Genomic DNA, 72,089 nt, shown 5'->3' with positions numbered 1-72,089 from the left:
ATAATAATGGACAGCTGTCTGAACAAGCAGCTTAGAAGATGAGATTATCACCTTAAAAGACAGTATCAGAGAAAAGTAGAAATAGAGAGTTTGTTGTTTTGTTTTCTTTTCATATTTAAAGAATGTGAAAACCTTTTAACTTGGTTAAAGGGCATACAAACACTAAAGAAGACAAAAAGCAGGGAAAAATAAAGCACTAAGAACCAGTTATGTTTCAATGGAAGGGACTGAAGTGAGCCATATGATGAAAAATTATATGACCAGCTTTTTCAGAGTAGGTTTCCATTTCCAGAACAGAAATTTATGAAGATTAATAGTTCCTTCCAAGACATTCTTCAATGAAGTGCTCAGCAAGTCATTAGTGACCAGAGATATTCTTAGCTTGCAGCTTGGGTATCTGTGGCTGTGGGGCAGTGCACAAAGATCTCCCTCCAGCTGTAGTGGTGGGCACCACTGTCCCCACAGGCACACGGGGGCAGTTTGGAGAGATCCTTAGAGAGGTGTCCCATCTGAGTGACAGCTGACACAGCCCCAGTCAGCATTACTGCTGCCTGTTTTAAGGGCCTATCCAGCCTCTTTGGGAAACTACAGGAAGGAGTAGTCTCATGCTTCTAAATGAGATGCCAGCAAAACTTTGTGCCATCTGCTAAGGCTTCCCTGTGTTTGTTTCTTACCTGTAAAGTGTTAGTATCTTCAAAAGTGTTATATCTTCAAACTCCTGAAATGGAACAACCTGAGGTCAAAATAGTCTCCTTAATTGTACATAGCCATTTATAGTTATATCTAGTTTGTTTTGTGCTTGCATATATGGTGCTGGTCATTTAGAATGTGGCATCCTTCCCACACAGTGGTGTTAGAAGTAACAAATCTCTGCACTACACACAGGAGGTTGTTGTAGTCAGTACCCAAATGTTACTTTTTAAAATGGTACCTATAGTATGACACATATGCATGTGTGTGTCCACATGCAACCATAGCAATGTTCATGTGCTTCCCCTGTAGGAATCAAACAGGAAAAATGCAGGTGCAGGAGGCTCCTGCTTCTACTCTGCATTCCAGGTCCAGTGAACAGTGATGACTATGTTTATGGTGCACAAATTTCCCCTCCGAAAGAAAGAGGAAAATGGAAATTAGCAAAACTCCCAAGAGAAATTTTTGAAAGTTTCCAAATATATGTCAGACTTTTACTGTCTGAAAGTGTCATTTGCTCACTGTTTACAAAAGGAGATCACAAGCAACAATTGTTGAGTATCTTCCTAGGTACTAATTGCAGTTATAGTATTAGAAACAATTTGCATGGCTGCAGGGAGGGAACACCTTTCAATTCAAAATGCATAATTTGTTTAGAGACAGCCATGGGTGAAAGGAGCCTTAAGCAAAGTCTTAACTAACTTGGAAGGTTTCTAGCAGGTTATGGCAGTGAAAATGTAACAAATGACAAATGCTTAGGGCCAGTCACTGGGAGAAATCTCTAGTGAGTTCATTCAACGACCTACTTAAAAATTTATGACACAATTAATATACCTACACATATACACACACACACACACACACACACACACACACACATACATATCCCTACAAAAGCACAGAATCCCAGCCCTCAAAATAGCTCTGGGAAAGTTCAGAATATGAGAAGCAAGTAAAAAATCTTTGAACAAAGATTTTCCTGTGGAACATCTGTGCTGTACCTTTTTGAGTGACTTTTTGTGAGACTTGTTGGAAAAAGGCAGTTTGAGATAAATGAGTAATATTTGTTCAGGGGAAATGAAGAGAGGAAAAGCAAATGCTGATGGATTTTTCTCTGCAAAAGGGAAGATTTCAAGGTGACTTAGAGAAGCTCAAAATGATAAAGGACTTTGTAAAAGTTGAAAAAGATAAACAACATTCACCAATGAGGAGATGAAAACATGGCTTTATAATAGCCTCTATCTGGATTTGGTGTTATTTGGGCTTCAGCTGGGGAAACGTAGGGTAACTTGACAGCAGGAGTGACCACCTGTAATTAATTTCTAGGTTTAAAGGTGTAGGCTACCAAGAAAAACCTTTGCTCTTTTTAATGAAACAGTTGTTTCTTGGAACATAGATGAGGGAAGAAAGGGGTTTTTTTATGTATTTAAATTATGACTTGTACATAAAAATTAAACACAGTGGGTAGAAAAATCCTGCACAGATGTGAATTGATCTTGTGTGTGCCTGACAGAGAAATGGGCAAGCTGGCTGGATTAAATGGAAAAAAGGTAGCTCTCCATAATGTTCATGGGAAAATCAAAAAGTTATTTTATTAGTGCCAGAAATATTTTTTGCTTTGGCACAATATTTTGCTTTTTTCTTTCAGCAAGGGCAAAAGTTTCAGTACTGAAAATATGGATTTATCATTACCAAGTCACTTTCTTGAAACAATTTTTGGACAGAACTAGAAAGATGCAAAATCTGTTAACTTTTTCATGGGGTAACTTAAAGTCTTTGGGATACTGTTCTGCTTTAATATTGCTATGGTAGTTTTTAGTTGCTTTACAGAGATTTGCCTTTATTTTAAAGAGCTAATAAAAGGATGCATAGAATTTGTGTGACTTACCCAAACCACTGAAAACTATGAGCATAAAGTCCATTTTCTCAAACATTCCTTTTAAAACACAAAACTCTGACTTGGACCAACTCTTGCAGTAAGGAAGTGACACTAAAGCATCAAAGGATTTATCTCTGTGTTAGTCTAAGGAAGGCTGGAAAAAATGTGGAGCAGGCCCAAGGAACAAATTGTGGATATAACGGCTCTTGGCATGTTTATACCGCAAACTAAGGCATGCTTGTGGTCTTTAACAGCATCTTTGATAAGAACTTTTTAGGAAACTTCCCTGTCTGACCATTTAGGAGGCACTCTGGCAGTCACACTCTCATCACCAGTAGCTTTAGCTGCTGGGATTGAAGCCACTTCTCAGGCAGTGGCTCCAGTAAGCCAATGGATGTCCCACTTGATTCCCTACACACTTCACTCTCTCACAGTCAGGCCACGTTTCCCTAATGGCGTGATCCCAGATTTCCCATAGCAGTCTCATACCCTCAGTTCTGTTAATTTTATCATGGAGAAGCAACAGAATTGAGAGCTCAAACTGGTGCCTCTGGGGGGGGACCCCTCAAAAAAGGGAGAAACTGGGCTTTTTGTCCTCACAGTCTATGCACATGGGGGTCTTCCAGTGGTTGATTTAATTTCCTCTGCAGGGGATTCAGAGCCAGAACAGCTCTGCCATGTGAAATGAAACATATTAATTTTTGCTTAACAAATGACACATCAGAAATCACTCAGGACTTCTGATGCATCTTTAGTGTGTGCCCTTCCTGAATACTTTTTCTTAGACACTGCAAGTCATTAGTCAGGAGATATTGTTTTTTTTATACAGTGGGAAATAATTTGTCCATAATGACTGCAAATCTCTGAAAATAGGATCTTCAGTTCTGGTGAGGCCACACCTCAAATACTGTGTCCAGTTTTGGGCACCTCACTACCTGAAGGATATTTTGCTTTTCTCATGTGTCCAGAGAAGGAAAATCTTTTGAGGCAAGTAGCAAGGCAGAATATCTAATCTGTGTCCAATCTTTGTTTTTCTCATACCACCTGCACACTAATAATTGATGACTTTCCAGAGTTTTCTGAAATATTTTGCCACATAGGAAGTACACAAATGCTGTGCAATCCTGTTGGATTTGATCCCACTAAACCCTCCTTTTATCTCTTTGCTCCTTACTGCATATCCTGTGGAGTCAGATGAAACCCCTGATGGTTGACTGCAGGAGTTTTCCATTGTTTTTTTTATTATCTCATTATCAGTTTTGCTGGGATTATGAATAAAGGGATTATTTTTCTGAATAAAAATTCATATAGCCTGGGAACCCAATAGCCTGGATGCTGCAGGTCAAGCTGTGTTCCCTTCTGCTTCTCACATTATCACCACCAATAAAGAATCTGCAGCTGGGGACTCAGCTGAAAACTCTGTCAGTGATGCATGGAGAAAGAGAGACTATAGTTGCTCTTCCATAGCTGCAGTAGAGCTATGGTAGGAACTGAAGCAGGAGCTTTTTTTTGTCTTGTAAATAAAACAAGCAGGTAACAGGTGTCTAGATAGAAGCCAAAAATATTGGAACTATTTAAAGTACTTGTATACTCAGTTTGATTCCTAAATGGTCACAAAACTTCATCTTGACCATTCTCTTGCTCTACATATGATGTGCTCCAAGAGGTACTTCCTGCAACAACTTTTCACTCTATTCTATCTTTATTCCCACTTTGTAGTTGCAATTAATATGATTTTTGGCTTCTGCACTGTGGCCAGCAGGTGTAGGGCAATGATTGCCCCTCTGTAATTGGTGCTGGTGAGGCCAACCCTTGAGCCTGGTCTTCAGTTCTGGGCCCCTCAAAACAAGAAAGACATTGAGGTGCTGGAGCATGTCCAGAGAATGGCAACTGTGCAGGGTCTGGAACACAGCTCTGATAAGGAGCAGCTGAGGAAGCTGGGATTGTTTAGCCTGGAGAAAAGGAGACTTGGGAGAACCTAGCACTCTCTAGAACTCTCTGAAAGGCTGTAGCCAAGTAGGAGTAAGTCTCTTCTCCCAAGTACCAAGTGACAAGATGAGAGGAAATGGCCTCAAGCTGCACATGGGGAGGTTTAAATTGGGTATTAGAAAAAACTTCTGCACCAAAAGTGTTGTTAGGCATTAAAAAGCTTGAAGTGAGGAAAGTGGTTGTGTCACCATCCCTGAAGGTATTTAAAAGATGTGTAGATGTGGCATTTAGGGACCTAGTTTAGTGGTGGACTTGTCAGTGTTGGGTTTATGGTTGGATTTGATGATCCTGAAGGTCTTTTCCAACCTAAATGATTATATGATTCTATGATTCTCATTCCTCTGTTTGCACACTAATTACTGCTCGTCTCTCAAGTTTTCCAGAACTTCAGCAAAGCTGCATTCTTCAGTTTGAAAATATGAACATTTCCACTGGTCCCTGATGACTAATTTTGAGAGAGATATTCCAGATTTACCAAAGAAAAAAAAAATGGTGGGGTATTATCCAATTACTCAATTTATAATTTAAATTTGAAGATTTTTTTACCTAGGTAAACTGGAAGAGGAACATTTTCTTTTATGAAAAAGGTCAAAACCTTTGTTGTCAGAGATGATCAGTTATGCAGTTGCCGTGACTAAGACCAGTTTTAAAACAGTGCGCATATATCTAGGGGACACAGAAGTTCATATGAATGGACATAAGATTTTTAGGTTTGGCTTCTAAATGGTGAATCAGGTGGGGAAAAACTGGGAAGCTATCTTATGATTTGTGTGAAGTTGTTTCTTGGCTTTTATCTTAATCTTGATTAAGAAATACATCACCAAAGAAAAATCTCTAAATTAACAAACCCTGCATCACAATCAGTAGCAACTGTCCCAGAAGGAGATGGCATATTGAAGACAAAAAAGAACAAGTTAGAAAATAAGCTACCTTCTTTTTTGTTGAGGTAAGAATTGAAGGGTTTGGGTTTGGTTTTTTTTTTTTTTGGTCAGACAGAATTCAACTTACCCTGTACTTAAGATCTTAGAATCCATGCAGTTTTTGTAAAAAAAAATTACGAAAAAAATATTCAGAAAGAAGAATTGTTATGAAGGAAACATCTAGAATTTCTGTGGATTGGAAAACATAGGAAAAGGCAATCCTAACCCTGGGACATACTTGTCCCTCTGACTGCCCTTTACACTTAAAAAATTCAAGCAAGTTTTTACTTCAGCACTCAGCAGTGAGGGCACAACGTAAAGGTAGCACCACCCCTGGTACCATGGATTCAGCACTTTTTGGTAAGGAGCATGTCAGAGTAAAGAGTGGCTCTTTTCCAACCCAGTCTTATCCAGAGCAACAGGCTATTCTCTTGACATTTCTAAGGGAAATCATCTTTGTTCTCCCGTTTCTTTGCATCTTTGAAGGGCTCTCCCACTTTTATTTTCTTTATAGAGTTTCAGATCTTTAACTCCACATACCCAGAGAAAATCAAAGCTGCTATTCTCTGTTTTAGAACTTAACAGCCCTCTGATGAAAGTGTACTAAAGAAGTTGCTTGGCTTTTCTTGGTTTCATAGAGCCACCCGATGGGTGCGTGCTCTGCAAGCTGCACACCCCTAGGGTCATTTACTGACAGGATGTCATGCAGAGGAAGAAAAGGGGAGCCAGCTTTGATCACTGGCATCAAGCAGATTCAAAGGAAAATAATAAGAACTAAAGAAAAATGTGAGATAAATTGAGGAACAGCAAAGGTAGCGCTGAGTGAGGCTCTGTTCCCACTGTCAGAGGGATGGATGTGAGCTATTCTGGAAGTGCAGTGTGGGGGCAAACACTGGAGTGACATGGGAAATGGCACAATGTGCCTCACTTCTGGCTACCTTCAAGTGAAAGAACCATCTCTGTACTGTAGCTTTACTGAAAAAGTATGCATGTGCTGTTAATGTGCAAAAAGACAAGTGAGATGATTCCTTTCCTTTAACCACAGAATATTCTAGAGGGATTTGGAAAATGTTGTCATCCACTGGGATCAGTAGGACAGAAAGAAAAATCACCATGTTTATTTCTGGGCCCTCCCTCCAAGGCTTTGCGGGTGACAGACCCAGTGAAAGCATCCATCTCCGCTCTGTGCTCAGTAAGCAGAAAATGAAACAGAAGAGTCAGTGTGACAGTGAGTGATTTCAAGCCACTTGTAAAGGCATGCATTCAACCCAAGGCCATCAGCTCAGGAGCCCTCACAGCAATAGGGTAAGTTTTAATAAAACCACAGTCATCAGAATCCAAAGAGATCTTGAACAAGACAAACAACAAGCACAAAACCTTCTAAAATTCATGCTGCTCATCAAGGTACAAAAGTTCCCCAAGGCACTTTGTCAGGATTTGAAGTTACTATGGGTATTTTTTCCTGTCCTTGTCTGTCTTCAGCCCAACTCAGCTCAAGAAATTCCTCCAAAACAAACTGCACCAGCAGGTGATAATTGCTGCTCTTCTCTTTTTGTCTTGGGAGATCTGGATAATATGCTTTGCTCCTTTCACAGTGCCTTGGCTCCCTCAAACCATTTCTTAAAGGCTGGATGCAGAAGAGTGACCTATATGTAAATCTTGGTACTGATGGAATTTTTGCCATTTGCTAATAAACTCACAATGTATTGCTCTATGCAACATATATAAATACTATTTGCCAGAAGAGGCTACTCAAAACTACGCTAAGGTAGCTTACAAAATTTTAAGATCACGTTCCCTTCAACTTTGAACAAGCATTGAAAACACAACAGGATCTTTTTCAGTGGGGTCATGGATGCTTAGATAGAGATATGAACTCGCTCCAACATTATCAGGACTCCAGTGTTTGGGTTCTGAAACATAATAAAATGGCATTAATGGAATTAAAATACTAAAATACTTAAACAAAAGACACTTTTTGCCTGGATCTTCCTGAGACTAAATAGTGTCTTTATCCATCAATCTGTATTCAGCCTTTCTCTTAATTTGTTCTGGAGTTTGCACTAAACACAGGCAGGTGATTTGGGAGATGAAAGACCAAATCTTGTGATTTGGGAGATGAAAGACCAAATCCAAGTGCCGTGTCTGGGCCAAGAAGTAGTTCATTTTTCTCTGTGAAGTGGAAAAGTTGTAATGGGAGGCATTGAGAGCATTGGAATCCATAACAGATTCAATGGGAGTCGGAGATGTGCAAGCAAAACGATGCAATAGTCAGGTTCAGAAAGCTGCTGTGGGCAGGCCAGCTGGAGTCTTCAGGCTGGCTTTTGTGCATCTTAGTTGCAGGTTTTAAACATTGACTGGTGGGATTTCTCCTCTCTTTCTTTTACTTGATAAAGACCAAGTTTGAAATGCAAAATCCCAGCCTGATTTTCAAGAGGAGATTCCTGTTTACCACCCTGCTCTAATTTTCAGCTTTTTTGAGCACGTGTGCTAAGATATGCTTTCTGCTGCAGCAGAGATCAATAGCAAATGATACCTTTGAAGAGGGAGATTTGAGAGATTCTGCAGGAAATCAAAGGAAACAGCATTACACAAGCCATTTCTGCCTTGTTGAACTCATATACTATTTGTTCTTTCCAAGCAGTGGCTAGGTGTATATATCCCAAACCAGTAAGTTACAAAGTAATTTGAATAATAAAAAAAAATTACTTCATTGGAGTTTCACAGTCAATGTATTCTGAAGGCTTCCTCTCTTGTTCCCCTCAAAAAAGTGTTGAAAGGGAACCAAGAGTGCAATTTTGACTTTTGATAGCTCAGTCTATCAATTATGTATGCAAGGCCTTCCTACAAGTCTTATTTTAAGGTACAAACATGTATTGAGGAGAGAATTGTTGCTTTCTGCATCCTTTCTTCATGAAACAATGCAAACAGTCTCTTTTTAACATTCTGATCATCTGAAGGACCCAGCCTCAGGGCCAAGATACTGAAATGCTAATCTCTACCAAGAAATCTTACTGGGCTTCCCTTCTCAAGCAGAAGCACAAAGGGATAAAGCAGAACTGAGAGGTGGTGCTCACTGTGTGCAGTTGCATGTAATATATCTATCCACCACCTTTTTGAAGAAACTTACGTTTGTCTAAATAGTGATTTTTAGAAATTCTTTTAGGGGTGGTTCTTCCCTCAGAAACTTGGTAAAAGTTGACTCTCATCAAAGCAAATTATCTCATCTCCCTCAGTGACCAGTAGAGAGAGCCAAGCACCTTTAAAAATCAATCAATCCTTTTCCCTGGCACAAATTCCTTAAGTAGATGAAGCAGGGTTTTTTTCTGCTTGTTGCCTCTTGATCCCCATTGACAGTAGGGACAATATAGAGGAGCACTAGGAAAGGCAGGATATTAGGGAAACGCACCAGAAAATAGCAGAGAATCTTCTCTTAATGTGTAGGCTTCATTGCATTTCATTCTGAAATGGAGGGGATTTGTTTGTTGCTCTCAGATCTCTCCTACCTCAGTTCCAATCAACTGTTTATAAAAAAATTGGTTTTTGTTTACTTTTGTTTTGTATGTTTGGGGGTTTGTCTTTTGTGGGTTTTGGGGTTCATTTTTGGTGGTGGGTTTTTTTTGTTGTTTGAGGTTTCGTAGTATAGAAATGTACTAAGAAATACAAATTTTGGAAGAAATTTACCTTTGAAAGAGCTGAGTTAAGCAGGGAGAGAATATAATCAGAAAAGACAGGCCTTGCATGCCATACAATGTTCTGCAGTGCAAAAAGATAAACTCTGTAGATCTGGGCCTCAGTGTGCTGACAAGAGCTTACAAGTGTGTGTGTGTGTGTGCAGAGATACAGTGGTTGAGGAAAGGTTTAGTCTGGATTGTGGGATAGTGATTTGCTTGAAGTAAAGCCTCCTGTATACCATTTCATTATGCTCTAATATAGAACACACCTGCACGGTGACTGGCACCTTTAGTATCCCCTTGGGTCATGCAGAAAGTGTTCCTTGCCCTGCAGAGTTGCAGGGTCTTGTGTAAGCTTGCTTCAAAATTGATCCATATTTCAGGGAGTTCATATGCTAGTGAGCTCTGAAGATGACAGCTCAAATATACATGATATATATAATTTTTGTTTGAAAAAGCTTTCTCTATCAAGTTTCTACTGCAGCTGTGATTTATAGTGTGAATAGCAACCAAACCCCAAACACTGGGATTGCAATCAGGTTCTTAATGATTACTTTTCCAAAAACACATCTTCTTTGTAGTGAGTTTCAGCAAGAGTAACTATGAAAGCATGGTTTGGGGAATACTTTTTTTTCATTTGTTTGGTCTTATTGCTATTAAATTACACCAATTTAGTAATTTATATATCTAAATCCAGTGAGCCAAATTTTCAGCCTGAAGTTATGAGTGTAGGTACCTACAGCAGCACTGTCATTTTACAGTAAGGAGGACCTCAGCAGCTATGATGTAAGAGCAAGATCTCAAAGTATTTGATAATGCTTATCAACAGCATGTAAGCTGAAGTGAAGAAAGCAGCATGTCATATCAAAACACAGGTGGAGTGTTGTTCACCTGAACTGGGATTTGGGACAGGACTACAGCAATAATGTAGTGTTTGCCATCTAGCTGTCTTCCCTTGGCATGATTGTTAAAAGTTATTAAGTGACCAATGTGCAAGTAAAGATGATGGGTGTAATTTGTGGGTTTAAATTTCAAATATTGGTGTATATTAAATCAGAGTCTGTGCACTATCTGCTCCTTTCAGCACAGCTCCAATTTAAAGTTCCAAGTATAAGAGAATGCAATATAATTGTGGTCATTTTATTTTCTTCAATAAAAGCAATCATTGCCTGTAGCTGGTTTCAGAGTGTTGTGAGCAACTTGAAACTGTTACTGACTGTCTGTTAAAAGAAGTCTCAAGCCTGGCAAATGCCTTTGGAGAGTTTTTGTAATTGACATTATATTTAGCTTTTAGATGGAGAAGCACACACTGTTCAGAACAGCTGGAAGTCACTGAAGTAAAATGAAAGGCATTGTTTTGCAAAAAACCTCAGGTGAGTACAAAGTAAACAATATCCTAATTATTTTACCTTAGTCAATTAAAAGTTAGTATGTGTATTAAGATCTTGATCTTTATCATACTGAAATTAATGGTAAAACTCCCACTGACTTCAATACCAATACCAAAATGCAAGAAAAAAACACTCTTCAGAATGAGCTAAAAGAACTACTGCCTTCAAGTTTCTGACATTATATTTAATTACAAGAATAATGTTTTGAGCAAATGACTAGAAATCAGGAGCCCTGTATCGTTTTCCTGGAACAGAAAAGCAAATGCAGATTTAAGGACATGTCCTGACTGAAGCTACTTTCTGGAATTAACAGTTTTATTCTGATCACTGATCACTGTTCTCTGTGTCTTTGGCATTTTCAGTCAGGGCACCATCTTGCCAAAGTGGCACACACTCTTGCCATTGGTGTCAGGGTAATGTCATCTGGGTTAACTCCTTACAGGTCTAGGATCTTAGTAAGTATCTTCATCTTTACAACAGATGAGCTAATGCAGATACTATGAAGTTAAATAATATTATATGTTCTGCACTGCTTAGAGGTGAGGTGATATGTAAATGCAAGGGTTTGCTGTGATATTAGCATATAATTTCAGATGTGAAAGACATCTGGCTTCCCAGGATATTGGTTCTCTGCTTTAGATGTTTTTATTGACTTCTAAATGAACTATTTGATTAAGAGCTGAGCACTTTCTATGTAAGTCCTAACTCTCTTTGCAAGGTGGAGGACATCTGGGGAACATTCCAGTGTAATGTTTTGCCATCAGCAATCTCTCAAAGTGCTTAGAAGTCTCTGTCTAAAGCTGAGCAGTAGTGAAACAAGGAAAGGATGGTGATTAATAGAGGATTACTTATTCACCTTAAGATAAGATGAAAAGCTGGAGTGATTAGTGAAGTTCTTAAATATGCTTAAGTGCCTTGTTCATATTGCTTTTGCATCCCTGGAGTCTGAAACCTGATTTCAGTGTACTCTTTTCTTCCAGAGTTGGAAGCTCCTGCTCTGAAGAAGTTGTGTTATTCTAGTCTATTAACTGCAGAAGAGCAAAAGTCCTGTCTTATTCCACCTTCAGTCTGATCATAGCCCTTTTGGAAGTTTGTGGTCATGTCCATATCCGAAGGTATGCTGAGCTCTTGCCCCTTTTTGTTTTAGCTTGGTTTTCTTGCATAAACTGCTAGACTATTCTGAAAGTGCTCTGTGCTTTCCTTCCACATAAATGTAGAGCTCTGCTTGTGTTTCTGGTTATTTGTCCATCCTGGTTCTCACATGTTCCTCAAACAAGGACCAAGGGGGAGCCCTGGATCATGGTTGTACTAACTTCCCACAAAAATGCCCAGGCAATTTCCCTGGCAGCAATGCTGACCAAAACATATTATAACAGTGACATAGAGAACCAAGTCATAGGTAGAAAAGTTACAGCACAGGTTTACTTGGAGGGCCCGAGGTAACTAATCTGTGTTTAGTGATTGCTTATCACTCCAAGAGTTTAATAAGGGACAAAAAAAATTGAATATATTTAAATGAATTCTGCACAAGTTACAAAAAAATGAGTCTAGAATTTGGAATGGTATACCTTGGTTTTAGCTTCAGCAATGGGCTGGGGGGCAGCCACAGTTCTGGAAAAGCCCTGATTTGGAAGACAAGCAGATTCAGATCTAGATTTAAATTCCAGGGCCTGTATCCATTGCAATATGGCATGTGCTTGATGGAGCACTGAAATAGGAACTGAGAAAGTTAATAAACCCTTTTTTTCCACTGTTATATCCGTGTTTAATTTCTCTTGACTGTTTGCATTTACAACAGATTTGAAAGTCTGGCATTTTACGGGAATATAATAAGACTAGTAATTAGAGCAAGCTGAAAGAATCCAAGCCAAAGTCAACAGTTACCTATTTTCTTTTTCTTTTGTAAGCAGAAGCATGTCAAGTTCAACAGAAAAAATGTCTTCATTATAATTTATTACAAAAGTTATAAAAACAAGATATCTTGAAAGATATCTGCATCTTTCTCTCCAAAGCTGTTTTAGCAGGTTGAGGGAGATTAAACTGAAAGGGAATATATTTTTAACTTAAGCTTTCCCTGCCAAAAAAAACCCCACTCCACAAACAAAAACACTAAATGACACAATTGCAAAATTGGGCTCTATTCACAGAAGAGGAAATGTCTGGCTGGGTTTCATATGGTCCTCTATGGCTCCTCTATGAGAAACTGGGTCTTGGACAGGGACAGCTGTGCTGCTTGGGTGCCCACATCTACAGGGTGCTGGGACACAGTCAGCTGCAGGAAAGGAGAGGGGCTGTTACACCTGACAAAGGTACTAGTCTGAGAGATGGAGAATTTCATAGGCTGTTTAAGCCTCTTGCAAAGCGTTAACATCTAATAAGAGAGCTTACAGCCCAAACGCTGCACTTCTGCAAACATTAATACAGGCTGTTGTTAGCCAGGGGAAATACTTTGTGAGGCTCATTAGTTTAATTGGTCCCTGTCATCTAGTTAAAAAGGAGGAAAGAAATGCTCCTGACAAAGGCACAGGCTCTGTGCAAGTGTTGTTTTGCTGCTGTAGCTCTGCTGTATGCTGGCTGGCTAGCGTGGGGCGCCTGCCTCCATCACAGCCTTGTCCTCCATTAGCACAGGGCAGGAGCAGGCAGCAACTCCCTGGCACAGTTACATGCCTGAACCACCACCACTATAACCAGCTTGGGTGTGTGCATGCCTCTTCCACTATGGCACAGGTCTGGCATGCCACCTGCCTGAATGCTCTGGGTCTTTTTGCTGTGGGCAGCCATGGGTGCTTCTCCTCCTTCGTCACTTCTGAGGGTGAGTGGCTCACAAAGATGCTCTTCTCTAAAATCATTGTAAGCACAGCTGTGTGGGAAGCAAGATTCAGTAGGGACTGGTTTTGGAGACTAGTTGTATGAATGTCCTGTTGTATATGCAGGGATCAGCCATGGACCTCTATGTCCTAATCTGTGGTAGGGAGCTAATATTTACTTAATGCGCAGCCTGTTTGGATGTGGATGTGTACATCAGGAGACCCTTCCAGGGAGGGAAGGCACTGCATGCAGGTGATTACAGCTGTATCTGGCTCTCCACATTTTAGTGGTGACAGGGGTGCCAATGGCAGTGTATCGCTGGCCCGCGCTGCTCTAGGCTGGGCCCTGCTGAACCCAGTAACAGAAATTCAGTGGTGGTGTTAAGATCCATGCAAATCTATTCCTGCAGGTGTTTCTCAATTGCAGCCCTGGATGCTGTGAGGTTTAACTGAAATTTTCTTCTGTTGCAGTACCTAAGTTAAATCTACTAAGGTGAAGTGTGTTGTCTGCTTTCTAGATCATTTAAGACCTGTGGCAAAATTAACTATATTGGTTTGGTTAATTGTCCATATCCAAGAAACATTGGTAGCTCCCCTGGGTCACTACAGCAATTTCTTTCATGCTGTAAAATGTTTACTTCTGTAGAGTGAAAATGTCTAGGCTGTCATTATGTGACTCTACAGTTCCACACCGATAAAGGCTACCTGTGCCTTGATTTTTTAAGCTAGTAAGAAACTGCCAAACTCACTGGAATAGTCCCAGAGTCTTATTTCTCTTCTTTCTTTCCATTGTTTTTGGTTTGATGTTACATGATTGATAACAACATTTTGTGTTTTGGGAATCTTGCTCTCTTTGACTGTGCTGGTTAGCCTCTGCTTTTTCACAGAAGAAGCCAGCCAAGGTAAGTCTTTCCTTTCGATTCATGCAGGTTGTAAGGTCAGTTCTGGTAGGTATGATTTGTTAATGAATTCGTGCTCCATTTCTCAGCTGGCTGGTTCTGCAAGTAGGCCTGGACAAATACATTGACATTTGAATTTAAGGTGACATTGAGACTTAGGTAAAAAACATTTGAGAATAGATTCAGAAACCTGTACAAAACAAAAGAAATTATTATATTATAATAATATAATAAGTAGAACAAATAAAAATGCTTTGATAATAAGAACATACATATATATATATATGTGTATGTATATCTATCTCTATGTTACAGATTAAAAAGTTCATACAATTTCATATATGTCAACATCAATCTGAGGGATTCTTCTGTGTTCCAAAGAGAAGGGGAAAGTGAAGCACAAGCAAAGGAAGGGAAAAGGTGTCATGTGGCAAGCAGCATTTCCAGTGCATTCATTCCTAATGTGGTAAGAGCCAGCACAGAGCTGACTTAGAGGGTCACTATTGGGTGTCATTTCTGAGGAGCACACAGGGGGTGGGACAGAGCATAAGCAGAACTGAGTACATCACTCCCCATCACAGCACCAGCCACTCCAGCTGGGTCATCTTAGCCAGGTGAAGTCTAGTCTGAACTAACTTTGCTACTCCTAAAAAAGGGAGAGGCTAGAATTTGAATTCCAGGCTGCAGCTGATCTTTCAGCACCCATCACAACTATGCCTAAAACTGGGAATGGATTCTAGAGGCAGGATCTCTCTGTACCTAGGCTGTTTTTTACAATCTTTGACTCAGCATTGGAAAATTTTTCTTTGGTTCAGAAGAGGTCAGTCCAACAGATGATACAAGGGTAAGGAGCCAAGGCACTGCCAGGGACTTCAACTTTGGCTGAATTTTCCAGTTTTGACTTGTACTTCCTGTGTGAGTGTACTGAAGCTATTTAATTTATCCATGCCTCCATCCACTCTGAGGTGAAACACAGTCTGCAATACTGCTTCATTTTACTGCGATTTGTTTGTAAACAGCTCAGAGGGAAAAAAGAAAAACTGTCCAATTATGTCCTTTGGCAACGTATTCTCCATCCTTAAAAATTATTTTTGGTCCTCCACAGTGTTAATTAGAAATGACTAATGAACTGGTGGCTCTTCAAAAGACAGCAGCATTGTGTGATCCTTGGGATGTAAAGGTGTCTCAGAGGTAGAAGGAAAATAGGAATATCTATGAGGGAAACCCCAAACTTTATCTCAGCATTCTCAGTGGTTCTGACCAATAGAGATTCTTATAATTCATGTAGGGTACATCAGGAATATTGGGCTCACCCAAAACATAAACTACAGTTTAATTTCAATAGTTAGAAGGGAGCATCTCATGGATAGAACTGTCAACTGGCTTTGACTTACTCCTGGATCAGAGGACATTCAAAACTACATTTGCCACTTCCAAGGAAGGTGTCCTAAATACCGTATGGGAGTAAGAGGTATTTTCTGCATGTCATATTGAAGTCATTTTTCTGCAGAAAGGAGAAATCCAGAAAATTTACTGAGAGTCAAGGATGGACAGACAGACAGAAAGGCATGAAAAAATAGGGATGTAATGCTAGAGTGGAGAAACAGGGGACAACAGTGAGAGGGGACAGCAGTGCTTACTCTATAGGATGTTTCTATATTTTGTGTTAAATGCAAAGTGAATAATATGTGCTACTGTTATCACCACCACTGTTACCTAGACATATTTTTACCTTTTGCTAGTCATTAAAGGAATGAATGTCATTAAATGAATGAATGGCTGGAGACATGAATGAATTTTGAGAAAGAAAATGAGAGGCTGTGCTTCAGGAACAGACTCCAAACAGAATGTCCCTCTTTGCTGCTGGTGCATAGTGCCAGAACAAGAGAAGATTCCATGTTTTTAGTTTGTTGCTACTTTCTAGTCCCCCCTACAGAGTCTAGAATCTGGACTCCGAAGCCCCTACAGGTTGTGAGAATCTGGCATTTGAAATGTAAATGCTGTTGTGCCTAATTTCTAACCACCAAGATCTATTACAGGTTCTTAATCCTTTCCATGGAATTAAATCTTAATCCCTTTACCCTCAGATTCAAGGTAATAGTCTGAGTTTTCTGGAAGATCTCTGATATAAAACTCCCTTGATTTTGCATAGAACACACCACAGATATAATATCTAACTTGCTTAAGAACACCTGGCCAAAATTAATTTTTTGGAAGAACTGGTAATTCAATTTCTGTGCAATAATTTGCATGTAAATAGGCATGCAAAATCTTCATTTGAGTTTCTCTGAAATCACAGCATTCAGTGTTGATACATTAAGGAATTTCAGTGGAGCATAGATAAGCTCCAGAAATATTGAATCCTTTCGATTACCACATTTGTGCTATCATTTAGCAACTAATTCCATTTTTGATGATCTTGCCAAGATGTTCAAACTACATTAATTATGTCAAATTATTTGATTGGAATTTAAACTGTTTTCTCTTCCTTTCAAAAAGGTTGCCACTTTAACTGCCCAAGTGTAAAAGACAGTTGCAGAAGGGTTTATGTGTGGTAATGAGACACACTAATCTTACCTGCTCATTCAATGTAGATTCAGATTTGTGTGTCTGAAAATAGTATAATGTGTCTGAGATTAGTGTAATGACGTACTCTTGCTTGAATTATGCAGAAGTAGTGCATTAAAATAAATGCATGGAGATTAGTGTCAAAACTCCTTTTCTTTTATTGGATAATATCTTGAGGACAGGGGTCTTAGGTTCAAATTAGGATAATTGCAACTAATTGAATGTAATTTAGAAAGCAATATCTTCTAGAAATGGTGGTCAGGTAATGTGTAGTCCAATACATCTAGCAGACAGATTGTTGACTGCCAAGCAATTAATTTGATGTTTCAGTGTCATTTATCTCTGTTCCCACATAGCAAAGTGACCACGGAACTCCAATGACACACAATGTCAGGAAACAAGTAGGTGCTGGATTTTTTTGGTAATAATATAATTCTCTGACTGGTTACTTTTAAGCAATCTTTACTCACAAGGTTCAGCTTTCATGCCTTCCGGCACTTAACCACAGGACCAGATCTCACATAGATAGTATTCAAATAAGTTTCTTACCAAAATTAAAAGGTAGTTTTAAGCATAGAAATTATGTTTATTCAGTTGGTGTGGCAAGTCTTTAGTACCAGGGGTGCCAGGGGTGACCTCTGACAGAAGATGCTTAAAGCTTCCTGTGTCTGACAGAGCTAACTCCAGCTGGGTTCAAGACAGACTTGCCAGTGGCCAAGGCTGAGCCTGTCAGTGACAGTGGTAGTGTCTCACTGCTAAAATACTTAAGAGGGGGGTAAAAAACCCTGCAAAACAACAACTGCAGCCAAAGAAGAGAAGAGTGAGAGTATGTGAGAAACAATATTGCAGACACCAAGCTCAGTGAAGAAAGAGGGAGAAGGCTTCTTCCAGGTGCTGGAGCAGAGATTTCCCCACAGCCTGTGGCACAGACCATGGTAAGGCAGCTGTGCCCTGCAGTCCATGTACTTCCACAGGCAGCAGAGATCCACCTGCAGCCTCTGGAGAACCCCATGCAGGATCAGATGGATGCCCAACAGAGAAGTCTGCACTGGAGCAGGCTCCTGGCAGAACCTGTGGATCCATGGAGAAGGAGCCTATGCTGGAGCAAGTTTTCTGGCAGGTCTTGTAACCCCACAGGGGACCCACACTGGAACAGCCTGTTCCTGAAGGACTGCAGTCCGTGGAAGAGCCCCATGCTGGAGCAGGTCATAAGGAAATGTGGCAAGGACTCACTGTGGAGAAGTTCATGGAAGACTGTCTTCTGTGAGAGGGATCCCATGCTGGAGCAGGCAAGGTTGTCAGGAATCCTCTCCCTGAGGAGGATGGAGTGGCAAAGACAACTTGTGATGAGCTGACTGCAGCTCCCATTCCCCATTCAGGAGCAAAGTTAAGTTTTGCAAGAAGGGAGAAATAGGGGGAAGGTGTTTTAAGATTTCTTTTTATTTTTCCTTATCCTATTCTAATTTGATTGGTAATAGGTTAAGTAATTTTTTTCCCCAAGTCAAGTCTGTTTTGCCCATGACAGTAACTGGTGAGTGATCTCTCTCTGTCCTTATCTTGACCCATGAATCTTTTTGGTATATTCTCTCTCCTCTTGTCCAGCTAAGGTGGGAAGTGATAGAGTGGTTTTGGTGGGCACCTGTTGTCTTGCCAGGGTCACCCCACCACAAGCAAATATTCTGTTCAACCAGTTCTCATTAACAATAGCCTTGTTGGAAACCTATCCAGTTTCAGCATATCAGTTATTAATCAGATTCATGTGGCAGGATAAGCACTTGTGCTAACACATGGGAAAATTTGGAAATGAGCAACTAAGGCAAAGGGATAGTGGCACTCCCTTCTGTGGTATCGTTGTTCTTGTGTTTGCCCTCCTGGTCTGTATGCAAAAGGACAAGCAGAAGGAGGTCTGGCCCAGCCTAGCCCATGGCTTGATTACAAGAAGGATATTCTTTCTTATGCTGGACCTGTCAGATCTCTGCTAGAACAAAAGGCTGAATCTGGGTTTCCTAAGCACACCAGACTCAAGAGGAAGGGAGTATTAAACAAAGCCGCAGAGAGAGAAGGCAATGACACAGACCTGCTCAATGTGCAGCTATATTTTTCTTTACAGACAATGTTATATGCTGGGATAAATACTTGAAATAGCCACTAAATAGGAGGCCGGCAGCAGTCAGTTGTCTTTGTCAAAAAATAACAGCTCTCTGAATTGCAAGGAGGAGGTGAGTTACTTCTTAAAGTATCAGACTTAAGAAAAATCACAGGGAGAAAAGGTGAGATAAAATTACAGAGCATGAAAATAGCTGCTTAACCACTCATTTCCCTACTTCAAGGTGCAAACTCTACTGCAATAAGTCCACAGTTGAGAAAAACTGGACTGTCTCTGTAAACCCAAGTAGTTATGAAAAGCTCTCCTATAACAGACCCTCTAACAACTCAACAAAACATAATCAGAGAGGAAGCAAAATAACTCATCACAAATCAGCTGGTTTATGCTTCTTTTCCTGTCCCATTATTTGTGCCTCAGGACATTTTAAAGACTGATCACAGATTTCTGGGAGAGGTGAGAAAGGTGCAACATCAGCAAGCCAGACAAGTGTGCAGTTATGTTTTGGATGAAGAGCAGCAAGATATTGAGATGTACTGAAAACATCCAACTGCATATGGTTCTTTAAATGGAATGTTCTTACTTCTGACATGTAGGAACCAAGAAACAAGATTTTTTGCAGAGCAAAAAATATTCCTTTTTCTCGGGCAGGGTGTCTCCAAGATGTCTTGAATAATCTCAGCGAAGATCCAGGATCCCAGGAGATCATTTGCAGCTCTTTAACAAGGAAAAGGTAAGTTGCCTTTGAAGAGTTTACATCACCACCTGAAGGATTGCTGCTTTTTAGAGGTTTTGGTTGCCTATTTTTCTCTCTTTCATGTTTGCTTTCCTGGAAGTACATTTAAGAAGCTTCTGTTTGACAATTGGTTTACCAATAATCATGATTTTAAAGAACAGCACCATTTACTCTTATACCAGCCAAACACCATATTATTGAATATGTTTTAGAGAAGTGTTTTATTCTAGTGTTAATTAGGATTCAGCAAACCCAACTACCAGAAACATGGTCCCCGAGCTGAAATACAGATGATCTTCTGTAATATATGTGTAAACTGGTATTAGTGTCAGTGTCATGTAAACACTAGAGCAAGACAAGAAATACTGTGAAGATAAATTAATTAAAGTTGGTGATCTGCTCCAATGTTACAGTAAAAGGAAAAGCCTTTCTTTGAGTGGCCAGAAAATTATGCCCTGGGCTGCATGTTGTTTGAAATGATGGGTTAAAGATCATTTACCATCTATACAAAACTATCTAGAAGAATTCCTCTTTTTCTACTTATCTGATTTCTGACACTAGTCTAGGCCTAAGAATCATGGAAAGTTTTTGGTATTCATTTATTTTAGATTTTGGAGCACCATGCACTTTCAACTGGTCCTGAAGTGCATGACCTACTTCACTTCAAGATGTTTTAAATCTTCTGAATCATTTTCATAGGGCAGTCCTTCACAGAGAGTGACTGGAAAGAAGACTCGTTTAGGTGGAATGTGTTCCTTTCTTTGCTGCTCTTCTGCTAGATTCTGGTAGGAGTTTGCATTCCTATTTCAGTGGAGGATTGTCTCAGCTTAGAAGCCCTCATTTCATTGTAACAGCCTCATAAAATCCGGGGTGCTGTGTCCTGTCTCAGAAGAAAAAGGATTGCAGTCAGTGTTGTGGGAACATACTGGGGTCTTGGAGAAAAAAACAGGGAACGCTGCTGTGGACTTTGGGACTATAAACCATGGGAGGAGCAGCACAGCAAAGGAGAATGGTGCAAAGACCCCCTAGAGTAGGATCAAGCCTGCCCCACTACCTCACACTGAGTGAGCCCTGCTCTCCTGTGTGCCCTCCTGCAGCACCACCACCACCACCGGGGCAGTCTGGTGAGGGCAGGGGGGGCACAACCCACGGCCCAGGCCAGCTCTGCAGTGGGGCTCACTGAAGAGCAGGGCTACAGGATTGCCCCAGAAGGGACAGCTTGCCCTGCTAGTGAGACCAGGGGCAAGGTCCCCCTGATGTCTTGGATTGGAAGGAGATTCTGGTATTAGGCAGCCCAGGGTGGGAGATTGGCACCAGGGCTAGGAGACATAAGTTTTATTGGTCCACACAAAAATTAGCTTTTCTCAATCCAAGTTAGTGCAGCCTCATTAACATTAAATAGATAACATGATGGGGAAAAGTCAGAGGAAAACCTACCTGAAGTTGAAAGTGTTTTGTCTTGTTTTCTTTTTAACTGGAGACCTGCTGGAATCCAGAAATGACATTAAACTTCCTTTTAGAAGAGGTAATTGAAAAGAAAAAGGCAATCAAGGGATGAACAAATGAAGCCTTTTCTTACTGCTGAATGAATAAAATGTGTTATTAATAAGCCCATTCATTTCAGGCTTCCACTCCGCAGTCACACATTTTGAATGTATAACCACAAAAATGAAAATGTTTACCTCTTAAGTCCTTCACACCACTACAGATGTTTTTGAAAATAGAGAAAGGGAGCCAAGAAGGCATGGACACAAAATGACAGAGGACAGTGGGAATAGAGATTTAATCAAAAACCCCTTAAAAATTACTCTTTTATTTTTCAGTTTTCAGTATTTATATTGCATAACCAATTCTTTTATAAAAATAGCCTGTCTCATTTTGCTGTTTTAATTTTCTAAATTTTATTTCAATATACATTTGTGGGTGATTAAAAAGAAAATCTAAATTTCAGCAGTGAGAGCAGCACCTATATGTTTTGGTTCACATCCAGCTGTTAAGACCAGGAAAAGCTAGAAACAGCAGCAGACTGGCAAAATAAGGGTAAGAAGCAAAGAGAAAATAAATCAATATTGTGCCAAATACAGTTTCACCCCACAGAGCCTTTCTCTCTTTACACTTCTGTGAGGAAAACAGGATTTTCCTGTACAATTTTTGGGTTTATATCTAAGCCTGAGTTTTTGTAAGATTTGTCTATGTCTTTAAGGACATGCTGACTATTCATTTTGGATAGTCACAGTGCAATGAGAATATAGCAAGTGTTCAGGGGTGGCAAATGTTGGTTTCTGGAGCAGTCTTTTAAAAAAATATTGAACAAAACTGATTTTGTCTCTTTGGTACTCTTGGCATGGTTAAAAGGAGGTGTTTGAGCATGCATGTCATTGACTAGTGCTGAAACTAAGACTGATTTAAGAGGGTTTCTTCAGACCCCTGATGGTCATAGCAAAGAAAAAGCAAGCTCTATAAATCTAATTGGCTATACACTACAATGAGTTTATCCCTATTGTTAATTGTATTAACCTACAAAAGGAGTCAAGGATTAATTAGAAATAAAGACCAGGAGATGAACTGAAGATTCTCAAGGGAGGCACTGATACGCATTATCCTTGAACTGTATAATTATCGAAATCCGTACTATTTTAGAGTGGTGTGCTCACCTGAATGTAACCCTAATTGCCTCTTTTATTCTTAGCTCTATGTTTTTTGTACAGGCTGCTAATCATATTTCCAACCAGAACCACCTGCTGAAGACCTGCAGAAACAAAAGTGGAAGGATTCTTAATGTCCTAATTTGAGAGGAGGTTATAGCACAATATTATTAAGATCAAACTGCCTCATGCTTGAAATCAAGAACAAACCACTCTTCTTTGACAAAAAGGTAGGATTCTTTCCCTCAGCTTGTACTCAGATTTTCCCTTAGGTTAAACCTTAGTCAAAAGAGAAGTGGCACCTGATTAAAAGGTGGGATAAATGAACTCAAGGGCTTTCTTAAGGGAAAAACAGACCTCAGAGCTCTCATTTTGATGAGTGACTGTAATACTATACAACGTTGGGCTTGTCCTTAGCACTGATGTATCCTAGTCCAGAGAACTACGTGGCACCTGTGAAAGGCCACAATAAACACCAGCTGGGTATAATGGGAAGGTACCAGGGATTGAGTTGCTCTGGAAAGATCTGCTATCCACCCCTGTCACTTCCCGAGGGCTTTCAAAAGCTTTCCTCCCAGTCTGTGGCTGCCTTTTTGTACCACTGTATATCTGAGTAGCGTCCTTACAAAGTGATCGTGCTCCCTTTCAAAAAAGATGTGTTAAACATAAAAGTAAGAAATTCTGAAATACATATTGATAAGCTTAAAAAAAATAGGCAGCAAAGTACCTTGCAGGCAGTCTTAAAAAAAGGTGGTAGAATAAGCCTTTAGATCTGTTTCTTTCATCCAAGCTCCCATTGCAATGACTAAGAAACCTTGCTCATTCATGTCAATGCAAATATGTGACTGTTGTGTTTGAATATAAAACAACTGGTATTCTTTCTGGCTTTTTTTTTTTCTTTTTTTTTTATGCCAAGAAGAGTATGATGTATTTTACTACTTCTGAGAAGAACTATTAGTACTATACAGCAAAATTAAATTTTGATATTATACTGAACTAAGTCAAGTAATATTCCCGTGTCCTCCCTGTATTTAAGCCTAAATATACATTGGGAATTCTGTATATTTGGGGCTCTGATCCAACACTAACTTGGTGTCAATATTGTGCTCAGTTACAGGGGAAATTCTTGCAACCCAGCAGTGATGAATCTTGATGTTCTCAGCTGTTAAGCAGACCTGAGCATTGCCCCAGAGTGAAACAGTCTCAGTAACAACTGCTTTTCCAGCAGCAGCTGTGAGCCTGCCCACTGCTTGATGTCTTATGCATTTGTCATACAGCCTGGGCAGAAAGAAGTCAAACAGAGTAAAACTCTATTGTCTGAGCTTCAAGCAGAAGGCAGGTACCTACTTAACTTCTCTCCTGATGCTTATGTGAACACAGCATGTTCTGTTCATAGGTGATGACTGATAAGAAAATCTGTGGTGGGGCTCCTTACCTGAGGTGAGGTTTTTATTGTAACACTAGGTAAGCAAACATTATTAGAGGGGTGGATTTGAAATTGCAGTGCTTGAAGCTGTCCTAGAAAAATGTATTAAAGCAAAGGGATTGGGGAGGGAGGGACAAAGAGAGTGGATTTTAGCCCATTCTTTTAGAGAGATCAAAAAAAGCCCTTCTCTCCTCAAGCAGAGCAACTTTCTCTGAGTAATCCATGGCTCTTTCGGGTCATTGGCTTCAGCTGTTTGGAAAATATTGTGTCTTACTAAGACTATGGACTAGTCCTGGCAATAAGGAAAATCAGCTGGCAAGAGTTATGATCCACATTTTTTTTGCTGTAATTATATAGACAGGTACCATCTCTGAATTTTTTTCCTACTTTGTCTCTTTGTACTCATAGAATGATTCAGGGCAGATGAAATGTCACAGTGCACATGACTGAAATGTGTGAAAACTTAATTAACAGAATAATTGCACGGTAGATGTGAGATCTTGTCTCTGAAAATCTGGCAGGAAGCTTGGGCCCTCTGGAATATGAGTCCACATATATAGTCAGTGGAAAAGCCACTAGTCACAAAGTGGCTGCATCTGCTGGAAAGAGTTAATCAGGCTCCTCACTTCAAAGAACATGGTATGCCTTAAAATACCCTTCTCCAGGCTTCTCAGGCATGCTGTAAATGAATATGTGATTTTCTCCCAGCTACCAGGGTAAATCTGCATAGCTCAATTAACTGCAGTTGATTTATGCCAGTTACACCAACAGAGGATCTGGACAAAACCTAATAGCATCTCTATATCTAATAGTCCAGCACAGCGTATGAAAATTGGGCATTATTCTGCATCAGCTATCCCTTTGCAGCCAGGATGAATAGCAGAAGGATTTGTGATTTATTAAATGAACTCCTTCTCTACAAAGTTGAATCTATGCTGCTTCCCATGAGTTTCTACACTGGCAGGCCATGAGTTTCTTCTGCATATCATACATTTTCTGTGAAAAATTTTAAGATAATCAGACAGTCAGTGTAATTTTCTTGATATCTGGTTAGAGACACATTGCCTAATCATTTTACTCTTATCAATCAAAATTTGCATCGTGCCAGAAATTGATCACCTTCCTTTTTATTTTGTCGCTTCCTAAATTATTTTTATTTTTGCCTGTTATCAGATCGAACTTCTAATAATTAATTTGAAAATAAATGAGTTTAGATATTATTGCAGTTCATTTTTTTAGCAGACTGTGAGTATAAAACTAGAAGTTTTTAGTATTCCTCTTTCATGTTATTATACATATAGGGCAATATTTAGGCCACTGAGTTGAAGCAAATCCTGAAGTGTGATTATCTTCTCATTGAAATGCTCTCTATTGTGCCTATTTGTTTGATGTGTTTTTCTTGTACGTTGTATTTCTGATGGCTTTGGGGTAAAATAATCATTATATGTCACCCATACTATCTCTTTTAATCTCCAGAAGATTAAGCATGTTTATTTAAAAACCCCTTTGATAGTGTCTTTACTAACTCAGCTATTTTGTAAAATTGGAAATAATGAATCAGGGAGATGCAATTTTGATAATGCCATTTACACAACTCCTATGAGGCTAGCTAGGAAAATAACTGGTGTAAGTAAATATGTGACATACACAGAGTGAGAATGGGAAAAATATTGTAATTTCATGTAGGTTATGAGGTGCTGGAAAAATACAGTCAGCAGAAGCAGTTCAGTTAATGAATCACATTCTTCAGGGACTGCTGGACTCAGGAGATGGGTCATGGGATCAGGAATGGCTCCTTTAATCTCTTTGTCACTGGTTCAGATCCAATCTCTGGGTCACTGGTTCAAATCCAATATGGATAGATAATAATTAGAAGTCACTTTTATTTGAGGGCTCTGGGATGAACCTTTTGAAATGGAGCTGGTGAAGGGATACTGCAAAACAAACCATCCCAAAACTAGAATATCTGGAAAAATCACATGCTTCATAGCCAGTAGACAAACTTCAGAGACTTACTGGAGCTGGGTGTGGGCTGCTTGTGGTCATTGACGTGAAACCGATACACGTCCAGCGCTCAAGGGACGCACTTCTGAGCTTGTGAAAGAGAGGGGGCAGAGACAATCACTGGTGGTGCTTGCTGAACCAAAGGTTACACACTGCTGGGAAGTCCATACCACTCCCCTGCAATTACAGCTCTTGCCTGGTGCTCCATGGAACACCACTCCTCCTCACTCATCTTTAGGAGGTTGTTAAAGTCCCAGGCTCTGGGAGCTCTCTAATGCTTAGCTACCCTCCACAAGCTGGTAAAGACAGGGCATGCTTTATCCTGTGGACTTCCTGAATGTCCTGACACCATGCAGTGGTGTGAGGACTAATGTTGTTGTCCATCACCAGTCTGGAGTTTCAGACTACAAGAGGGAACTGGGAGGTCCCAGTGCCCCTGTGGTTTGCAGTGCTTAAGTTACCCCAAAGGAGGGGTGCAGAGGAGGCCATGTGAGTGGAAAGGCACATAGAGGACATCAATGCCAGTCAGCACTTTGGTAGGCTACAAGAAGAGGTGCTTTAGAAATAAAATCTGTAAGGCTGAAATATACTCAGATTGGACAGGTGAACTGCTTATACCTGACATTAAGAGATTCAAATTTATACTTTTTTTTTCCCCAATCAGTGAAAAATGAGAGTAAAGGGACTTATGAGTCAACCATGGGATCATACTGTCTGCTTTCCCAAAAAACACTTCTTGGCAGGAGCCATGTTAGCTGGCACAGGACTATGTTTTTTAAATACATGTACCCTTATTTTCTGAAGCTTTGTATGCTTTTAATCTGTTAATCCAAATTCTCTGGAATTTGTATAAGACTGTGGAAGGAGCTTTTGTTTTTGTGAAGTACGGGGCTCTGTAGCAACCAAATCAAAGACTGGAGAGATTAATCTATTTCAGCCATCTGAAACTGTGATTTGGCATACAGTGAGAACAGCTGAGACAGTGGGGGAAATTTCACACAGATTTTGTCCTGCTAGCTGTTAAAGCAATTCCATTTGCACTCTGCATTTTGTTGTTTCCTAGAAAATAAACTCACCAAACTACCCAGATTAGCTGGTCTTGAAAAACTGAGTCTACTTTTAAGGCAAGAGATATTCTTATTCCTTAAGGAGAAGAAAAAAGGAAGGAAGGAAGAAAAAACACTCAGAAGAACAGAAAAACAGGAGCTGTGTATACTGTTAATTAAATACCCCAGCCTATGCCTTGGCCCAAATGTGAATTTTCTATCCTCATAGCAGAGGGAAAAAACCCTGGCTCATATTCAGATATGTGAAAACACAAAATTTCCAATAAGCAAGACATATCTCACCGGGCTCTGGGAATGCTTTCCACAATGACCTGCATAATTAAAGTCTGCATTGCCTTCTTGGCCCAAGAGAAGTTAATGGCAAAGCAGCTGCTAGCATCCATTAACTGTATTTAAGTGCTGTTTATAGGGAAAGACCAAGGTGCCCTTTTGGGCTCTGGGAAGTAAGATATAAATACATGCTAGCCATTATCAACATGCATACTTGTAACAAACTGCCTAAAGGGACTGAAAGCTGTAGTCACATATTTCAGGTGTCACTGATAACTATATGTGTAAAAAGAGCAACCCATCATAGGAAATATACTGTAGGGGATGTTTTTGCATTTGAATATGAAACGAGGCCTTCACTTAATGACCAAGTTTCTTGGACCTTTCAGTCATGTTGCCTGAAACATCAAAACAGAGAAATTATCAATTAGTTTCATGTCAGGGAATTTATATGAATGTTTTGGAAATAAAGCATTTTATTTTCCTATTTCTCTTAGAAATTTTAGCTTTTTCCTACTCTAAGAAAAGATTCCCTGTATGTCAAATCTCAGTTTTTACTGTCTTCCTTGTCAAGGCAATTCTTGCTTTCAGAAAAATTAGCAAGCACCAGTGACAGACCTTCATGATCTTTTTTTCATTTGTACATGGGCTGAGTTTTGAAAATATATGAGTAGAGAAAGAAAGAAAGGAAGAAGGCAAGCAAGCAGAAAGAAAGAAAGAAAGAAAGAAAGAAAGAAAGAAAGAAAGAAAGAAAGAAAGAAAGAAAGAAAGAAAATTGGGGAAAATGGGACATTATATGCATTTCATTTTTGTAATACATTTAGGGATGGAAATAAAAAAAGTGTAAAGAAAACAGGAGAAGCTGTTCTGTAAGCTGTTGATATAGTGTGTTGGTTTTCCTATGGATTTGAATTTGTGGTTGTTTAGAGCTCTGACAGAAAATCCCTAAGTGCTGGAACATTTTAAAAAAGTGTTTATTTCTTGCATGAACTCTTTGATGTTTAAATGTGTGAATGTACATTGCTGTCTCTTCTCCACAGAGCCACTGACAGGGTCTCACTCTTTCTGCTCAGCCTTCCAAAGTTTATTCTGAAGATAGCCAAGAAATATGCAGAGCCTTCATTATTTCTGAGGATTCTGTATCTTTCACTTAACTCAGGCAAGAAATACAACTTTGAGCAAAGGAAGGCACAAACTGATATGCAAGCAGTACTCATGATTCCTTAAATCATGAGTTTTCATTATAATTTTTTTTTTATTGATGGCAGTCAGTGTTTGAGTTTTGCTTCAGATTTCTTGTAAAATTGAGCTAAAATATAAATGAATCCTATGTACTAATGATTAATTTTCTTTTTTTTTTTTCTCCTTGCTTTCTGCCATAAAGTTCTATCTGCTCTTTTTTAAGAAACAGAGAGTCAAAGAAATGTCCCTCCCTCCCCTGGTCCCAAAGCAGATCATTTGTTTGGCCTGTCCTGAGCTGACCTGGCACATAATGGGCTACTGAGGAGCCTCAGTTCAGAGCTCTCACTGGCACCAATGAGAGGCTCTTCATGGCTTTTGCTGCAGAGATCAGGATGACTCTTGGACTTGGACTGTCAGTACAGATGGGAATGAACCCTTTACTACCAGATGACAAATAACATTGACTGAGATATAGCAAATATCTTTTGCTTTTGCCTGTCACTGAGAAAAACTTAGTTCACCATTAATTCAACTATTCCTTGTAAGCCTTTTTTTTCAGGAATGGCTTTTTTTCTGTGGTGTAGGCAAAACAAATATTCCCTCTGGGATGAATCCCTGTTCCTGCCTCTTTACAAGTAAATGCTCTCCTCACTCTCTTCCAGAAGGTTGTTCTGACAAGACTACTGAAAGCAGCGGACTTCCCATGACAGATGTTCCACAAGAAAGCCAAAGCAAAGAGCTACTTGACTTACTGGTGCTATCATACTTTATAAGTAGCAAATTGTTACAGAGACAAGATGATAAAGAGGTGTATCTAAGACATAGCAGGCAGTCAACTTTAAAGATCTTCTATCTTGCAAAAGATCCGGGAAGGCCTGGCATCTGTTTCAATGTCTACAGCAAAGACCTTTTGTACGGACACAGATGTCAAGCAGGGGATCTTTGATGGTAGCTGAGGTCAATACATCTGTCTGCTGCTTTTGCTAATTTTCTTTCTGGGTCAAACTCAGAATGCAGCAGCCTGGCTTGCCCAACACACTTGGTACAAAAGTTTCCTCTGCTGAGCTTTCTGCCAAGAGTGGACAGGAGATCAGCCTTCCCCAGAGGGATTGCAAGTAGGCTGGTGGGCAGAGAGTGCTGCCTCTGCTGGGCTGGAATGGGCTGTTTTGGGGTGGCTTTCTACAGCAGCAGAGATAGTGGTGATAGGCAGCCTTGTGTTCTTTGCTCTGGAAGCTGTGGCTTGTCCTCCTTCCTGGCACTTTAGCTGCCCTCAGTTTGACAAAGGCTGCAAATTTCCTAGTTATGCCAAGGAATAACATTATCTGGGAAAGCAAATAAGACTGTTTAGTGTTTCACTATAACATCTTTTTCCTCAAATATGGGCAAAACCATCTAAATACAATGAGGATTTTATATAAATACATTTATATAGGTATGGATAAATAAAGAAATACATATTTAGTACATATATAGAAAATCACTTCAGCGCAGGCCTCTTCCACTTAGATCATGAGTTCCTGACACATGAGAGGAACAAGCAGGCATTACATGGGGCCATGAAACACAAGCAACCCTCTTAGCATGAGCACTTCCTTGCAAAGAGGAGATGACTGTGGTGAGCTCTCATTGCTCTGCTCTCCTGGACTCCAGTGCCCCGTGGGTGACAGGCTCCCATCAAGGCAACTGCAATGGGCACATCTGTGCTTCTGCTTCCCAAGGTTTGGAAAGCAGGCATGGACCATGATATCCAGAGTTGTGGTCAACAGCTCATTGCCCACATGGAGACCAGTGACAAGTGGTGTGCCTTGGGTCAGTACTGGAGCCAGAAATGTTCAATATCTTTGCTGGTGACATGGACAGCAGGATCAAGTGTGTCCTCAGCAGGTTTGCTGAAGACATGACACTCTGCGGTGCAGTCGCCACAGTGGAGACAAGGGATGCCATCTAGAAGGACCTGGACATGCTTCAGAGGTGGGCCCATGAAAACCTCATGAAGTTCAACAAAGAGACGTACAGGTTCCTACCTGGTGTCCCTGGTGTGATCATAGACACATCTACAGGTGGGCAGAGAAGGGATTGAGAGCAACCCTAAAGAGAAAGGCTTGGTGATGGTTGATGAAAAATTCAATATGAGCCAGCAGTGTGCTCACAGCCCAGAAAGCCAACCATGTACTGAGCTGCATCAAAAGCAGTATGGCCAAAAGGAGATGATTCTGCCCTTCTGCTCTGCTCTTGCGAGACCCCACCTGGAGTAATGCACACAGTTCTGGTGCCGCCAACATAAGGACATGGAACAAATCCAGAGGAGGGCCATAAAGTTGATAAGAGGACTGGAGCATGTCAAATGACAGGTTGGGAAAGAATAAACAAAATATTCTAAATTAAAAGGGAGCCACATGGACTTTTGAGTCAAACTCCAAAGTGCATTGCCTGAACAGGGTTTAAACCCAAAACCTTGACACTACTAGTGCCATGTTCTAACCAACATGAGCTAAGCTCAGGGTTGGGGCTAGTCAGTCTGGAGAAGGTTGTGTGGAGACCTCATAGCAGCCTTCTAGTGTCGGAAGGGGGCCTACAGGGGAGCCAGAGGGGGGCTCTTCATCAGGAATTCTAGTGAAAGGACAAGGAATAATGGGTACAAGCTGAAAAGGGGGAAATTTAGCTTAGATATTTGGAAGAAATTCTTTACTGTGAGGGTGGTTAGACACTGGAACAGGTTGCCCAGGGAGGTTGTGGATGCAGTGGTCACAGCTAGATTGGATGGGGGCCTAGAGCAGCCTGGTCTAGGGAGGTGCCCTGCCCATGGAAGGGGGGTTGAGACTGGGTAATCTCTAAGGGCCATTCTAACTCCTTAATATTCTGTGTTTCTGTGATCCAGCACAGCCAGCGAACAGCCAAATCAAGCCCAAGGATACCATAGAAGGGAGAGAAGATTTAGATCCACAAAGTAAGTAGCCTTTGATGCTCTGGGTATGTCAGGTTAACCTTTGAATGTTAATTCACTAATTAACTGATTGATATTTCTAAAAAAACAACATCCAAGTGTATTATGGTATGCCAAATAAATGTATCACAGTAGTGCCTCTAGCTACTGTAGCAGTAGGTGAATACCAACTGTCCATTAAACATATTGTTTTACATAAATCAGAGTATTTTGCACAAGTTGAATTTTTTTACTTTTTATGGAGAAAATTCCAAATACAATGCTGAGACATTTAATTTTGATGGGTTGTTTAAAGTATTCTAAACAATTCTTATCTATTATCTGTGTATAATATAAGGTATACTAAAGATATACCAATACAACACTGAATGTCATAAAAACCAAAATGAAATAGTTCAGAGGAAAATACCTTTAAATGATCCATTACTGACTTCACTGGTTTAAGTGACATTTTGGACGCTGCTGAAACAATCCATGGCAAAATCATTAGATAGCTCTAGGAATTTGTGCAGGCTATTGACTCAGTTTTGGGTTGCTGGTTCAAATCCAGAGGGCCTGCATGGGTACAAGGAATTGTTGATAGCATGACCTTGGCCATGTGGTAAGAGTTTACCTCCCTGGGTGTAGGTGACAGTAGCAGAAATAGCATTAATTAGTCTACCTCAGTATCTCAGCCAAGGTCTGACATGGCAAAGCAGAGAAGCCTATTGTTCTTCAGACTGAGCTGGGCTTGCTCCATGGAAAAAAATGTAGCTTCCCTATTCCAGGTCCAATCCAGGTTTTATTAGCACTGTTGGTGTGATGCCAGATGAAAAGCTAGCAAGAATAAGAAGAAAGCATCAGACTAGGTAATTGGTTAGAGATGGTACCCTGGGAAGACAGGGACAAAAGGCAATGAGCTGTAGCCAGCCACACAATCCAAAGTAACAAGCAGTCAGCATTGGATTAGCAACCAAGGCAACATTAATAATTTAACCACAGCATTCACAATGATTTAACCATGCTATTCAGAGCACAAAGCTAATGGTGATATAGTGAATGAAGCTAGAAGGTGATGATATTTAAAAAGTTTGTAAGTGTCAGCACATAAAAGAAACTCTATTGGAAAAGGCAATGTTCAAATTTTGCTTTCTTGTTTTCTGAAAAACACAAAAGGCAAGCATTTACATTTTGGTAGTTGCTATTTAGTATTTTCCAGCCATGAAGGGGTGGGCTGTTTCAGAAGTTCCTATTGACAGCCAACTTACAGAGTGTGATAGACCAACACATTATGCTGTCTTTGAAAATTGAATAACAAATGTTTTTGCTATTTACAAGTCAGAAGTGAAGGAATAGATCTGAGCTACAGAGCACCCACCCAAAATACACAAACCTCTCTCAGCATGCCCCACCTGCAAATTCTGCCTTCATCTAAGTCAATATTATATTATAGCTCATCCTAACTCACGGAGGGCTGCAAAAAGAAGTGTAAAGTGAGAGCATAGGAATGTGATAGCTCAGAATAGGCTCTCTGAATTTATCACTTGCCTACACACAGAGTCCTACCACTCTACTGCTGTGATTAAAATGGTAGAACCTCTCTCTAAGGATCTTTATCACAGAAGATAGTTGCCTGAATCAAACCCACAACTGTCCCATGTTGCATTCTCTCACTCTGTGAAGTTAAATGCTTTTCCAGAAGTGACCATGTAAAATGGCTGCTGTTTTTACACCTAGTGTGCTTTGTGTACGTATTCATAGGCAGAGCTTTTACTGTGGTGACAAAAAAATGGATTTTCATAATCTTTTACTTGCACTAGCATTCTGCAGTCCATACAGTCAGGACAAAATGAATTAGATTCGATTGTGCTTCACATATCCTGATTGAAGCACTACTGCAAACTCCAATTGCAGCAACAAATTTTGCTAATTACATTGCGCAAACCAGCTACAGAGCCTGGGCTGAAGAAAATTTAAACTCCCAAGGAAAACACATTATTATATTACATACTGCAGGCTTCAAGTTGCAGTGGCCCATCAAATCAATTGGCACAGTCTTGGAGCTCTGTGAATTCCCTCTGAGCTGGAAACCATGCAGGTCTGAAGTGCTCACCAGGGGCTGGGGATATTTTGGTTACCTCTGGGCTAGTTCTGGTTACCTCTGGGCATATTACAGGCAATGGTTTCTGCTCCTATTGTCAGCATTTCTCTGGAAGAACTGTATTTAAGCAGTTTAGTAGAGGCACTAGGAGTTTAGAAGGGACACTAGTTGTACTGGGGGTACAACTGTAGTATTTAGGATTTGCTCACTTTATGTGGAACAACTATGTCAGGCTAGATTTCCCTCTGTGGTAGGCAGATGAGAATGGATCCAGAGATGCTGGATCCTAAGGTCATCCCTACATCTTTAAGTACATTGCAACTGCTCTTGCTAAATTTGTATTGGTCATACCTAGCAGAAGGGTAGCCCCAACTGTTCTGGATCTTATGGATAAAAAAGTTAGTCCTATAGAGATGCTAAAAGCAAGGCTAGATTTGTCTTTGTTTGACAAAAATGTAGTATGAAGAGTACCACTCCACTTTTTTGGCTCAAAGCTTCATCTACATAATAATGAAGTGCTGTCATTAGTAATACCAGTCCAGGGCATCTTTTCTGAGTTAACAAAATTATTAGACATGCTATTAAAACCACCAGTTTCACATGTTGATGTGATAAATGATTATTTGTACTGCTTACCTTCTGTGAAATTTTATATTATATCCCAGTTTTTATATAAGTGAAACCTCTAAGCATTCCTGCCTTGAGCCCCTACCTTTGTGCATGGGGTCTGTAGATCAAACCCAAAGAAAAGCTGAATAATCATATTCCCAGCAAGAACAAATGTCTGGCTGAGCCCACAGTTCAAGGTATGAAATTTGGTCCCTGAGCAGAGAGTGGGCTTTGTGCAACTTGTACTCAAGGAGCATCCTTGCCAAGCGGCGTGTTGTGCTCCCTTCCACAACTAGCTGAGTGTCTGGCCCCAGCAGACTGACAGGTTCCATGCCTCCCCTCCACTGCTGAGCCTCTACTAGAGAGCTAAAATGTTGAAAAGTGAATTTATTTGGATTTCTTTAACTGAAAAGAAAAAATAGCTACAGAACAAGTGGTTGTGGTTGGATTGTATTGTATCTCCTTAATCTCCTATGTGTCTATAGCAGGTCTGCAGCAGTAACACACTAACACACGCTGGTAAGTCAGATTTTACTCTTCTACTCTGTGCTTGGATGATTTTTCCTGTTCATTCTTGTTTGTTCTGTCCTCTTCTCTGAGTGCTTATCTTTGAGGAGCAGAAACCAGTCTTGGCTTGCTACTGAGAAAAACACATGCAAAGAGGTGCCTTCTACATCTCCCTCTGAGGACCTCATGTCACAGCTAGCAGAGGAATTGGCATTAAATTGCCACAACTGAAAATCTTGAGGTGTGAGCTCCCTCCAGCCTCAGTAAGTGTTGATAGGCAAAGATTTGCAATAGAAGAGGTCACTGAGGAAAGCTCTGCAGAGCTGATGTTGGCAGGTGACTAGGAAGCCCTATCCCTCTGGATCAGGTCATTCTTATTTTTGAAGATTATCTTCTGAAAACAAGAGCCTTCTTTGCTGTCTTTTTGATACATGTGTTTTTGTCATGCACATCCTTTCCCACCTGATTGAGTAGTGTTGTTTTAGAATTTCAGACCTCTGGACTTTAAATGTACTACAGTAAATCCACCTTGGGATTAATCTCCATGACAGAAGTAATACTGCTTTCAATGATTGCATTGAACATAATTTTAAAATATATTTACTGATTTTGCAAGATTTTAATGAGCTTTGGAAAGTTTTCTAAACTATTTAACATCCTTTGAAGAAACCTAATATAAAAAGAAAATGTTACTTATATAAAACACATCGTGCAATGTAGCAAGAGCCATTTACTGTGCTCAAAGCAGATTTAGGACTCAACAGTATGCTGAGAAAGTTAAACTGCCTATTAGCCAGTGCCAGCTGCACCAGAGGCTGTTTTCAGATATATTTAATGGGCAGGGATCCAGTATTACTGTCACATCTACTTCCATCCTTTGACTGTCCCTGCAGTATGTAGTGGTATTTTTGTATTGCATAAAGTCTATTTAGTAGTAAAGAGCACTCTCTTGAGCAACTGAATAGCCTCAAGAATTAGGCAATGCAAAGGAAGAGACACAAGCACCTCCCCCTTCCAAAAAAAAAAAACTTTCCCCACATAAAGAAAAATAAGTCCATCAATTTAAAGCATCTCTTCTAAAGGGGTTACTCCTGCTGGTCTCCTTTTATTTTTTTCCTTAGTTTTTAATTACTTTTCTCTTAACAGCTCCACATGACAAGATATCTCTCTTCCCAGCCCAGAGGGAATGACTGAAGCTCCTGTTTGACTATTCCAGTACTTTTCTGGCAGCTGTACTGCTAGCTTTGCCTTCTTATCTTTGTTGTTGTTGTTGTTTTTTCCTTAGCTCTTGGGATTGGCTAATAGAAGATCTCTGCTGTGAAGCCCATCTACAACATGGCAGGGTCATTGTGTCCCTCTGGCAAAGGAGATTTTGTTTGCAACAGGTGAGGATGAGTTGGTGCAAACTGCAAGCTGTGTGTAGTAGTAGCTCCACCAACTTTGAGGGTCTTTATTAGAGAACCGCACTCAGTGATTCATACAAAAGAGGACAAGAAGCTGATCTCTGGAAAGAAAGCACAGAAAACTTCTGAGCTTGTGCCAGACCTCAGTGAAGTCCAAGAGAGGGCCCAAGAGTTCCGTCATTGTTCCGTCATTGTCCTCTCCTGTTAGCACATGGAACACAATGGGACAGCAGTCCTGCTAAGAGCCTCTAGGGGCTACTGCAGTTCAATAAATCAAAATATATAAAATGCAAACCCAGTTTTTAGTCTGATATGGGCTGTGTTAATCTCTGGTGTGCTATCTTGGACTTCAGAAGAGTTACAAGCAATGGAATATTGCCCACTGAGCCTTTGCTGACTGTTCTCGCATTTCCACGAAGGATAAAGGATCACAGTGAGTAGAGAATATTCTCTTAGGACACAGTGTTGTGTCTTGTTTTCCTGGGGGAGGAATTAGTCTTTCAGTTCTCTTTCTTGCTTTGTTCCCTGCTTTCTGATAATATTATAAAAGTAACATGTTTAGCTTATGCTGGGTTCTGCAGAGAACACACCAACTTTGTGTACATAACAGTTTTTTCACTCTTTGCTAGTGCTTTAGTGATATTTGTTTTTATTTGAGTTAATAAGAATCAATGTTTTATTAATTTTCTCTTTAAAGATACCATGCACCCTTGATAATTCTCTCCCACCACATGGGGTTTAGTTCACTGTGAAATGTTTCACGCACCGTACGAGGCATAGCAAGAAAATGAGCATGTGAGAGAAGGAGCAGTCTTCAGAGCAGCATATTTAAGAAACTCAGAATTTAGGAGGAAATCTCTACAGGATATCAAAGCAAATTTCACTCCGAGAAGGTTTCAGTTTGTCGATAGATGTAGCACAAAGACTTCCTGTTGTTTCACAAACAATGAATCTTCTCCAGCCTATAAATAATGTAAAGACAAATCTCAAGATTTTTTAAAAATTCTGCTAGCTTGAGGCTACGTACCCAGCATGCCTCCTTGTTTACAACTTCCCACTATAAATGTATATGATGTTTGTTTTCAGGCAAACATCAGCTTTCCCTAGTCCTGCAATTAACCTCCAGTACATATTAGCAGCAGCCTTTTAAGCAGTTTTTACACCTAGTGATACTGGGCAGCATGGTCATGGAGTGGTTGCTCTATACTATGGAGGAGTGATCTCTGTGGTAGGAAATGTGCGCTGCAGCCCCCTTCATCTACAGTGCTAATGAGTTACTGCCATCAGCTGCCGATCCTTAGGAAGCCCCCACTCTTCAGGTAAACTTCCTTGAAGCCATTTATGAAGGTAAAATGAAATGATACATTGAGTAAAAGTGCTGCCACACCTTACATAAATCTTGGGGATATAAATGGGATCTACACAAAGGAATGGATTTGTAAAGTTCAATTTTTTTGTCCAAAGGTTGTCTTTTGTGTGAGAGGGCCTGAACTCCCAACATCTCCAAGAGTGCAGGTGAGTGCCCTTACTGCGTCTGATTTTGTTAGTAGCTCACATTGCATTTTTCTGTGCAGGTACAGTAAGCCCAGGGGAATGGCCTTGTGCTTAGGCTAGATGTCCTGCCAAGGTTAGGGCCTGTTTCCCAGCATGGAGTGATGTGCTTGGTCTCTGGCAGGATGCCGAGGGCACAGACCCCGTGCACGGCCATTCCTAACCAGCAGTGTCTCATAGGAAATACAGGTGCTTGTCTGGTTTGTTTGGTGTCTGATCCTGTCCCTGTGGGCAAGGTGTACTCTATAACAAGTGTTTGTTCACATACTTTTCAGAATCTCAGACTGCATATGCTCAGAAAGAGGTTTTGTGTGCAGTCAGGAATACTGGGCATTTATAGAGCTTACAGAAAGGAAAACAAAAGTCATGACACTGATGGAGTGTGGGCAACCAAGGAGATTTGGATAGCAAATCTGGAGTTAAGCAGTTAAAGTCCACTTTCTTTCAAATTCATCCACATTCACTCTTTACTGGAATGATCCTGAAACACATTGTTCAAAAAATCAAATCTTGATCAAGGACAATTTAGTCCTTAGCCCTACATTTTACATGAAAAATTTGGAGTGATGAAAGGCTTCTGTCTGGGACTGGAGGCTTGGCTATTTCTAAGCATCCTCAGAGTTTCCTCTCCGTTCTTATCCACTCTGGTTTTCCTGGAGGCTTTTTACACTTGAAACAGAGTTTTTAAAAGTGAATGCAATTTATTTAAAAGCACATTTGCGGTTCAAGAAGAGAGAAATTCTAATTAATTACATTCTAATATAATGTTAGACCAAGACTGTAACAGAGTATGGCCCATAACAAAGAGCTGGATTGAATGTTGGGATCAGTTAAGGAACAGCTGCAAGCCATAACCATCCTTCAGATTTCTGATGCTGTATAGGAAGGGGCATCCACCCAGATCTTTCCAGTTTTCTAAATCTTGGCTGACAGGTGTCTGTCCACACAATGACAGCAACACAATAAACTGCTCAGCTGCATTCTGTGACTGGGCACAGAGGGAAATTCCCCTCTCCCCTGCTTCAGGCTGATTCACTAAGGATAAGAGGAAGTAGTTTGTTGGATGAACTATGACTGAGCCATTGCACCAGTGACACCCATTTAGGAGCTTTCAGCCTGGCAGTTGTGTAATCATGAAGTGTACCTGCAAAATGTACAAGCAAGAAAAAGCCTTGAGTCACGTGAATTTAAGAAAGCAGCAAAGGGTGGGGGGGGAAAGGTTCACAAAGTCAGATGCTGTTTCTGTCCATCCCCCAGAAGGTGAACTATTCTCAGGTTTTCATTAGCTCTTAAAATTCCAGCTGCATATCTAATTTCCAGGCCCTACATATCCAGCTGAAGTATTACTTCCTTACTGCCCAAGTCAGGTTTTGTGTTCTACAAATGCTCTACAGAAATATCATTATAAATCCATAGCTGAAAGGGCCTGTGCATCTTAAGTGCTCTATCGTTTTCTACCTCTGAATATTCTGCCAGCAGAGATTTAGAACATTGGCTCTGTAAATGCTTTCATGTCAAGACTAAAGGCAACACTTGTTTAATTCATTCTTTGACCCAACAGCAGCTTTATCTTAGGTTATCACTTGTTAAGCTCTCTAGAATGTTTTAAACATGAAGGGGGCTGCTGTGTATATATACCCTGTCTATTGTACTTTACCTTGCAGAAATTTGACAGTAGTGATTCATAAATATCAAAACCATTTCCCTTCTCTGCTGTAAATTATGCTTTTCTTTAGCTCCATTCACAGGGTGTGTAACCCATTCCAGACAAAAGAACAAAAAAAACCAAAAAAAAAAATAAAAACCAAAAAAGAAAATTGTATTTGTTCCCTACCAAATTTGTAGTTCTTTATCATAGATCACTAGAGGTCACAGATTTATATACATCTGCTTCTGTGTATATATTTTCATATATGCTTGTGTGTATAAAGTTTTGGTGTGCATATAAATATACCTGTATGTACAGTTTGGGTACATGTGTATTTATAAGTATAAATATGCACACGCATGCACAAATTTATGTGCTGTGGTGTAAATGGAGGACTGGAGTTATACATCAAATGTACTGCAACCTGATTAGAATAACAACTAAGGTTTGCTGTACATCAAAATAATTTACACTACTCTGTGTAAACCCATCATTTCTGTAAGTAGGGAATTTATCTCTAAGTTGTCAAAACACAACTGTATTTAAAATCAGCATCTAATAATGACCCCTCAGAAATTACATCAACAGAATCCTTTTGGATTTGCATTACATAACACAAATCAGAAAATCAAAAGTTTTATATTATTGAGTCACAAGACTCTTGATATCAGTCTGTATTTTTACTGCCAGCAATTGGACAGAACTTTTCACCCGAATTCATTCTCAAGTTGAAGTCTGATCCCCTGATTGGGTGGGAGCCTCTTGGGGAGGTTTGCAATGTTTTGCAATATGTTCCCCAATCCAGATAAGCAAGGACCAATGCAGACAGAGCAGTTTGGCCCTGTGCAACCTCTGTAACTAAGTACCACATAGGCACTTAGGGACTGACATAGGCACTGAGAGCAGCAGACCTCTGCCAGATGCCTTGGCCCTGAGTAGTTACTCAACAAGATATGTTAACAGGAGTAATGTGAAAAAAAAAAACACTCTGAGTGGAAGAACAGGACAGCAAAAGTTACAGCTCCATCAGGAAGGAGGTAGTTTAGAAATGTGGGAGATATCTAGACAAAGTTTAAATTATCTGACTTGAACTGGAAGTAATAGCTGCCAGCAGCAAGTGGGATACTTAGAAGAGAGATTTCTTTTTGCTTGTTTTGAAGCACTTTATGGTTTTAATAGTTTTCAGTTGGTGCAGGAAGAAAAACCTATGAAAATACAATATGGAACTGCAGAAAGAAAGTGCCTCATACAGATTTAACTGGTTGTGGCAAGTGTACAGAACAGACAGGATGTGAGCAAGAACAGTGTGCTAAAGTGAGTTGGACCTAGCCCTGACTAATAAAACCAGCAGAAGATGTTACCTACAGTGGGATTCAGCTCCACTAGTCACTGCTGTCAAAAAAGTTAAATGTCTAGTCAAATCTAATCCCTTATGCTCTAGAGGCTGGTGAGGCACAAGCACAAAAGATGGCTCCACAGGTTATTGAATCCCAGCTCTTTGGAAGACAGCTTAAACCAGAAATATCTGTCTCTCAAAGAAGTAAAACCAAACACCAAGGATAAAGCCTCCTTACTTTTTCCACATCTGCACAAAAATGAAGTGAACCCCATTTATGACCCAGGCTGATTCTCATAAGGAAAGAACAGTACCCTACCACAATAGACATGCTGGAACAGCCAAAATCGTCAGTTTTTCATGTGTAATTGGGCTGGAGGGAAATAAATTTGTAAAATACTCCAACACCAGGCACTGTGAAAGATGTAGACAGACAGTGGTAGGCATTTCTGCTCAACTCCCATTCTATGCCATGAAAGCTAAAAGGGTTTTAAACATACAACTATAACCAAAATATCAAGCCCCAGACAAGGTAGACTGAAGTCCTTGATGAACCAGACACCAGAAAAAATTTAAATTGCTGCAATTTTAGTTCCCTTTTGAGTTCAGAATGGCATCTATTTCAGTTTGTTGCCATAACCTGTAACAAAGGAAAATCATAGCTCACACTTAACAACAAAACCATACCTCCTTTTTTTTTTTTTGAAAGAATATATGCATATTTTTAAGAATTATAAACAGTCAGAAAGACCCAAGACCAGTTGATCCTAATGATTTTCTAATCAATGCATGGATTTTTTTAAAATAAATAGATAAATCAATACTGTGCTTATTCGTCCATTAATGTCATAGCCATGAAAAAGGGATGACAAAGGAAAAATATAATATGCTCCCCTGGCACTGAGGCAATGACATCTTTTTAGAATGTGAGTAGAAGAAATTATTTCAGACATATATTTTGAATATCTATTTGAAGCTATCATGTTGCAGTGAATAAAATGTATTTATCCCTGCTTAGTCTGCAATCAAGTGGCTTAGCAGGCTGATGTTCTTGTAGCTTGAACTTTCTTGCTTGGCATGGGATCAGCCTCTCTTTGCTGCTCACATTGAGCAAACTTGCAGATTTCAATCCTTCTGGAGTTCTTCTCTGAGATAATGAGCTATAGTGTACCTTTTGGCCTGCAAAGAAATTGTGAGTCTGGGACCATTCCCCTCAGACAGTGTAGGACCTCAGAGAGGGGCTGGTGGTGAAGAAACTTCACCATCAATGTCATTACAAACAATGTGGCTCCTTAGCAAAATGCTTGAAACACATGCAGAGAACTAAATTACCAATGAACAGCAACAAAACCCTGTCTATCACCACTGTAGATAAAAATACCCAGATGGAAGCTATGGGACTAAATAACCTGAACTTGAATGCAATTATCTGGGGCGTTTTTGTTTCCTTGCAGGTCATATAGAAAGAAAAAGCAGTGCTACACCTTTGATGTAGTTTTAATAAATATTCAAAGTCCCTTCAATTACTGCCTGAATAATTACTGTGGATGCAAATAAAATGGGGAAAACCAGAATGACTTTCTGGTCTTCCTCAGGGGAATGGACTTTGGAAGTAGCAGCACTGAGTTGGATGTGAGGCAATTTCAAAAAGAGAGGAAAGGAGAAAGCTGAGAATTGTAGGTGTTGTAAGCCTCTCAAAGGCATTACATTCCTGGTTGGGCATGTAAAAGAGTCTGCATTAGCACTACAGCCTTCCACCATGGTGAGTGGCCAGCCACAGTTTTGGAAATGATACTTTCTTCTCTTTGTGACCTGAGGGAAGTCTCTGTGCATTACCTTACTGTCTGCTTCAGTGAATCCTTTACAGCAAAATAAACCTGGCCGTAAGAAACAGAAAATACTTGCAAGCCAGAACACCCATGAAGACACTTCTCTTGGTAGTGAGAGTTTAATCCAGGGATCATTTTGAGCACATCTTGAGCTTTGATCCACCACTAGGGCTGTTGAGACCAGCGTTTCCCAGAAGCACACCATGATCCCTCTTGCGAATCTCCACAGAACTTCAGCAACACCATTTCTCTCATGAAAACACACAGGACTTTGTGGTAGCTGTTTTTAAGCCACTAGAGTTGAGGAAAATATTTTGTACTGTGCTGGTGAAGAACATTGGAAGGTTTACATAGTGTCTCTAAAAAGGCTGAGATCACCTAGTAATATTGTTCTCTCATTCTAGAGGTCCAAGAAAGCCTTTAATTTATATTGAGGAAGAGATATCTTGCTTTCTTATTCCATCCCTCAAGCTACCAGCTGGACTACCTTGTAATCTCCATAATGACAGTGTAGTAGGCTCCTGCTCTCAGGTTTTTTCATTCATTAGCTCAATGTCTTCATTATGGTTATTACTTCACCTGACTTTGTGTTTGCAAGGATGGCATATGCCTCAGTGGACTCTATAGCCTGCCAATTTTCTAAGAATTCTATCATCACACACTGTGTGGACATGTCCTCTCGGTCTCAGAGAATCAAGTAGCAATGACTCAACACCATGTGGATACACAGTCAGCTCTTGTGATGCTGCTGTCTCCCAGTGGATCAGAAATGTGCTGGTATTAGTGATAGTAGAATTTTCCTAAAACCTAAAAATGCAGACAAGGGTTCAAATACTCCAAGCCTTGGTCAACCCATTTGAAAGACTTAGGAATACTGAGGGATAAACACTCTGGAAATCAAAACATGGATATGAAAGTTATCATTCTGTGCTTCAGCTTCCTGATTTGCCTTTTATAATTTCTTTCAGCAGACAGCTGCATTAGGGGTCCTATATGGGGAATACTGGGTTTCCTCTATTCCTGTTTCATATAAAGGGTAGTATCTGCTACTGGCTCTTGATAGTCACATTTGTGTTTTGGGGAATGCAACTCACATCAGTCAAAGCATGTGAGTGACAGGGAATTCTGCACAGGAAACAGGGTCCTTCTGTTCTGCTGTTGCTGGTTAAAAGAAGACTCCCTTTCTGATTCCAGTGATCCACAACTTTCTGGTTTGATTAGGAGATATACTTATTATGTCTTGCCTTCTTCTGTGACTCAGCAGCAAACAGGTTTCCATTCACAAACAAAAGTAAAATGACATCAGCAATCATCAAATACAAAAAGACAAAACAGACAAAGACATTTTGCTTTAATACTTCTAAGCAGATACTGCAAGTAACAGAATGCACACACACACACAGGGGAATATTCAACAAGGAATTTTGAAACAGTTGCCAGCACTCTGTCTTGGAGAAAGAAATGTTGCTGCCTGTCTCAATAGCAATTGTCATATTGTGGTCAGCTGCCCAAAGATGAGCACAGCAGTGTCTGTGGGCAGCTGCAGCAGCTGAGCCAGTGAGCCCTGGCACAGGGACAGAGCCAACAGGTGTCAGCCAGGCAGGCAGCACCTATGCACAGCAGCAGCCTCATATAAAACCTCAGGAGAACATGGAGATGGTGCATGCCCTCCCAGCTATGTTAGCCACTTCTCTGCTGTTACAGCTAGTTTCTGCATGACCAGTACCAAGGGAAAAGGAATGGCTAAAGGCAGGGTAGTTGTGGATCTCTAACTGTGCTACTCTGTGTATTGTCACTGAGCTCCTATCAGTGACCAAGTCATCCACGTTTTCTGCAGACAAACTTGCCCACTTAGCTAGAGGGAGACTGTATGCCAGGCTTTTATGGAGCAGCCTTAGAAGCACTGCTGAACTTTGTGCCTTGGGAATCACTGGGAGCAGTCCAAACAATCCTGTATATTCCTTGTCAGCATCTAATATTTTTTTTTTATCTTTCTCCATTTTTCTATGTGACTCAGAGAATCATGAAGCTAATTAATTCCATAGATCAGCTTTCTGCTATAATCAAGTATCCTGTTTGGCATTTCCTTATCTGATCAGATAACCAATTATTTTCCCTTGTACAGAGGATGAGTACATAAGGACCACTCAGATGAGAATTGATCAGGACTTGTTCCTCAAACAGAGCCCAAATCAAACTATTTCTGATGCTATCAGTGGAAGCTACCCAGGTTTCAAAGACAGGTGCTCATATATTTTTGACCTTTCCTTCCCACCACAGAGAAAAAGGTATTCTGACACACAGAGGGGAAGGTATTTTGCTATGGGCTTATATTCTTTCACCCATGCTTCTCTTTCTGTCTCTCGTAGATTCCCTTGATCAAGAATCTCTTGATCTTTTGGTTCTGAAAGTCATCACACCAAGGTTCAAACATATCCAGTCATTCATAACTTCTCCCTCCGAGAAACATGTCAAACTCCTTTTGTATGTTTATCTCTGATCCTCTTTACAGATATATTTAAGAGCTCCCCTACATTAACATCCCCAGTCTTTGCCTTGCTTCAGATGATTCCTTTGTCTTTTCAAAACTAAATGCCATTTTTATTTTGATCTCAGGAATGAAACTGACTTCTTACCTCTGTTTTTTCAATAGCTTAGAGGAAGCATAGTCACTTTTGAAGCTTCCAGTTCATGGTATTTTCTGCTTAAACAGAAGTTTAAGCATAACCAAAGGATGTATCTTTCACCTTAGATAATATGCCACTTCACTAAGGGCAAGAGGTTCAAATGGGCATGAATTTTACAGAAATCAGCTATCTAAGACCAGCTGAGATTCTGGTTGGAGAGATCAAAGGCAATTTGTTCTAGAAAGAATGTTCAGTCAAGCAATTGATTTTAAATTTGCTTTTCTTGTCAATGCATACCTTTGGCTTGAGGATGTCAAAGAGTTTTCTTCTGAATTTTTGTACTTTTTTGTGATCCTATTTGCGTATAATTTCACCTTCACACTACATATTCACTTTCACTTGCATCTTGCTTTTAGACTAGGTGCTGAGCTGACTTGTCTATGAGAGTTGTCTGACACATCCTATGGTTGTCACTGAGCAAGACCGAGTGGCCTCTTTTTCTGCTCATTGGTTTCTCATACTTCAGTGACTCTCCTGTTCATTTTTGGAGGGCCTTGTAGCTCTGCTCCACTTCCTACACAAACTAGCTGCTGCAGTTGAAAGGTTTCATGCCCATTTTTCTTCCACATTGCCCTCTCTTCCTGCATTTTTGCTCCCTATCCAGTGGAAACAATGACAGAGGTGGTAGAAATTTTCAAGTCCCAACAAATAAACACACAGTTATAACTCCTTGACTTCTTTTCATCTTTCATAATTAACACATAGCTGGGGACGTATGCGTCAGCGCTGCTGCCTGGCCAGTGTATTTGGGAAATGGAATTTGGGGGAGAGGCGAAGTCCCCAACAGAGAAACAGACTGGCATCTCTGGAGTGCTGTGATGGCTCTTCAGAATTGAAGTATTTCATGCAGTTTCTTGGTTTGCCTGCTCAGGTTTTCAATGAAAAATTGAAATGTTCTGTGGGAAGCAGAACCATTTCATGAATAATTCACTGCAACTGAAAGCTCGCCTCTCTGTTGCAAAACAGTTTGATGTAAAACTTTTCGGTTTCTTCCAATTAGGACAAATGTAGAACTCTCCCTGTGCTGTCCTGGGGCTCAAAAGGCAACACAGCTGTTGTCCTGTATCTTCAGTAGCAATAAACGTTTGATCAGCTTGTGTGCTTAAGATATAGGCATGAGAGGAAGGAAACAAGGCCAAATTTACTGGAAGTCCCCTTGAATTCTCCTCAGAAATTATATGACTTGGCATTCTTTAGGCCAGGAATAAGGCTTAGCTTTTTCTTGCTTGTTTCTGTTGTATGTTTGCATTGAACAAAGGCCTATATTTTTTCCACACATTTTTTTGAAAGATTCCAGCCTTATTTCCTATTTTGCCATTGCACTAGCTTTGTCTCCTGTTGGCTGTAAATTATATTTTTCACTGAGGTGGATTAAACTATTCAAATACCTTTACATTGATGTGCTTCTAAACTACATTCTGTAATAATTACCAAATATATATACTGGAAAAAATAATTATCCCAGTTTTGGTGTAAGAGAGAAAACTGAGACTGCCAGTTGCTGCATGGACAACCTCAGCTGAAAGATCCACAAAAGCCACCATAGTTGGTTTGGGAAGTTTTGTCTGCATGTACATTAGTCTCTCTTCCAGCAGGATATAAGCTTTTAATGCTCAGGACTTCCAGTCAGTGGGCACCTTTTCCCTTATCATCCCCCCATTTTCTACCTGACTACTGGAATATGGGTAACATTTGGTGGAGGTGGTACATAAACCCCCTAGCTGCTTTCATCATTCTGTCAAAGGGAGGAAAACAATCAAAGTGCTGCAGCAAGAAAACAAATGGCCAAGTAGCTGTTGAAGCAGGAGGTTCCAACTCACTGGAGCTCAGCTTATTACAGGCCATATGCCTGAGTGGCTCCTCTCACTGAGTGCTGCACCCAGATATGGAAACAAGTGAATGTGCCTGTGGTTCATCAGGCCTGGTTTGCTATAACCATATGCAACTACTGAGAGCACAGAAAATAAGAACCTGAAGAGGCTGTGGTGCTAACAGGAGAGAGAATCCTTGACAAAATATAGCATTAATATATAAACTTCCCAAATATTTATGTAAAGATCATAACAGGCAATGATAATTTGGTATCTCAAGCTCACAGCAGATGATCTTGTCTTTATCCACAGGCTATATTCATAAATGATGCAGCTTAACATAGGTAGGGAAATAAATTGAAATGCTCTTCTACTTTTAAATATATAGATATTTTTAAATATCATGGGGTCGAATTAATAGTTTCTCTTTACAGATACCATTAGCTCATACCCTTTCAGATATGCTCAGTGTTTGGAGGGCTTGCTGTGTAAATGAGGAGCTAAGCACATGACTCAGGTCCTGAATGATGGATGACAGAATGAGGGAGACTGTGTGACAGAACTGCCAGAATAAGGAGAACAGAAAGGATGGAAGAAGTCAGTTTTTTTCCTGGCATTTTAGTTATGTTTATTTGGCAGAACTCTTTCCAAGAGCACTGAAGTGTCAGGCCCTAGCCAACCATTTCTATTGGGTGTTAGGAAGTCTTAATTACCTAGAAAAGGGAAGCAGCCATCAGCAACCAAGAGCTTGTTCTAGAGCTGCTATATTCCCCATCCTCTCTGTAGAGTACTTATTTCCTCACAGGGCTTAGTTGCTTAAGGATTTATTCTGGAAGACATGTTGCTGTGATAGTGGCTTTGCTAATTTGGAGAAAGTATTCTTAGTCAGAATAATGAGATGTGCACTTCTAGTTATTCTGGAGGAGGTGCTCCACTCTAAGTTCATATGGTGTCCAATTCGAAAGCATTTCCCCAAAGAAGATGGTGCTTCATCTTTCATCATACCTTCCATATTTCTGTGGCCAGTTGTACAGCTCTGTGGCCTTTTAATACTCTAGACTGGGGTTATGTCATCTGTCTAGTAGCTCTTTGCACACATAATTCACAGCACTGCCATAATTCACTACAGCTACTTCAGTCCACCCACTTTTTGTAAAAAGGATGATGACAAGCTTTATTTCATTTCATTTAATTTCACTTATTCTCACTCTCTATGTGAAAGACTCCTATCCTACCTTTGAAACCTTTCACCTTTATTTTCCACTTGGTGGCTTGTGCCTCCCCTTTTATATTGCCCAATTGAAAGCTTTTTTTATGGCTTGAGTGTCTCGCTTAACTTTCCCAGCAGCACATCAAGTAAGCATGCCCTTTATAACTAAAATGAGCCGTACTGACAGCACTGGTCTGCCTCTGGTTTGGTTTGAAACACTATTACATGAAATGCTAGGAAGGTGTCTAGACACAGTGCAGAGTAGGCACCACTTGCACACGGTTAGAAGACATTAGTAATCCCTCAGTGTCAGTTGCTGTCCTTACCTGTGTTAGTTCAAAGGGGGAAAAAAAATTATGTGACAGTGTTTTCACCTGCACAGGGTGGTTTAAACAGCCTTTCTTTTCATGTAGCAATAAGCAAAACTAGATATGGAAAGTTGGTTTCTTAGAAATTAAAAATATCGTCTTACCGGCCTTAATAAATTTGCCATTCTTTGCTTCTGTGTAGCATAAAGGTCCATTAATTATGCTGCTGTCTCTGAACATGGCTCCAAAGAACAGGGTGACCACCTTTTTCAATAAAATTGCAGATTTACAATTTTCCAGCTCAGTGAATCACTGGTATTTAAATATATTGAAAGGCCAATGCCAGACTGTTCTGCCTCCCTGTGCTGCATTTTACTGGGAAGGAGGTGCTGGAAGGGTGCATGAGGAGAGAAAGAAAAGGAGCAGAGAAGAAAAACAGGGAGACAGGCAGATGTGATGATAGGAAAAGCCTTCAAAATCAGAAGGAATTAGAGTGCCTAGAAGAACCTAGGGCACAGAGGTGGGTCGCCCTTGGTGCCTCCTCAACCCTTGTCTTGCTCCCAAATGAGAGCAATGAACATTACTGGGACCCCAGAGAGGGCAAGGCTGATAACTCCCAAGAGTTATGGTCCATCACTCTGGCTGTGAGATGAGGGCCAAGCTGGTGTAACTGCCTTTAGCCTCTTTGCCCAGGGAAGATCAGAACAAAGTACAAACACTGTGCTGTGCCTCAAATTCAGGTACATGGTCACACAAACATGTGGGATGATTCCTACTTTCTGTCAGCTCTCCTTGGCTGGGAAGGGGAAAGATGAATCCATGCATGTTTTTTCTGTAGTTGTCTGCAACTGAAAATTGTTTTAAACCATCTGCAAAACTGTACATTCTTTTGGCAACAGGGAAGGCAGGATGATAATCTAGTAGAAAAGAAGGTCAAGTGACTGAAAAAAACATTAATGTTTATGTACATAAAAATTATCAGAAGGTAAAGGGATGGGGGGTAGCAACTAAGGCAAAGCTGGATCTTATATTTTTGTGCCTCTGGCTTGTGTTTGTATGTTGTGCTATATAGCTAAGGAACATCTTGTATTTGCCTTACCTGAGTATGGCGAACAGCCTTTCTTACAGACACAAAATAATAAAATATCCAGCTCATAAAGCTCACCCTCTCCTGTCATTGCTTATGGAAACAGTAATACTCCAGAGGGCACTTGAGCACTGTTGGCATTGGACACCACTGGTGGTGGAGGAAGCAGAATGTAATCTTTTGCTAACAGCTCAGCTGAATCCCAGGAAACTGATTGAGAGGTGAGAAATGACTTTGGGTACATGGATCATCCACTGAAAACAGTGTCAGCTTGTGCCTGGTTTTAGACATGGATGGACCAACCCAGGACCATCCCTATTGCCTGGTTGTGCTGAGAGGAGTGACCAGGCTGTGCCCAGCACAAACTCCCTGCCACAAAGTCTCTCCAACCATTCTGTTTTGAGGGCTGCAGGGACAGAAGACAGTCTCAAGGAACTTTAAATATTGGTTCCCTGATTTTCTTCCACTCTTTGATTTTGAAACTCAGCTGCTGTGATAACAGCCAGGAGGGTTTTAAGTCTCTCCTCCTTTGTAGGAAGTTTTACTGTAAATTCACCCTGGCTTCCAGATTGCACATATAGAATTCTGCTGTGTGTGAGGCTGAAAGAGGAGACTCAATTTCCCTGTGGTTGAAGGCTTCCAAGAGCTTCTGAGGGAAGTCGTACTGCTAAAATAGCATCCTTCTTTTTCCCCTCTTCCCATTTTCCTTCTTTTTCTTAATATACCACACTGTATATACAGAGCTCTGTTCACACCTGTGCCCTGTATTACTGGACAAAGATTTTTTTTTTTCTTTTTGTTAGCTTGTGTCTGGCACTTAGATGACCTTGATGCAAGTCTCACTTGGAGTGCAAGCTTTCTATTAGTTTGGCATGTAGGGTGGAAATTATGTGAGGGTCACCTCCCCACAGATGATTCTACTCTGTATCTGAGACTGTAATGTCTGTCTCCCTCCAGAAGCCAGAAATTAAGAGAAGGAAATATGTCTAGAGCACAGTGTATCAGACTTACTTCATTCCTGTTTTAGGATGAGATAAATATCTCTCAGAGGGAATTGTTTCTCTCTGGCCACCTCAGGGAGGCCATGTTTGTAGTAGGCATCTCCATTATGGATAGCAACCTTTAGCCAAATAAATTGTACTGTAGCCACTCCTGTCTTAAACTATACCCTTTATAATCAAAGGTGGCACAGATATTTTCCTTTTGCAGAGATGTTGTGAAACTTAAATGCAATAATGTTTGCATGTCATACTGGTGAGAGCAGTATGCTAATGCTTATTAAACTGTGAGCACGATGAGCTGCCCTCCAAAGGTTGCCAGAGAGAAGTTCCTCTGGTACTGGCAGCACTTCTGTCCATGAGGAGCACATCTTTATCACGAATTTTAATAACATGGGCAGCTCATGAAGTAGATGGTTTGTTGCAGGGAAGGCAACACTGAAACCTCAGCCTGTACTTCAGATGCTGAAGTTGCTCAAGAGAAGTCACAGACAAACATTAGCAGAAAGTAAAGGTATTGTGAAATTATTGTCAAGGGAGACAATGGAAAGAGAGCTTGATGCAAAATATCTTTTTAATTCCTTTATATTGAAATTCCTTTACTTTGTTTACTTTTCTACACATCCCAAAAAATCTAGGATTCTAGAAAAACCGTAGTTATTTTCAGTTTATGTTGTAAGAGAGAGGTTTTAATTTTGCCAAAAAGCAATGGGTTTCCTGAAACCCTTAAAAAAACCCAATCATATCTTGTCCAAATACAAGGAAGCTGCACTGAAATATATATTTTTTCACATGTCACTTTAGGAAATTAATTTTGCTACTTGCTTTAGCAAGATCAGGAGTTCATCCAAATTACTGAGCATGGGTCTGTTTGAATATCATATTTTTCTCTAGAACCTTGTTCATGAAAGTCATTCTGTTGACCATATTCTTCATTATTAAGATCCTAGTCTTACTTTTTCCTAATTTTTGAAATTTTTAAGCAGTCACAATTCTGTGTTACCACTTCTTGATCCAAACATGACAATAAATAATTGTTTACAAGGCACAAAAATGTATCACAATAATTAAGGCAAGTCTGGGGCTCTGCTGGTGTTTGCTTACATTGCTGTGGAGGAATATGCCTACCTACTATGAAAACTCACCTTCAGAAAAAGATAATTGTTTTCAGATACAAATCAAATTTTTTTCTTCAATATATTTTTGTACATTACATTTGCCAAAATCTCTAACAGTATGCTCTCCTGTATTGCCCAGGTGGATCTGAAAGAGTGCTTTCCCTCTCTTGGCCTCTCACAGGCACACACACACATACATGTGCACACAGGCACAAACACACACCAGGGCAAGTGCACAGAAAGTTCATCAGGCATTTCAGTATGTGATAGGCCCCAAATTCAAAGCTGTTTTTTGTGCAAGGGGATTAGGACTTTGACTGTCTTTCTGCGGCATATGGAGAATGAAAAGTACAATAAAGCATGCTAAAAACTAGAGACCAGATAACAGCACATCAGCAGCTAATTGCTATGTACACTGTACAGCTGCAAATGAAACACAGCAAGAGTCTTGAACAGATTATATTATAAAGCATTATAGCAATGGTCTGAGAACAAAGCTAGAAATTTAAAGAAAAACAACCCAGAAATTCCAAAATAACAAAACAAACAGTTGGAAGCCCTATGGGATTTTTAACCATTTTGTCGTTTGAAGGATCTTTCTATAATTATTTTCCATGACAGCTGTAACTCCCTCAGGTTGGAAAGAACAAGTCCTGGCTGCTTTCATAACCCAGACTAGGAGCAGTGTGGTTTATGTCCTGCAGGATCCTACACTTTTTCTCATAACTACTCTGCACTTGCAACAGTGAGAGCTGAAAGGGAGCTGAATCTGGGCACTGGTGTAGAGCAGAGTATGGGGCATAAAGAAGCTCTTCATGATTTGTCTATGCTCACAGCATTAAAACATCACCTCTGTCTTGTTTTGCTGTACCTGTGGGGTGTTCTTGTTCCCTGCTCACCAGGCAGCAGGGGAAGCAATGGAGCTGGTGCCTTCTGGGCTGCACACAACCCAGTGCTCCAGGGCTGTCCCATCCTTTTAGAAAGTCTGCCCTAAGACACTTTCAAGCTTCACACAATCTGCAGGAGCCATTCCTCAAACCTTTGGATTTTTGAGTGCCTTTCAAATGTCCAAATGGGGCTTCATCCTGCTCAGTTAAAGAGGGTATATTGTTTTATTTAAATTATGTGTAAGGTCCTGTTGTAATATGAATTTTTTTGTGGAGGTGAGATGCATATGCCCTTGGGTAAAGGGAAAAATATAACTAGGCAACGATGTCAGCACACAAAGAAATTAAAGCAATACCAATTTCCTCTATCCTTGCATAGCAGAGTGGACCAAGTCTTTTTATGTGGGAAGACAGTAGAGAAGCTGTTCAAAGGAATTTCAGATAAACCACTCCTGTCTGACTTTTTGAGAATCATTAATATTGGAGATGGATTGTTGTCAAAGACAGACACAATTACTTTCCATTTTGTTAAATGTACAATTTAGAATAGTGCTAGTCTTTAAGATGTTGTATAGTTTGGGGTTTTTTTCTTGTTGTTGATAAAGCCTATTTGTCAAAAATATGGCTATTAAGCCATTTTCAGTCCCTCATCTACCTTGCACATATGGCAAAACATAATGAATTTTCAAACTGGAAAAATATTTAGCATCCTAAAAATGATCTCTAGGTTAATTTGAAGAATTCACCCACCTGTTGACCTGGGGCTTTTCGGAGATACATGTACTGCTTCTGACATGTTGTATATTATAGTGCCTTATTCAGAAATGCAAACACCTTATAGATAAAGAGTAGCAAAGGGATAAATAACTTTTTTTGTTTGGAAGATAACTTTTCTATTGAAAAGTTATAGAAAAATAACTAAAAATAGAAAAGAGACTAATTGAATGAAACAGCTTTTAAAGCAAACTCAAAAGTTTACAGCATAAAATATATTTGTTTAATATACTTTATATATAATTTTTGTTTAGTCTTCTAAGCTCTTGGCACTGCACAGTCCTTTTTCACAATGTGGCCCCATGCAGCCTCAGCCCACAGCCTTTCCTGGTTCAGACTCTGCAGCCAGGCTTTGAACAAAAAGTGTGTTCCTCTAAGTGTGCTGGTGAGCACCCATGGTGGCTGAGTGCTCAGGTTCGCCACCAGGAAGAACTCATGCTGGTTTTCTACAAACATGCTGCAGAGCTTACAGGTGGTCACTTTTCCTGCAGGGAGAATATTCATACAGTGAGATGCCATTCAAGGTGACTATGGATGGCAGAAGTACCAGTCAGTGAGCCACAGCAGCCCACAAGTTGATATATCATTGTATACAGCATAACGGAGCAACACATGCTATGAATTCCCCAAAAGACTTTGGAGTAGTTGATGCTACTTCAGAAATACGTTTAGGGCAACCAAGATTTGAATCTGCCTCCAATTTGGTCAGAAAGCAGCAGCTGGTTTCAGACTCAGTGGATGGCAATGGAGGGATTCCTCCAGGAATCAAATTTATCACTTATTTATATTTACATAATAGCTACAATTATATATATATTTTAATACATGTATATAATATGTATAATATATATAAAGATATATATGTATAGTAACGTAAAGTAGTAAATTACATTTCCAAGCTCCGGTGGATATAATTTTACAAGAATTGAAATCATGTGAACAAAAAATGTGAGCCTGGCTTGGTTCTTTTGTTTTCTCCCCAGTAAAAATGTGGCACTGTGCTAGCAGCTCTCAGATGCCTACAAGTTAAATTTTCTGTCTCTCTGGAGTAAGAAGGCAATTTCATTGCAGCTGAGAGTTGCACAGACAGGGTGGCTGTAAAAATCTTCAGTCATTTGTGTTATTCACAGAAGTAATAACTTTATTACTGGAACAAAGGCAGATTGCTGATGTTTTAGGGTAATGTTTTTTCCTCTTCATATTTATTGTAATATCAGACAAGGTTTTACTGGTGTCACACAGACATTTGCTATTATTATGCAGAAGGGTTTAGTCTTCTTGAGAGATTCTGAGTTAGATAATTTGAACATCTCTTTTTTATTTTATTTCTGTGTATCTTATAAAATATTTCCTTATAATTGTTAACACGTATCATTTTAGCATGTTGATTATTATATCTTCTTTTTACCACACTGAACTTTTTTTTCTTTATACTCTTCGGTAGAGCTTTATATTTTTCCTCTTTCAGGTAGGTTATAGCTATGCTTGTATTTCTTCTTTTTAATTTTGTTTTCATGCTGCGAAGCAGAGCTGGTAATTTGGATGAATTCTTACTGCATTTTCAGGAAGAAGAACTAACTGAGCCCAGCACAAGTGGCCTGTACAACTGGAAGGGGTTTTCTCCACTGGGATGATTACATGTTCATGTACTCCCATACTAACAAAATGGAAAATTGGTGAAAATGGAGAAGAGAATCATGGTAATCTGTGTAGACAATTCAGATGTTTCATAGCAGTCCACTGGACAAAGGCAATAAGGTGGAGCCATGCCAAGTCAAGAGACCTAAAGTTTTTTACAAGAACTCTTACCTTAACATACCAGCACTCATGTCCTTCAGTTTTAACCTGCTGGAGTCATGTATAATTGATGTAGGGGTTGAGAAAGTCATCTGACATCAGCATAAGGAAAATGTTAAGCTTTCTCAGTTTCTAGCACATGATTTTCAAGACATTTTAATCCCCTCCCTTTCAAGTGTGGATTTACTGTGGAGGTCAAGGGGTCATTAACATTTCCCCTCCTCCTCCACCATTAACAGGCAAACTCATCAAGGACTGGTGTTGGATAGTGTTATTTCATTAATGCACATACTTGCATTTGGGTTTTTTTCTTCAGCCAAAAGAAGAATTTTTCCTCATCATCCTATTTCTTCAACATTATTTGAAGTTCAGAAATTGTCTTTCATTTAAATATCATCCGCTCAAGGTTCCAGTAACAGACATTACTGTTTTTAGATGTTGCAGATGTTTTAGGAGGAAGAAAGGAGGCTTGCCCAAAATTGTTTTGCTTGCTATTGCAAGGACCAGAGCCACAACAGAGAAGATGTTTCATCCTGTTGCACTGTACATCCCTCTGTGGGCAGTAGAGAAGGGAGAGTTCATCACTAGGCAGCCTCTTGTTGCAGACTGACAAAACAGATGAAACTACGGTGGGATAACTGGTACTGTATCAAATGTGGTAAAGCAAGGATAGTTCCTCTGCCTGCTGTAGAAGCAGGCCGATACCTACCTACATATCTCTTTTTGAAAGTCACTCAAGGATGCACAGTTTTATACAGCCAAATAGTCCTCTGTATGTAAATTTATGTAGTCAGTGTAATTTCGTGGTTATTTACGCAAAGGCAGAATATGACGTCACTAAGTGCACCCTCAGACACCAAGTGGGGTGGTATGGTTGACACACCTGAAGGAAGGGATGGCATCCAGAGCGACCTGGACAAGCTCAAAAAGTGGTTGCATAGGAATCTCATGAGATTTAAGAAGACCAAGTGCAGGGTCCTGCACCTGGGTCAGGGGAGCCACTATGAATATAGACTGGGGATGAGCAGATCAAAAGCCTGCCAAGGGGGGCTTGGGGGTGCTGGTGGATGAGAGAGAGGCTGGACATGGCGTGGCAGTGTGCACTTGCCCAGAAAACCAATCATACCCTGGGCTTCATCAAAAGCAGGGAGAGGATTTTGCCTCTCTGCTCTGCTCTGCTCTCATGAGACCACAGCTGCAGTTCTGCACCCAGCTTTGGGGCCCTTAGCACAGGCAGACATCAACTTGTTGGAGTGAGTCCAGAAGAGGGCCACTAAGAAGATTAGAGGAAAGGAGCACCTCTCCTGAGAGGAACGGGGAAAAGAATTTGGACTGTTCAGCCTGGAGAAGAGAAGACTTCCGAGTGAGCTATCTGTGGCCTTCCAGTACATGAAGGGAGACCACAAGACTGGTAGAGTGAAATTGTTTACAAGAGCATGACAGGACAAGGGAGAATGGCTTCAAACTGACAGAGAGTAGGTTTAGATTAAAAGAAGTTCTGTAAGGGTGGTGAGGCACTGAACGGGTGTTTTAGGTTGTAAATGCAAGATGTGGCTGGGGGTGTGTATTCTATTGCCATCTGTTAGAGGTGGGGCAGTTATCTTCTGTTAATTGGGCCACCTGCTAAAACCAGGCGGGGCAGTTTTCTTTATCTCTTCCACAACCAATCCTCCCTCCAGGAAATATCTTCTGTTAATGGGCCACTGAGTCTCACATTGATTATCGCCCATTGTGAGCTGCTCCGCACAGGGGGAGGAGACAGAAATTCCAATCTGGATATGATCTGAGAGTTGGAACACCACAGTCAGCCTTTTCCCACTGGGCTCCCAGAGAAGTAGCTTTTTCCCACTAGATTCCCAGAAGAAGACCAGGCCCATCTACAACACTACTGGATCTTCAGAAAAAAATGACACCTTTCTACAAGATCATTGTTTCAACAGAACCACTCTGTCACTACAGGAAGACTGCAGCCACCATTTAATCTGACTGCTACCAACACACTGACCCACAGGGTGTCAGGTTGTATTCTGACTCTGTCAGTGTTATTTTGTATTACTGCATTTTTATTTTACTTTTATTTTTCCAAATAAAGAACTGCTGTTCCTGCTCCCATATCTTTGCGTGAGAGCCCCTTAATTCAAAATTACAATAATTCAAACGGAGGGGGTTTACATTTTCTGTTTCGAGAGAAACTTCTGCCTTCCTTAGCAGACACCTGTATTTTCAAACCAAGACAACAGGTTTCTCAGAGAAGTTGTTAATGTCCTAAGAAGTGTCCAAGGCCAGGTTGGATGGGGCTCTGAGCAATCTGGTCTAGTGAAAGGTGTCCCTGCCCTTGACGGGAGGGTTGGAGCGGGATGATTGTTAAGGCCTCTTCCAACCCAAACCGTTCTGTGATTCTATGATGGTATGACATGGGGCCTATTAAGCCAGTAAAGAGTTTTCTGTGTGTCTGTTCTTTACAGTTTTCTTAAGGGTAAGCTTCTTTGTCTTCTAGATGGAAGAAATGTGTTTCAGAGTGTTTGGGTATTTTGGGTCACTTGCTCTCTGGAAATACAAAAAAAATATCCACAACACAACCCACGTACACTAAATATATAAAGTCAGAAAGGAACGGACTTCTGTTAAGTACTTTTATGCAATAGAAACTGAAATGATGACCATATGATGTGTAGTGAATGCAAGTTATATGGAAGAAAATGGCACATCACCTCAACATTAATTACTTAATGACACAAAACTGATGATATAAAAACTGCTGTAGGTGGTCAAAGTTGAGTATAGTCAGGCTAGTGTAACACTGAATTCCAAATATCTATTTGACATTCTGCCTACAGTTATATTCTTCTTTTTTTTTTTCTCCCTTCTTGAGATGACTTCTTTTTCATTCTTGTTTTTGCATCCTTCAGAGTGTCTTAGTTTTCTTCAGCCTAACCCTCCTGGGAAAGACAAAGATAGAAAAACTTCAGTTTGCTGCTATTTTACTCTGCTTTACTTACTGCTTTAGAGACAGTCACTTTCTGGTATGTGAGGACAAGATGTCATGAGGCACATAGTACAATAGTAAACCCAGGCTTTGATCTATTGCTAGAAGTGGATGTGGGAAGAGAGAAAAAGGTTGAGCTTTTCTAAAAGACATATATGTATATATATGAATATATATATATATCAAAGAAAATGGGTCAGGTGAAACCTACTGGAGTCTTCCTTGGACTTAAGCAAACTAGCTACCAGCCCTGTTTAGTATTATATATAGGTTAAAACTTTCTGTGTGATCATTATTTTCATCCAAAACCAGGGTTACCAGACCTTCCATGTAGCTAAGGTCACATGATCTCAGCTTCATGGCTTTCTCAGTGAGAGCTTGGCTCTTCTCATCCCCAACTGCCCCATTAGGAGAAAAGCTGAGCAGATCCCTGGCAATTTGCTGAGCTGTTCTGGCCATGGTTTGCAGGGAGTCCATCACCTGCTGACATATGCCTGCCATTCATCTCCCATTGAAATCCCTCACTCAGGTCTCTTATTCACAAAAAGGGGGTTGGAGGCAAAAAAGAATACATTATTCAGATTATTTTTCCCTCCTAGATGTTTTGTAAATGTGACCTTGTCTCCTGCTCAGGTTTGTTTATATACATTGGCACATCAGAAAAATGACTGGCAATGTTAAATACTGTGATTTGAATTAGTGGTTTGTGTAGCATCCAAGTAATCTGAATAAAGTACATTACAAAAATGCTGGAAATTGACATAACATCTATGTTGATGCACATTTCAGTTGCCAAGAAAAGAGCAGTTTGGCTGGAGGATCCAACAAAATCTGCTTAGTGGGTCTTCCTTGGCGAGAGCCCACAAAGCAGATTGCTTTCATACAGTACTCCCTTAATCACTGTAAAGAGGTTTCAGAGAGATTAATAATAACTAGTGCAGTTGTTACACCCACGCACAGTGACTCAGACGCACGGCCCAGGGAGAGTCTTTACCTGTGTGGGCCACACAGACACATGCCAATACTTAGTCCAATAATGTTGTCTTTCCAGCAGCATGAATGATAATCTTGGAGGTAGATGATGACAGGGCCTGTCAAACAAGCCCCTGTACTGAGACACAGCCCAATATATAACAGCATCTCACTAGAGCCACATAAAGACTGCAGTGAAATCCTCTCACTCTCCCTCCCTTTTCTCTCTCAAATATCAGCAGCACTGATTAAAACAAAATAATACCTAGTCCCAGCATCATGCTGTGCTGCAGTGAGAGGACTCTAAGAGTAATGAGGGCCCATTTGGTTTAAATGAATTTTTGGCGAGTGTTTCTGAGCACAGGGCTGAGGCAGCTGGCTGTTAGTCAGACGTGATGCAGGCAGGAGGTGATCAGGCAGTGCTGTGGAAGTGGGGGTGGTGGAGGAGTTCTGAGCTGCTGCTGCTGCTGCTCCTCATGCTAAATGTGTGGATAGCCTTGGTGCTACTGACTGTGCTGGCCACAGCAGACACCCTTCCATGGTCTTGTCTCTTTTGGACCTGTTATTTAGCTTAAATTTTGTGTGGTTTAAGTTATCTCATTGCCTATTTCTGACATAAAAGAGCAGCAATTGTGATTTGATTAACCTCCCTGGGAACAGGGAGTGCTCAGGAATACTCTATCCAAGTCTTTAGTCAGCTACAGATTAGCAGAGAATAATAATTCAGTGGCTGTTACAGAGCAAGTTCCATGTAGCAACCGGAGTTAAATAATTATGGATTGCCTCCGGCTTGCTGCTCATTTGATAGCAAAGCTCCTATTGACTTCAATGGCACGGGAGATTGTGGAAGCCTTGGAATAGTGGCAGGAATAAGTCAACCATAACATTATCTATGGAAATAAAAGCCTTCCAACAAGAGAAACAGAGATAAATTGAGGACAATTAGGGAGTATTTGAGCTCTCATTCCTACTTTCAATATGGTAGGAAGTCAGGCTCTGAATTAATTAATTTTGTGGTCAAAAAGACATAAGGCAACAAGCCACTTTGGAGAGGAAGAGAAAAGCCACATCCTGTTTGGCTAATTTGATCTCCTTCTATGAGAAGGTAACCCACTTGCATGAGGGAAAGACTTGTGGCTGTTGTTTACCTGGACTTTAGTAAAGTTTTGCCACTGTTTTCCCACAGCATTCTCCCAGAAAAGCTGGCTGCTCATAGCTTAGATGGTTATACTCTTCTCTGGGTAAAAACCTGTCTGGATGGCCTGGCCCAGAGAATTATGGTGAATGTGCTTAAATCCAGCTGGTCACTGGTGGTGTTCCCTAGGACTCTGTTCTGGAGGCATTACTGTTTAATGTTTTTATCCATGATTTGGGTGAGGGGATCAGGTGCCCCCTCGGTCAATTTGCAGATGACATTAAGAGTGTTGATCTGTTGGAGAGCAGCAAGGCTCTGCAGAGAGGCTGGATCAATGGGCCACAGCCAATTGGATGAAGTCCAGCAAGATGAGGCACTTGGGTCACAACAACCCTGGGCAGCAATACAGGCTCGGGGAAGAGTGACTGGAAAGCTGCTTGGCTGAAAAGGATCTGGAGGAGCTGATTGACATCCAGTGACTGTAAGCCAGAAGGTGTTCAGGTGGCCAAGAAAGCCAATGGCATCCTGGCCTTTACCAAGAATAGGGTGGACAGCAGGACCAGGCCCTGTACTCAGCACTGATGAGGCCACACCTTGAATCCTGTGCTCAGTTTTGGATGTCTCATTACAAGAAAGACTTTGAGGTGCTGGAGTGAGTCTAGAGGAGGGCAGCATAGCTGGAGAAGCATCTGGAGCACAGTTTTTATGAGGTGTGGCTGAGGAATCTAGGGTTGTTTAGCCTGAAGAAAAGAAGGCTTAGGGAAGTTTTACCACACCACTCAGCTGCCTGAAGGGAGGCCGTAGTCAGCTGGGGGGCAATCTCTTCTGCCAAGTGACAAACGAAAGGATGAGAAGAAAGAGCCTCAAGTTGCACCAGGGGAGATTTAGATTTGATATGAGGAAAAAAATCTTTACTGAAATGGTTGTCAAGCAGTGGAACAAGCTGCCCTGGGAAGTGGTTAATTCACCATTCCTGAAGGTATTTAAAAGACATGTAGATATGGTTCTTTGAGACATGGTTTGGTGATAGACTTGACAGTGTTGCATTTGTGGTTAGACTCAATGTTATCAAAGGTCTTTTCTAACCAAAATTATTCTATGATCCTTTTCTATGAAAAGCAAGAGAAACTTCTTTTCTGACCTTCAATGTCTCCCTGTGGAGAAGGGGCACAGAATTTATTTGGGGCAGTACAATGTTGTCTGGCTTACCTAAGATTTTCTTTTCAAGTTGTTTCTCTAACCCCTCCATCCCCAGGCCAAATCACACAGAGAAAATGACAGGACTATGGAGAGGGGCAAATTCACAACAAAGTGCGAAGTACAATGTGAAACTGAAAAAAAGGTTTGATTTTCTTGTTTTAAGAGAGGAAGTCAAACAGAGATTGAACTTGAACTTTTGTTTTAAGTTTTCGTCCTTTTGGCAACCTGCAGAAAAGCACAAAGAGCTTCAATAGTCAGAAAAATTTTCAGACCAGAAATCACATCAGTAGATTTCTACTATCCATCCCGAGGTTGTATTAGCTCACTCCCACAATTTTTGCTGTGAAGTAGGCTACTTCTTTAAATTCATAGTGTTCAGTGCTGACATTGTCAGCATTGTACACAGCTAATCAGTTTAGTTACAGACTGGCTGGATAAGAGCAGTGTTTCAATAGCCAATCCCTTAAATGGATCTATAGACCCTAAAATAAATTAGCAACTCATATATTATTTTGAATTCCAGGCTATTTTCCAGAAAAGTAACATGCAATACATATGATAAAGTGTGAAGGTGCCTGCCTTTGTGAAATGTGAGTATGGGAAGATATAACTGATTTTTTTTTGTTGTTTTTCTCAAATTTTTATATATTTATTGGAATTGGCAGCTTCAATTAATTTACTTAGTTGAATTAATTTGACTTAGGTGCACATGTGTTTTATAATTGTGTGTGTAGTTTGTCTTCTTTGTTTTGCATAATCTGCCAGAAGCTGCATTGCAGAGGGCCCCAAAGTTCCTCTGTGGCATTAATGGCATGATGTGCTGTTATGTACAGAAGCCTCTCTTCACCTGAAGGAGCTTTTCATGCATTGTCAAGACTTTCCAACTCAACAGGAAGAGTTGTAAAATAAGAAAGAATAAAGGGCTCAGCCTATAGGCGTGTTTTAATACAGTAGAGAAAAGAACCAGTAAATTGGTAAAAAGGTTAGAAAGATGAAGGGAACAGGGAGGAAGGGAGAAGAGACTGACATGATCAATAGTTTGCCAAAGGAAGCGCTGCTGCTATGAGGTCTGCACTCAGTTATGAGATAAGAGAGAACGATAGAACTACACCACCAGAAGCCACATAAGGTCAGGGAAAACCCACAGAGAGTGTGGGCTGTCCAGTGCACCATGTGAAATAGCAGTGATAAGGTGGTTTAATGGTAACACAACTACAGAAAAAGTGTAGCTTAGAAGACACTGTTTAAAATTATGAAAAAGTAGTGTCACTAAAATTGTTATGGGTTTTTTTTCCCTGCATTCATTTATAACATTTCTTTTAATGTAAAAATCTCTCTGATAAACACTAGGAAGAATAATTTCAAAATACATAGCATATTGGGACATGGATGCTTCATAGATTTATAGTTGCCAGTAAATTTAGTAACTAAATTTCTAGCAATAAAAATTTAAATAGTTAACTTGAACATGTAGTCTATTTCTTTCCTGTCCACAAATCTGCTTGGATATTCCTTCCTTTTTATTTTAACCTACTCTGATAATAATTCCAAAAACTGTTGGTTGATAGTGAGAATCTTTCTGTAGGTTTCCAAAAAAAAGATAAACCCTCAATCAAACAAGTTTGGATTTAATGTATTATTCACATGGTATTTCTGTGACACTACTAAATAATTATGTGTCTGTGAAAGTGTTTGGAAGAAATTTAAAGTATTCCAAATCTGCTATCAGTAAAAATCTTAAATATTGACTGTTCTGAAGTACATTCTTGACAGTAATTTTTTTCTGCCAGAATATTTATAGGAAGCAAATATAAAATGGATAGAAACACAGTCAATAAAAAAATGAAAAAAAACTTTGCCATTTCTTTTCAGACAACTGCAATAGTTCATTATCTTCTTCCAACTGGTGAAAAATTCCTATTCTACCTGGTTTTTGAGGATATAAACCAGAGCCATGTTCTAATTACCTTTGCAAATCACTTCAGTGCTTAATTGTTTTGGTTTTTTTCCCCTTAAAAATTTCCTCTGTGCAGAGGAAAGGAGAGAGGGAAATTTCCACTTGGTCCCCTCTTGCCACGTAACAGAAATTCACAGAGGATTTCAGTATCTTTTATGCACTCCCCTGTCCTTTCCCCTGCAGCAGAGTGTGAAGAGTCTGCATATGACATCATTATTGGGGATGAGCTTATAATGAATGCAATAATGTAAGCAAAATGGCCTTTTCAGCACCTGCTGTGCCAGCTGCAAAGGCTGCTCCCCTTCATGGCCTGTTGGTGCTGCGGTTCCTCACTGCAGGCAGGGTGAGATGGGAGAGCTGTGTGACTGACACATCTGTCTACCACTGCCTGAGAGGAGCCTCTGTACCAGTACAAATCTGTAAGTGCAGTGAATCTATGTGAGGGGAAACTCCCATGAAAATAGTGGGAGTGGGAAGGGCCAGTGTATCCACACCCAACCTGGCCTGCCTTTTCTGAAACCAAAAATAAAATTACATGCATGTTCTATTGTCCCTCCCAGACTGCCCTTCTCTCTTTGAGAGATAATAGTGTATGTATCCCTTTGCAGCAAATGCTGTGGTGGGAATTAATGCTTAGGAGAGTCCACACAGTGTTGGAGGTCAGAGAGTCAAAGATACCCTTCTGTTTATCCCCTTGCAGTAAGGCAGGATTTAAATGCTCATTCTGAGATTCTCCCCTTCCAGCCTCCCTTGACCCAGTCTGGAGTTGGCTGACTAATTAAAAGAGAATAAATATGTCAGTGCTGACCCCAGGGATAATGCAGAGACAGGTCTTAATTTCCAGTTTTCAGATGTTGAACTGTGATGAAATGGTGACAGTGATACAGCGCTTCACAGTCCTATTAAATCTACTTTACACAGCCAGTACACAAATCTGATAGAATGAATGACCTTGACTGTACCTCCCTTCACTCCCTAGATATAACCCAATATATCCTAATTGGGATAGATGCCACTGGAACCTCAAACAAATGTTATTTGTCCCATCATAATTCTTTTAGCATCACAGCATATCTGCTGCTCTTATGTGCCCTTGCCACGACCAGTCCTTCAGTTTTTCTGGAGGGAATCATCACCTACTAACCACAGTCCTACTAGTCCCTAATTTTCAAAATTGCATGCATTCCTGTACCGGGAACTTACACAGAAGAAACTGTGCGGACAGCATCCCCTTTGGTCCGTGAGGAGACACCATATCAGAATTTGCCATAGCAGCAGGCACTGTGATTTAGGAGTCAAGGGGCAAAGCACCACACTGATGCAATCATCAGTCAGTCTGGCTGAGCATATCAGCCGGTGAGCAAGGCTGCCAAGCTGAAGGAGCACAGAGCTGTAAACCTGCCTAAAAAAACACCACAAGGTGTAAACTTCAGGCTTGTCAGTCTGTACCACTGTCCAATACTACAATGAATAAATCATTATGTTAGAAATTAAACTCAGCTTTCAGCTTGCCTGGGATGGTGCCAGCCTATGTTTGAAGCGTGCCTGAGGGGACAGCAAGCCGCGGGATGGTGAACTGAGCAATTCATGACAACTTGTGCTGGCACCATCAGCCCTCCTAAGCAGGTCAACAACACAGAGGGTGTTCAGGGAAGAGACTGAGACAGGAAGATAGCTCAGAAGTGTATCTTTCTCTTTGCTGTGATTTCCCCCCTGCCCAGTTCCTGGGAATATAACATACATTTTGTACATCATAGGTGGCAGGGAAAATGGCACAGGCCGCTCCCTATCCTTCATTGTGTGTTTGCCCACGTATGTTCATTTGCCCCTTCTCTATCTCCTCTGGTCTAAGAGGCTTTCCCCATGACATCAGCTGCTTTGACTCAGTTACTTTTTATGACCTACACAGCTTGTGGGTTTTTTTTTAAGATGAGGATGGGGCTATTTCTATATTGTGTCTGGATTTGAGAAACTATTTGTAAAAGAAGGGAGAGTTGAACTCACACACTGGCAAACTGAGACCCCAGTGCATGTGAGGGCATAACCTGTTGTGGGAGCCCAGAGGAAGAGGAGAGAACTCTGAAGTTATTGGTTGACTAAATAAATAATCTATGCCTATTATATGCCTTCATGCCTCCCAAAGGGGCTACATAAAATAGCAAAAGTGCCACATAAAATGTCATTGGGTTTAAATCCCTGGAGATTAGCCAGTTGCCAAACGTGATGATAGCAAATCAGCTCTGATATCTAAAGCACAGAATCTAAAGAGATTGAGCTGCTATTCCACTGAGCTGCACAGGACCATGTAAAACTATGTCTAGATCAGCTGAGTTCAGAAGTTTAGTCCATTGGGCACTATTCTCTCAGCTGCACAAAGCACTTTCTATCCTCCTCTCATTGATACGATACTGAAAAGGGGCTTGTGTGTTGAGATTTTCAGGCAAAATTTTTCTGCCAGTTCTGCTGGTGTCACTGGAGTGACATGAGTTATTAAAGCACTATAGCTGTCTGTAAAATTCAGCACAGAGAAGATACATGTACTGGTCTGTGTACTGCTTTTCAAAAAAAACCCAAAACAAACAAACAAACAAACAAACCCTACACAAAACAAACCCAACACCCCCCCGCCCCCAGCAGGGTTAGGACGCAATGAAACGTAAGCCTTTTATTTCTGACAGAATTATTTACTTCTAAGCACAATGTTGCCAACATATGATTTGAGCAAGGTGTTAAGTGATTTTAAGGAAATCAATCTCCTTCTACTTCCTTTATATGGACATGAACTTCCTGAAATTGTTGCACTTTTAAAGCATAAATCATAGTGAAAAATAAACTGGTAAGAAACATATTTGCTATCTACTTTCAGGCTTTTATTCTTTCCAGTCTAATATTCTGCTAATGGCTAATCAGTCTGATAACTGTTAGGGATAGAGTTTGCTATTTTGGGCTATTCCCCTGGATGAAAGTTATTTCTATAGCAGTTATTCTTAGAAGCATTTATGGAAGAAAGGGAGCCAGTGAAGCACCAGTAGAGCAGTGACTCACCACAGCACTACTAATTGCCAACCAAAAAAAGGCTTTTGCTTCACAAATCAGAAAATCAGCTGCATTAAAAAAAAAAAAAAAAGCACTATATAGTTGAGAACCAAACACTGCTCGTGATCTTTTGCTATTAAAACTATGTGGGAAGGGTCCACAACCAAAAACAGTGACTGACAAACATCTGAAATTACTCCTTTTGAGATCTATATCTCTCCACATCATTTTCTTGCCAACCCAATTTCCTATTGCTCTTGACTCTTTCTTTATCATCTCTGCAACATCTGCTTGGCTTTGACTTTTTCATCTTCTGTTGTTCCACAGCTTGAAATATGTTAAGTAAAAGGCAGCTAAAGGGACTGCTAGCAGCCTGCAAAAATTTCAATTTCTAGGTCTCTGGCTAGGATCCAGGTAGGTCAGTGGCAAATGAAAGTGATTACCACCTCATGCCTGCTTGCTGACCTCAGTGACATTTATTGCTGGACTGGCCACAGCAGTATTCTCAGCAGGAATCACCCACTCTGTGCTGAAATCAAGCCATTGTCCCCCCTGCAGAGTCAAGGCTGTGGCAGGGCTGTCTCCAAGAAGCCACAAAAACAGACACCTTCATCTTCCTCTTCCTCTTCCTTTTAAATATATTAAAATAACTCATTATTCTTATTTTCCAGCTTATACAGAGATAGCATGAGAGCTAAGGCTGTGCAGAGCTGTGGCTGTGCTTAAATATTCTGCAGATGACTTAATAATAAGCATTACTCTGTGTAACTGAATAAACTAAATAAGTATGGGTATAAAGCTCAGCATTTATTGAGGTGACACATGTTATCTTTCTCTCCAGGCAACTGGTTTGCTTGATGCACCCAGAGAAAGAGAGAGAGAAGAAAAAGTCTCCATGTCTCATGCTGCAGCCTGATCATAGCTGTTTGCAGGAGAGCTGAAAAGCTGTTTTCTCCTTTCTTCCTCTCTTCCTATGTTGTGATCTGTCAAGACCAGGAACTGGTTTGTCCTTTGCTCTTCACATATCTAAATTAGAAACAGAAACATTTTCCTTCCTTCCTTCCTTCCTTCCTTCCTTCCTTCCTTCCTTCCTTCCTTCCTTCCTTCCTTCCTTCCTTCCTTCCTTCCTTCCTTCCTTCCTTCCTTCCTCCCTCCCTCCCTCCCTCCCTCCCTTTTTCCCTTCCTCCCTCCCTTCTTCCCTTCCTCCATGGGGACTACTTGTGAATATTTTTTGTAGTTCAAAAGCAAACCCCTCACTCCCTCAGAGAACTTACACTAGCATTAGAAAATGAAGTTTTCAATTTCAGAGAACTGTACTGTCAGATTTCCATTAATGTTTTACCCTTTTCTATGCTCATGAGAAATCTCTCTACCTTTCTTTTTCTATTTTTCCTTCCCCCAAGAAATCTCTGTTACCAATATGAGAATTTGGCCCTTTTTTTTCCCACTTTCTTTATTCAAAAAAGGACATGAAAACATAATCTCTGTAGGTAAAAACAATCAAAGGAAAAGAAATTTAAAAAATAAACCTTTACTTAAGGAAAAAAAATAGCAATCCACAGTTGAAACTACATCAGGGATGTTTGTAACCTGCCTCGACATTTTGTGGTGCTTTGTGGATAGCCAATATTATTTGTATCAGGTTAACCATGATTTAAAGGTCTTTCTATTTAAACACACAAATCACAATTGAGCAGAATTTTATTCCCAGAATAATGTCCTCTAAGTCATCTTGGTTAAATTTTTCCTATTCATTGTCTTCAGATGTTAACTTTTAAATAAATTATTAAATAATTTGCTTACAGATAGCTCCTGTAAAGGACTGAGTCACAAACATTCAAATTCAGATATCTAAATCTGAATTTCCAGTGCTGGAAAATTTTGGCTCATTGTTGTGTAGCCTCAAGGAAGGGAGATGACATTTATGAGTTCACATCCTGACCTGGGTGTGGGAGCTGACACACTGGCTGCAGGCAAGGCACATCACAGCCCCTGGTCTGGGTGATGCTCTGATGCGTAATGGCTCTGCAGCTTTGAGTCACAGAAACCTGAGACCCAGGGCTCAGGGCCCATGTTATTCTCCTTGACAGCAGGTCCAAAGAGAGGAGGATGAGACTACTTAAGAAGGGAAGGAATAGCTCATGCCACCAATTAAAAGCCAGGATAAATAATTTCCTTTATACTTTTATGCAGCTGACAGGCCAAAATGAGCAGATCTGTTCCTCTGCTGTGAAGGCTTTTCCTTTCCCAAGGCTCCTGCAGAAGAAGCATACTTCCAAACTTCAGTTATCTAATACAGGCACTGAGGTCCTCTACATGTTCACTGGGGAACAATTCAAAGTGCATGAGTAAGGAATATCTTGAATAAATGAAGCTCTTTAGCATGAACACAGACATAATGGGTCAGTCCAAAGAGCCAGCTAAGCCACCTCTCTGCCTTTGACATAGCCAACAGCAGATGCTTGGGGAAGAGCAGGAGAATAGGACATTCATATCTAAATTTTCTTCCTCAGTTACTTTTTCACCTACTGGGAGTTATATATCAAGTGCACTTTCTAATGTGTCCATGGTTTGTATGAATTTAGAGAAGATACTCATTTGCCTGTCTCTCTTTGAACCCAGGTAAATATTCAGTGTCTTCAAAGTCTAAGGGCAGGATTTATAAAGTTTAACTGTGTGAGAACTTTCATGGGAGATCACTGGGAAACTGTGACACTGTTTGCTGTCTGTGGAAGCAAACTTGAGAGGCATGAGTGAAATTGGGAACCAGAGGACAGTGAAAGCACAGCAATACTTTTCTAGCCCTTTTCCTACCTCTGAGATGCACTCAAAGCTTTTTGCTGCATGAAAGGCATGCTAAGTGCAATGTGAAAATGTAACTGAGTTAGATGTGTGGAGGGTCCCAAGCTGATGAAGTGCATAGATCAGATGCCATATACGGTCCATGAAGTTTTTTGATATGACCAGCTTAAGGACATTCTTTATCATATCTGCTATCATCAAACAAAAAATAGCTGTCAGGAATCTAAACTAAGCTTGCACAGGGTCTAAGGAATGAAGAAATTTGGTTGGTGTTACCATTTAATTACTAACAATCTAATGGGCAGTTTGGCATCTTTCCATAGATTATACTCTTTCTGTCCTTAGAATTGTAAATAAATATGCGGAAAAAATTCTAAAGTGTAAGATCAATTTTAGGTCACATATGTCCAATGATCAATTTTTTACCAATTTCTTGCATTGCACAACAAATCTGAACTCAGCTTGCTATAAAATGTCAGCAACAAATTCTGTTGGTTGCAGCACCTTGTGCTGTGACTGGGGTTGTTGCCGTGTGCATGGATTCAGCATGAAGGGAACTTGTTATCCACTACAAAATCATAGAATTAGAAGTTTTTTATGTTCAAACTTTAAGATCATCAAGTCCAAGTGTTACTCTCACCAAGTCTAAACCACTAAATCAGTTTTCACAGATACAGTATAATTAGCTTGTAGAAAGTATGATACCAATTTCAGCTTATAGAAAAGCTTTAGTAACCCTTTGAACCTTGTCAGGATGAGCACTCACTGTAGTTACTCTAGTTTTTAAAAATTGTCACTCATAGGAATATGTTTCTGGTTCTGCTTCTGCTGTAAAAAAATTATCCAGTGGATAATAATGGATTGCAGAAATCTTTTAGACAGAACACACTGAAGCTACTAAAAAATGTGCAATTGGAGGAGAGCTTCAGTGGGCAATGAAAAGGCATACACTCAAGAAGAAACAGCATTTGGATGTGTAAGAACATAACCTAAATGAGGTGTAGACTGGACTATCTTGAGCCATGAGCATGGCAGGCCACTGCTTAGGGTAGGAGAGTGCTGGGATGTTGCTTGTGCCAGTAAATTTTGCTTCTGCCAAAGGCTTGTGCTTCAGACCTGTCAATATCTGGGTTAGTTTTGCATGCTGAGGGAGAGGTTGAACTATGGATTATGCCAAGATACCTCATTTTATCTCACTAGCTCTCAGGCAATATAAAATGAGGCAGGCTCTTTCCCTGAGTCCTTACCCCTCTTCATGGAATCACAGACTTGCTGAGGTTGGAAATGACCCCTGGAAGTCATCTGCTCCGACCTTCTTGCTCAAGAAGGGTGACCTAGAGCAAGTTACTGAGGACTGTGTCCCAATGGCTTTTGGGTATCTCCAAGGAGGGAGACTCCACTTACTCCCTGGATAATATATTCCAGTGTTTGGTCACACTTGCAGTAAAATAGAGGGTTTCCTGATGTTCAGATAGAGCCTCAGTGTTTCAGTTTCTGCCCACTGCCACATTCACATTCCACACCAGAAATTGTACAGGCCTGGTTTGGTCTTGGCCCTTCAAATTTGAGGTGGCTAATTCAAGACTGTCTGCATGGCCTTGAGCTGACTTGGTAGCCCATTGTCAGAAACTAGCTCCAGCCTATAAGTTGCTTCAAGACTGTAAACTTGAACTACACAATAAAAAAAAATTGAATATGGTGCATACAAATTCAAGGGACTATCATCAGATCCAGACAAATGTCACTGTATTCTTTCTTCATCTAGGTAGCTGGTTTCTGAGAAAACTCCTCCAGACTATAAAGGGCAAACAAAAGCCATTTGACTTATATCCAGTGTACAAATTAAGTTGTTTTTATCCTATTTTTCAAGCCCTCATTTATACCTGATTAGCTAATATCACCCAAGAGCCAGACCATTTGTTTAACACTAACTGCTTCCAAAACATTTCTGTTAGTATCATCTAGAAAAACTGATGTCAGTTCTATAATGAAACAAAGGGTTATTATAATTCACAGAGCTGTGTAACAACATTTAATGCTGGGATTGATACTTGCTCTGTAGCTTATGCAAATGAAATTTCCTTTTTGTTTCTACATCAACAGCTTAAAAAAAAAACCCCAATTCTAATAATTTTTAAATATGTAGAAGTACAGATGGAATTTTCTTACCTTTGCCTTTACAAAACCCATTAAAAGATCAAAAAAGATTTGTTTAAACCTGATCTTTGTCCCATAAATTCCAAGGATCCACAATAAGCAAATAATTCACAGTTATTAACTGAGATTTTACAATGCCAGTGCACATAATAAACTATGTATACCAAAGTGTGATTTGCTCCTTAAATCTCTCTGTACGGACTGCAGCGCCTTCCTCCATATATTTAGGAGTTAATTCAGAATGTTGTAAGTTAAAAAAAAGCTTGTCCTTTTTTTGTATCAGACTTGCTGAACAGCAGGCTCAATGTTTTGGGTTTTTTTCTCTTCTATCCTACCTTTATGTACTCTCAATTGATTTGCTTAAGACTTCAGATGGAGTAAAACTCCATGTTTCTGGACAGGAACCCGAGGAAGAGACCACATGGCTGCACTGTGCCTGGAGAAAACCAGGATTGATATCTTGGTTTGGTATCCTGGTCTTGAGCCAACACCATCTCTGTTCCCGCCTTGAGTTCCAGGCTGTACCTTCCCTTTGCAGGGTACAGACCCATTCCTCCTGGCAGGTCTCCGTGGGGAGGTTGAGCCAACACTCAGGGCTCTGATGTCCATGAGGAAATAGCCCACCAGAAGAATCACAAGTCTGTAACAGCCCCACCCAGTGAAGAAGCCAGAACTTGGCCCAGTCAAGGCAATTAAGACACACAACTGTATTTAAAGTAACTTTCGTAGTTATTGACTTTCAGACAGATACATTGGTGTTTTTTGCCTATCAGTTTAGATAACAAGCTCAAACTACACAGTGCATTTCATTAGATACTAGAGGCAAGCTTGATTGCATCTCAGCTAATTATTTGAGATTTAGTGTTTTTCTAACACTGAGGTGGACATTCAACCTTTTTTCCCTCCCCCTCCCCTCAATTAGAATAGATGTAGTGAAAGAAGGTATAATAACCCCAGAAATAATTGGATTTTGCAGCAGTCTGTGACAAGCTGTCCAACACATATTCAT

General features: G+C 40.3%; 1 long non-coding RNA gene across 3 annotated transcripts; it reads left to right on the top strand.

Annotated features, from left to right (window-relative positions):
* Positions 1–26,826: 26,826 nt before the first annotated feature.
* On the top strand, positions 26,827–56,947 carry LOC139591684 (uncharacterized). 3 transcript variants are annotated; one of them, XR_011679723.1, is made up of 5 exons: positions 26,827–30,602; positions 31,130–31,198; positions 35,677–36,227; positions 37,259–37,309; positions 54,604–56,947. It is a non-coding gene; the product is annotated as an uncharacterized lncRNA (long non-coding RNA). The 3 variants fall into 3 exon arrangements; XR_011679722.1 differs by having other exon boundaries at positions 26,827–31,198; XR_011679720.1 differs by lacking the exons at positions 26,827–30,602; positions 31,130–31,198 and having other exon boundaries at positions 35,189–36,227.
* Positions 56,948–72,089: the final 15,142 nt, after the last annotated feature.

Source organism: Agelaius tricolor, unplaced genomic scaffold (assembly GCF_023055355.1).
Source record: "Agelaius tricolor isolate 1412-34295 unplaced genomic scaffold, bAgeTri1.0.p SCAF_1, whole genome shotgun sequence".
NCBI lineage: Eukaryota > Metazoa > Chordata > Aves > Passeriformes > Icteridae > Agelaius > Agelaius tricolor.
The sequence above is the reverse complement of the archived record's forward strand: the minus strand, read 5'-3'. Positions and strand labels throughout refer to the sequence as shown.